Below are 64,285 nucleotides of genomic sequence, written 5' to 3'. Positions count from 1 at the left end.
AACTATGTACGCAAGCTGCTGCAAACATAATGTTTATATGTATATATATATATATATATATATCACAATTGTTCACTGAGTCGAGATTATTGTCTTGAGAGCTTGAGAATGTCACTTCCCCCCCATGATCAAATTCCTTTGACAGAAAAGGGGTAGGGCGAGAGAAGGCGGGAAAAAGCAGACAGATGTCATAGATTCAGGGGTCGAGGACAAGGGTCAAGGGTTGGTGACCTGGGCATCCAACAGACTCGCCTTCCCTTTCCTCCCCCTCCGGCACAATGGAAGTCATTGACTTTACGATGCTTTTTCTTCTTCTTCTTTACAGTGACATGTAAATCTTTAAGTGACAGTTTGGAAATTCCCACTCAATCTGTTGATTGCATCTGGAGCTACATGTTCTGCAGCATATCAATATTATTTCCATGTTAAGAAATGTTGCTCTAGAACATCGAACATAAAAAGCGTATTTTTCCCAAACTGTCAAACTATTACTTTACCAAAAAGGTTAGTCAAGTAAAACCAGACCCCATTTTTGTGTCAGCTCTGTATTACATTGTATTACATTACATTGCAAATTATCCTTAGTAGTAGTCCTAATTTGGACATATCCAGAGAGTGTGTTACAGTACAAAGGTCACAGACCATCGAGACCATCGTATGAGTCGCAATGTTGAGATGTTACGCAGTGTGGAAAATATTCCTGCTTAGGTATCACAATGTATTCATTCAGGGATTCAATTAGATGGCACAATGGTGAAGCTGTGCAATACCATCCTAACTGAAGATAATACCAGTCTACTTTACTGTGTTTTATACCATTTGCACTTTTGTGACGTGTGTCACTAATGTGTCTAGCGGGCCGTGCAATCAAAAGGGTCAATTCAAATATTTCCATGCCTAAAACAAATTGTCATCATGTTATTTGTTTACCTGACATTACAGACGTACTCATTCCTTTGATTTGTTTTCCTGGAAGTTTGTGTCGAGCTTCCTCAAAATAGCTCTTTAGAAACTAGTCGGGTGAGCTTTGCTAAAGAAAATAAAGGGCGGGGTTAGCTTTTGGTTTAACAACCTGAGGGCGTTATAAAACATTCCTGCTGTATGATTTCTAGCCAGGAGAATCTCACAGGAGCGGTGATCTCCCAGTGACACTGTGTATTGTTAGCTCAGAGGCCGGGGGATGGGCATGTCTGCTGTGCAGTGGATCACTGATTCCAGCCTCCTGCTTTGTCACAGCAACATAATGCTGTGTAATGGGCCTCCACTCAGCTAGACACCTACCACTACATTGTGACATGTCACTCTTCATAATCGCTCTCCTGACCTCCAGGTTCAGGACATTTGAACATGGTTGTCACTGCTCTCCTTGTTCCCTGTGGATATAAGTGGCGATGACAACGAGAAGCACGCAGATTTACATGTGGCTGAGAGTGAGGGGGCTGTAGAACAGACAGGAAAGAACAAACTGTCGTATCGCACATCAAGATAAACGTCATTCATATGGAGATGTCAAGCTCCTCGTGATCTGACATGTACAAATACAAATGATTGAAAGAGCATTATCATCTGTTAACGTTTCCTTACCAAATTAGGTTATGAAACATGAATAAATCCCGCTTCACTATGTAAGAGTTGTGTCTGTGTAAATCCATTTGAATGTGTTATTCCAACGCATGTGTGTGTGTGTGTGTGTGTGTGTGTGTGTGTGTGTGTGTGTGTGTGTGTGTGTGTGTGTGACAGATACAGAGAAAGAGAGATTACATTGAGTGTCGAAATGTGTTCTATTTTCCATCATGTCTGAAAATTGTTTGCCTCAGACGAGAACAAAATCCCCCCTGATAACTTCCCCATTGTTGGGTATTAATGCTGGATCATCTCCTGGAAAATATTGTGGGAAAAAGAGAGAAGGAGAGAGAGAGAGAGAGAGAGAGAGAGAGAGAGAGAGAGAGAGAGAGAGAGAGAGAGGTGACAAAGCGCTTGTCTGGACCTAAAATTGGTCTGTGCATACATTGCCATCTAGTGGTGCAAAATGGTACACTACCTGTTAAAAAATATCGAGATCACATGTTTTTTTTTTTGTCTTCATACTGTGAATAAATGAGTTGAAATCAGTGCTGTTTCATAACTCCGTCTGTCTCCTCTTTGTCTATTCATTTGATCCAATCTGAAATCAATCATCAGCACATTTTGTAAAAAAGTGCTGTAATGGTCATCTGGCCTGCTAACAACCACCTTGGGATCTGCAGCTGCCAGTCAACCATCACCGTCTGAACTGAAACCAACATGTAACTCCAGCTCTAAGTGGGTGGTTTACATGTGAATGCTTGTACTGGACTATCATCCTCCACCATTGCACAAAGCTGCATTGTTTTGTGTCGTGGTGAAACAAGGAAAATGTTTCATGCAGGCATCTATTTAGAAGTCCTCCACGCCTAGTAGGTTTTTCCAACCACGTGTACAAGATAAATATTTTCACAGGGAATGTTAGAAAAATCTTCTGAACACACCGGGAGTGAATACACTTGAACTCATGAATAGACAAAAGAGTGACTGTGGTTTTTATCAGTGAGACAGCCCATTCAGAGATATTTTCCACATTCTATATTTTATTAGCTTTAGGATAGCAGTGCACAGCATCATAGGCATAAAATCATAACTCAAGATAGCAGAGCATCATCAGGTTATTCACCAAATCAGAGACGGTGTATAGAAAGCACATCCAGATCCAAATTATGAGGCATACTGTGAATCTATGTGAGCCCCTCTAATCTGCAAGAGATGTGTACAGCATTTCTTTTGAATTATTCTCCCTGCGGCTTACATATCAATACTGAAAGAAAATATTCCGCTGATGGAATTGAAAATTAAACATGCTTGCAATGCAAATAAAGTTGCTCTGGTTATGAATATGACAGAACGTTTTAATATACTGCCTACATTTGAAAGCCACAACATGTTATTTGATTTGATAAAAGGAACAAAAGAGGATCAATAAATGAAATGCAATTTTTTAAATGTATTTTCCGTGTGTGTTTCTGTGTGTGCCACTTCAGGAACAGCGATTTCTTAACTTGGCACGTGATGAAAGGTGTTTGATCAACTCCTTCGTGAGTACTGACTTGAGAAAGAGTTCTGTGTTTTCTGCATCTATACCTGGTGGACGATGTCATTGCCGTAGCTTGCTCTATGAGACAGAGCTTATGTTTTTTTGTATTTAGCGTTGGCTGCTGATTTGCCTGAAGCCATTTTCTTGATATTAGTATCACTCTGGAAATTGGATAGGTGTTAAATCATAAATGGAGTTATAGACTCACAGTTTTGTCTGTCATCGAATGGGAGATCTTTGAACTTTCTGTCTCATCTATTAGCGGGTGTCAACCTGTTCTGCAGCAGGTGAAACTATACTATTAAAAAAATACGTACGCACCACTATTGGAAAGATCTATGTGCCCGTTTATTCTCCGAGCCCTTCCTTAACATACTGCTTGTGTCCATGATTGAAACAAAAGAGCAATATTTCTGGATTAAAATGTATTTCAGAAATGCACAAAATGATAATATAATTTGAATCAACATTATTCCCGCACCTCCAGTTCATAATACTTAAACTACCCGTGTCGAAATACTTCCTCCATCTGAGCTAATCTCCTCCTCTTTTGTTTGCTAGTGGTCACAACAAAAGCCGGTCGTCTCCTCTGATCCGGGGGGCCTCTCATCAAAGGTGTGAACTATGAGCCCACCTGCAACTATAAGCATCAAAGATACTCAAGTGTTTGATCGCCATACGCCGTCTTTCTCAGGAGTATGCAGGCTGAAAACTGATACTGCTGTGTTATCTTTTAAGATGCCTTTTGTGAGATCATGTGGTAGAAACCCTCATTATTGCAGCTGTAGTACTGCAGCCGATCCATCGCCACACCAGCATATCAAGTCATCTTTCAGAAGACCGCCAAAAGAGGCTGCGATGTAACCAAGGAGCTAATTTGCTCTTGAACAAATTTAAGAAATAACATATACTATCAGGTCCTGGTTAGCACTGAACCTGGGGCTATTGATTGGCTGTCTTAAACTGAGGTTATTCATATTTTGTGAAAATGGGCAAATTAAGCCTGAAAGTTGGGGGATGACGGAAAATTTGAATTCTAAAAAGCTGCATTGAGCTACTGGTTTGTGTCCGAATATGAGTTCAATTTGAGCAATATCATCTAGATCAGTCACGTGAAGTCATAATGACTGGGTGCATCATGCAGGACAAGAAGTGCATCCTTTGTTGTGTACAGGTTTTATTGGATCATGAGCCAGTTTATGCCCTGGCAGCCTTATTGACATAGGTAAACATATGTTGTCAACGGTGACAGATTGTGAATACAGGCGTGGACGCAGTGACGTGACAAAGAGATGAAATCCTGTCAGACAATTCCTCCTCTAGGTAACTCCATAGTCTGAGTTCACAACTCGGAGGAAGCTTTTCCCAGTCAATGAAAGCATGGCGTCGGAGGGGTACGTGTCCCACAGGCTGCAGGAGACATCAGGACCGCACACAGACAGTGTGTTTCCTTCACTGCGCACTATAAAACCCCTCACCACACATGGATGTAATAAGCCAACAAATTAAGCCATTATACTGTTTTCAAGGTACACAGACATCCGCGTTTAAATATTTTAAGAGTGGCAAGGGATCTCTCACCCCGAGTAACATTGTGTGTCTGAGACCACCAGGGAAATGATCGCACATCCATCTTATCATTAGAGAGCTGGGGGGGATGATATGAATGATAAATAGAACATACTTTTGCAGAACTACGACGGGCCAGTGCTCTCATTACAGCGGCCTGCTTACTCTCACCGAGCAGTATGTTGAGTATTCATGAATGACATGGGAATTTGTATCTGATGGGATTTTCTTGTTTGATTTAATGACCCCCCCCCCATCATAGAGACATGTTTCTGCGGTTCAGGATGTGCTAATATGGGCGTGTTACAGTTTCAGTGCAGAGGCATGCATGGGTCAAACTATTTGGCACGACGTGTAATCGGCCCACGGCAAGATGGCGACCGAAGCCAAATCTAATGATGGCGTGTAAGTGTGTGTTCACTCCCACTCTGCACTGAGTTTAAGAGCAACACCTATAAAACTTCATTATGCTGCTGCTGTAATGGGGTTCAGGGAAGTACTCCATGAGCTGACAAATGCAGGAGTGTCTTGTAAACCCTCGAGGGAACTTTCTAATTAAATACTCATTGTTTAACTCCAATAAATAGCGAGGATTTCAAGCTTTTCCTACATGTCATATTTTCTCCATACCTCAGGCCAGAAGTTGGGAGTCCAGCTTGAGGAATTTAGTCAGGATGGTTTTAATAGTTTTCCGAGTAGATTTGTTTTTCCAAGCTACTGTTAAACTGGGAGGTGAGAGCTAAAAGGGCTTCCCTGGGATGTTGGCAAGCTTCACCAAGGCCATATGTGAGGGTTTGATATGGAAAACCTGGCTTCTCCACATTTCGGATGAGTTGTGTCATCAGTATATGGTGGTTGGGCTAACCCTCCTGCTTAGTACACAGGTGTGTACCTGGCTTTCCATTGTGCATGACGTGTGGGTATGTTGTAGGGGCATTTTGATGACGTCAGGAGCTGGTACACTGCCAAAAAAGGAATTCATATAGGAAAGGAAGGAAGAACACAACCAAATAAGAGGAATTAGTTCATGAATAGAATAGGCACAACACATTAACACATATATTTTTTCCATGTTCCTTGGCTTGAAAAATATAGTAATAATTTGTTTCTGTCTGTGAAGTAGAGACACATTGAAGGGCACTCGAGGGAGCTTTCCAAAGTCTAACAAAAAAATAACTCTGATGTCATTGGGGTAATCTCTGATTGTACTTAGCATTAATGAAGGATTCCCATACTAGGGGACTAAAAGTCAGGATATCTTGGCCTCTGCTGCTTCGTTATTGACCATTCTTCCTTTAATCTGTCTCTTGTGAGTCCCCCAACTTCATGGATGTGAAATACTAAATTGCTGCAGTACGTTGCCGTATTATTTACTTGTATTATAATTTTTTAATGACTCACTAACTTAACAACTAACAATTAACTGGATGTTTATTGCCGTCCCAGGTAATAAAACACTGTAGATCAATGGCACAAAAGGTGCATGGTAGGTACAAGGTTCTGGGTTGGGCTTGTGCAGATAAAAAAATAAAGAAAATAATAATAATTATCTCTTGCTGAAGCTCATTCCATTACGTATTATATTACAAATATATAATTATAGACTATGATTTCCATGCACCCTCCTTTGCTCACCAAACAGCCTGCCCATGCTGTGAACAGTGTGCAGGTCTATGCAGCGGTCTACCTGCTTTAACGCTCCTCGTGTCCGTCAGTCACCGCGGGATCCTCCAATCGCAGGGCACGCGAGCCCGTGACTCCTCCCCGGTGTATAATTGAAGTTTCTTTAGTTTCTCCGGCGGAGCCTGAGCGCAGTGTTGTACCGATCCGTGGAGGGATTAAAACCGCAACCGGCGGGACCATGTTTTCCAGGAGCCTGAACGTGTGCGTGACCCTCTGTTTGTGGATTACGGCGTTAATGAGCACGGGAAGTGTGTCCGCGAGGAAGCAGGACGACTCTTTCTTCACTGCCAGCATTTACCGAGCAAGATGCGCCTCGAGATGCCTCAGCCTGCACATCACTCGCATCTCCGCGTTCTTCAAGCACTCTCAGGTACGAGCAAGACGCACAAACTTCAGGCGTTGAATTAAGAGAAGCAAACGCGATTTTGTGTTATTAAATGAATGAGTGCTCATGTGTCAACCCTGTTTTTATTGAGCCCATCGTGAGGAGATAGAGCAGGTCACTAATGGTGCTGAAATACTTTCACACTTGTGTCTTCTGTCACTGGCAAGTATCCTAAATCAAACCCCTCAACTAAAAGTGTCACCAAAATAACTACTAATTAACAGTCGCAGATACAAGCATGTACATGGAGGTTTAAGTTGCTTATAAAGTTGCCACATACTGGTCTTGTAGAGTGATCCGCTTTAAATCTCTTATCTAATTAGCACAATGCAGTATTGAGACTGAGGGGTGATGGACGCCTTTCAGTGGAGCCAGTTTCCATTCATTACTCGCTAATCACCGGACAATGAGACACCCGTCTCTGTCAGTGCAAATGTGATGGACTCAACTCCCGTTCTCCCGTTCAGTGTTGCCCAGTTATTTATAAGGCACCTCATATGAGCTTCATGTGCGTGCACAGGGAGGATTTTACACTAGTGTCCCCACAAAGCATGTTGTGATGCAGAACTATAAATGAGCTGTTTTCTTTGTATGATTTGGTGTGTGTGGTGTCAGAAGTTGTTTCTCACCCTCCGCTGGACACACTGTTCTCTGCCAGGACTCACGGAGGAAAAAGGACTGGTCCCCTGATCCTTCTCCGCTCGGCTCCTTTTCACCAGCTATCTATTTGGTGACCAACTTTCTTCTCACCTCATTTGCATTTGCAAGGCTCGTCCTCTCCCCAAGGTGCATTAATGAACCGGTGATTGTCAGGAAACATTGTGGAGCGAGGTGAATTTGTCATTAGGTCTAATGAATCCGCAGAGTGCATTTGCTTGTTTCTTTGTCACCAATTAACTTTACTTTGTAAGCACTGATTGATCTGGTGTAGTATAGTTCTCAATGCATGTCCGTGGGACACAGAGGCCCACTGTGGTTAATTCTAGCAATTTTATTAAGGGGAGGTATACACCCAGGCGGGAGGGATGAATGCAGTTAACTGCATTTGTTTGGACAAAAAACAGCAGTGCTGTGCATCCAAAGGACACAGATTGAAAACAGTGTTTCTTAATTCACAACTTGGCAAGCGGTGTTAAGGATTTGATTTGAGAAGAAGATGCCAGGGGTGTACTGCTGCTCTGGGTTGCAAAGCTGCGTGATTTAAATTAGTCACCAGATGACCGAGAAGTCAAACAACTGATGGAAGTCTCACCTCTAATGAACAGCTAATAGTGTATATAATTGATTGCGGAGCCTCTGAGTCTGAGGCAGCCTTTTTTATTTTTTTTCCAGTGAGGGGAAAATGAGAGGGAGATATTTTGTGGAAAGAGAGAAACATGTTTGTGGTTATACTGATAAGCAAGGTTGCTTGAGCAAGCGCGTATACAGGTCTAAGGATAGAAAGCAATTGTTGATAATCTGCAAGGACTGTCTCATGCACAGGGTCCTCGGCAGTCCTTTCATGTGAAAATGGGGGGGTCTGGTCAGCTGCAAAAACATATGCCCCCCCCCCCCCCCCCCCACACACACACACCCCTCTACCTCTACCCCCTGGCCCTGCCAATAAATGCCAGCATCACACCTCAGAGGCATGTAGAGAGGATACAAACACTGAGCTACCGATGCCGCTCCGCCGAGGTCACCTTCCTGCTAAATGCTGGCGCCCAATTGTGCTAAATGTGATAAGCTCTAATGTGCTGTTGCCATAACACTGGAGAATGGTCAGTCAGCACAACCTACAGGTGGATCTGCTTCCTCTGCCAGATCTTATTACAGCAACGGGCCGACAGGCAGCAGCTCGGAGCTCCACTCCAGTGATTGAGACGGACAGACCTCTTAATTCAACTCGGACATCCTCCAGAGGTCATTTAATACTCGATGGGAAGACACACAACACTTTCCAAACGCCTGGCTGCATGTCAGAGCGGTGACTTTTGCATGTGGTTTCATAATGCTTTACTGCGTCGACTCAATTTCTGGTAATATGGACCCCTACTTATTTTGGTCACGGTACAAGAGGCAATTTGTTTACTTAACACATTTTAGCAGCTGGAATTTAAAACTCTGTTTTTCATATCAGCTTTTATATGATCATTCTGTGAATACCGGAACGGTACTTGGGAGAATTTAGCACTTGCAGATGTTATGAACGCCCGCGTGTCTTTTCCTTTTTATGTGGCTGAATTGGAGGACAAATCAGAGGCTTTGTTTTAATTGTGAGCAATTATGAATTAGTGTGAAATGGAAACAAGCACGGTGTTTGCAGAGTTAGGAAACACATGGGCTGTCCATCGGTTGTCAGATTTACGGCCCGCTGTAGATTTATTGATGTAATAGCGTTTCCAAATACAGATTTATTGACATTTTACTCCGCATTTGGGGAACTTGTCACCCTAGTACAATAGACAGAGGGGAACACCCAACCATAAATATTAGCCTCGGACACTTTAAAATATTAAGAGCGAGCTGGGAGCCCTGTGCAATAATGTCTTCTGAAGGCATCAGCCTCGTAGTGGATTATTTATGTGGGGACCTGTGAAGCCAAAAACAAGGTGTGTCCATGAGGTCGTGTTATTACACTGAAAGCAATAAAAACATTTCAAATTTAGTCATTCATTTCTAATGTGCTGCGCAGTTAAGTCTAAGCATCTTGTTTGAGAGATTTGTGATTTAAGCGAAGGGAAGAAAAAACATTGGAAAGTAGTTTTTCTGTGTCCCCTTTATTTATTTTTTTGCCTTTTTGATATTAAATAACATGCGGTGGAATCAAACCTCAGCCAGTGCTCGTCTCATGTGTGGGGTTTTTCATCAGTGAAGACAGCGGATGAATAGAGGACTATGTAGCTTGAGCTCGCCTCCTCCTGTAAATGCTTTTAAAACCGTGACAGTCCGGTCTGTAAATCTCTGCCTCCAAGTGCCGCTACACTCTGAGTTACCTCATTGGACAAATAGCCTTGTTTGAGATCTCTGAAACAGCCTTTCATGTTGACATTAGATGTGCGCTGGACACATTAGCTCACTTTCAGAGCTCTGTCAAATAATTCAGCTGAAGTGAATAATTGATGAACAGAGTGGCCACAGCCCTCACACCCACTCAAGTCAAAGCCTAAATCTTGAGGCCCTTTTTTTTTTTTTTTTTTTTTTTTTTTTTTTTAGTGCTGCATATGTGTGCCCTTAAGGATCAGTTATTTTGGTGTTGCCTGAGGACCCCTGGGCTGTCAAAGGACACACAGAGACAAGAGGCTGTCCTTTGAAGTCCTGTCTCCTGTTAACTTGACCGGAAATGCACAAGGTCTCATATAGACCAGCAGTGTTCGCCAGTACTTTATTGCTGGGGAAACATATAGGCGAGATTGGATAGAATTCAAACGCAATTCACGAGTGTAACCTGAGATCCATTCAATCCAAATCAGAGGCTCACGGGAAACAAAAGATTTCCATGTTCAAAAGGTGGAAGGCTATCCTCCAAGATAAAAGGGACTGTTTGTCCATGTTCGCCTCAGTTTGTCTAGACAATACAACACGCCCACCTGCTCTATCTTCTCAGCTGACAACAGCCATAATGTATCTCTGTGATAAAGCCCCTGTTTACACGACTCCACCGGTGTCACCGACAAAGCAGCCGGTTCAACCTTAGCCTCACATTCATACACCCACTGTCTGGTCTCCTCTCCTCGACCCCGTCACACAGGAGGATATCTGGAAAGCATTCATTCACTTGAGTCCTTGACAGTCCTCAGCACTGCATAATGTTGAGACTGCAGAGGAATGCCATGGTGAGTCAGAGGGATGAAGTCCTGACCTATAATTATTCCCCCGTTGGTCCCTGACATGGTGGGGTCAGGCCTGGACAGCTGGGGCAACATCCTGCTGAGCTTCTCCGGTATAGGGATGCTGTCACGCAGCAAAATGAGCTCCTCTGTGGATCTGGCCCTGTCGCCGTTGATGGATGGGTTAAAGAAAGGTGTCAGAAAACAGGATTGATGATTTAGAACATGGTCTATAGTTGTGACGATCTGTATAAATTATCCAGAGGCTCTGACTGCCAGTGTAAATGTCAAGGTTTTATTTACGGAGTGTCACCGACGGGGGGGGGGGGGGGTTTGGCAAGGTTGGTTTGATCATTTTTTACAAGTTAGCAAGGATTTCAATCATGCGATATCGTACAAAATGATGGACTAGTGAGGAATAATTCATATTTTAATCAACATTCGGCCGGGCAGAGCGAAGGTGTTCCACTACACAGAGAAGGGCGGGAAACTTGCTGAGGCACTCCTCTGCCAAGTTAGGGCTCATTTCCACTTCATTTGGTAAAAAATGAAAAGACTCTTCCAAGTCTCCTTGGTGCTCGGACTCCTATTTGTCATCCTTATCAGCAGTTTTCTTTGTTGAAGAGATTCTCCTAAGACATGACTACACAATCATGGATTCCTTTGAAGCCGTTTGACCATTATCCTTGACACTAAAAGCACAGCACTTACTGGTACTGGATGTCAAATTAAACCCTTTAATGATAAGTTCTCTCCTAAGGTCTCATGGGAAATTTCCTCTGGATTACATTGTGGAAAAGGCTTTGAACTTGACATTGAACTTAAGCAGACTTTCTTTGCCTGCAGACCCCGAAAGTGTTGCTGTAACCTACTGCTGCATTGCTCTCATACAGAAACGCAGGGAACATCCCACATTGGAGCTCAGATTTAGATCATTGACTACAATGAATTTCTTTAATTCAACTTTTTTTCATTCGATTTTTATCACTTTTCCAGAAGTGTAGAAAACAGGTGGCCAAAAACAAATACACATTTCCTGATACACATCACATTCTGACATTCCGTCTCTTTCATGTTGACCAACTGCTCGTTTATTCCGAAGCACTAGCCTTGCTCTTTCCATCCAAGCACAATTATGTTTGCTGAGTATGACAGCATAATTCCTCGCCCTAATGGAATTCAGGAAACGACCACTTGCACAAGCCATTTACCCCCACTGGCCCTTCGCTCGACAACTCCCCATATTTACACATCGGGGATTTATAAATGCGAAGCGCTATTAGGACCAAATGTTTGCCTTCGCTGACGCGCACAAGGTGGCACTTCCACGGCAATTAGAGGAAATTGGCACTATCTGCAGTCTACACAGACGTGCTGTCATCAGTTCTCGCCTCGGTGACCTCGGGGACGTCTGTTGAGAGATCAAACGGGCCCTCAGAAAAGCTGAGGTCACCACGCTCTGCTGAAACTGACCAGAGGTTTGCCCCCGGCCCTGGTGCCCGGTGACCCCGCTTTCCTGCTTAGGTTACATGCACTCAGCACGCGAAGCTGACCCTTTGAAATATCTCCACCGTTAGCATTATTGTTACCCAAATGCTAATGCGATAGGAGAGGAGAGGGTCAAAGCTGCGAATTCATTTCATGACTTGATAATTGAATTAATTGATTGATGGTGTTTTTCCTTCTCTTCCACAGAATAATGGATCCTTGGTTTGGTGCCAGAATCACAAGCAGTGCTCCAAGGTAGAAAGGTTTTCCTTCTTTCACAAGTGAGACACATGCCACATACAGCGCATGCCTCCTTATCATGCAATGATAATACAACATAAAGTGTGCGAGTCACGACAGGACTAGTGGTGTCGTGCCTACAGAATCACTTTGAGAGCTGTTGACATAGACCGAGAGAATGAGTCCTCACTGCTGCTTTCATTGATACTCATTTCCTCTTGTAATGGGGAAAAAAAATAAAGTAAATTAAGGTAAATAAGATTTGAAAAGGTTCAATGCACGTCGATTTATTCAGGCAAACCATGATTGTTATTTTTCACTGCTCGTGTCATTAGGAATTTCAGGCAGATGCGTTACGCTACACCTCCCTCCCGCAGGGCTTGTTTGTGTTTCGTGCCCCATCCCAAAGAAGGTTGATACAAAGCTGGTGCTGACAGCTCCTCTGAAAAGATGGCGCTGACATGTTCTATCAGACTCTCCCGGAGCTGTTGACAAGGCCCTCGGAAATGTGCCGTATAGGCTGCAGACGCTATGGAGCTGAAATAAGGAGGATGATGTGCTAGCCAAGTAGAAACCCGAACGGTGCTCTCTGTAGCCGTCGGAGGTTCTCGCCTCCTCACACACACAGACCGTGAAACCAGGATTCAACGCTGTTTGCCCACGAGGACTGACGAGGTCAGAGTCAACACATATACATTGTCTAAATGAAATACAGGTGGGGGTGATGACACATTCGATGTAGTGCTTGTATGCATTTATTGTTTTTTCACCAAAAAAAAAGTCCACAGACCTTGGTGTACTTATAGAGGAATGCATGCTGGAATTACAGTATTGCAGTGATGGTGATTAATTGGAAATTAAAAGAAAAAGCTGATTTTTTTTTTTTTCTTCCTGTTTACTTAACACAGCCTCACATTCGGGGTAGATATTAATCACAATCAGTGTCTATTATCAACCGGCTCACAGAATGACCCCTTGTGTTTGACTTCTAAATTCTCTCTTTTGAATTTCAAATTGTTTCCTTGGCAATTTGCATTTGCCTGGGATACAGCAGAGCCATTGTTCTTTGTGCTTCCTACTACATCTGCAAATGTATAGGTTACTTTCCTTCCCCAACTAAGCAGATGTTTACAACAATGGATGTGTCCTAATCTGTGGTTAATTTGTGAGCTGTCGTTGTTATTGCTTTTTTATCAATTAGGAAGTCCTAGCATTTGTACTCCATGTGGAAACTTGAGCGTCTCGAGTCTTAGCACCATCAACTTCAGTTTGGTCCTTAAAACAAAAATGTGTGATGAAGAATATATCCCTTTTATATTATCTTAAACCTTCTGTGACAAGTTAATGTACCAAAGTTAACCAAGTTAACCGTGTTCACCACAATGCTGTGAAACTTGTTTCTCTCCTTTCCACTGTGATGGCCAACATCGGCTCTTGGCACCAGTCGTTCGGCAGAGTTTTATGTTTGAAAAAGGCTTTTGCTGGCTGTGAGTCCAAGCGCAGCACACTGTTTTCATAATCAACCAGCGAACATTGCTGAAACTATTGCAAACGTCCCCTTTATGGGCTTCTTGTTCTCCTTGCCGTAACAAGTACGTCAGTTAGCACTTCTTTATCCTACTGGTCGTCCGCGAATAAATGAGGCCGGATTTGATGTAAGCCCTTAAAAAATAATGACATGCTTGTGTTACAGCTGCACAAATGTGGTGCCCGGCCGCTCTGCCGTTCCAAATCGTTTCGAGGGCCCTCTGAATTTAATCAATTTAATTGTATCCTAGGTTTTAGGTTCAGCCATTCAGGATGCAGGCCAGGGCACTGCGCTGAAGTTTAATTTGCGGCCAAAAGTCAATATTTTGGTAGCAAACACCACCGCACTTCACATCCACATCAATGACTCGAGTGCACACTTGGGGCCTGTGTCTAGTGTGTCAAAACACAGAGCTATTGTGGCCACTTTAACAATTGTACCAAATGGGCCCATGCTGTACAGTGGTTCCCTGTGAATAGCTCTACAGCCGCTGATTAGCCTCTTCACTTCATGAACAGCACACAGTCAAACAGAGAAGACAAAAGCGGTGGCTCCCGGGGAGTGCGTTAGGGCAGAAGGCCTGTCCAACCAGCGCGCTCTGCTAAAGGGCCTCACAGAGCACCCTGCCTGTGAGGAAGGGCTGCCTAATAATTGAGACAAAGATGCAGTGACCCCGTCCATCTGTCTGCGTTTTTAGGAAATAAAAAGCCTCCCGCTTCCATTTGCGAAGACAAAGTCATCCCGGTCATCTCGCATGCGGTGTCCAGAGCCCGGCCCCGCTCTCAGAGTCCCCATTGTCATGGTAATTAACCTACTTGCCCCCTCTCCAGAGCAGAGCGAGGTGGCATTTGGAGAGCCGGGGAGTCATTATCACGCCGTAACATTGGACCAGCAGACAAACTCCATTCAGCGGGGAAGACGCCGGCAGAACAGACAGGCAGGCATTTTCTATGAGCTATTGTCGTTTGGTCTCCCTACTGTCAGAGCTCCCCACTTGAGCAGTTTGAATGGTGTCCCCTGAAAGTTTTCAAAACTCCAGGGTGTTCTCCTTTTTTTGTGCGTGTGCACGGGAGAGAGCGTGCAGGAGCAGCCAGGAAGCTTTCCACATTCAGAACATGGCCGATATTAAGCTGGGTTTGCTTTTGCCCCGTGGGTGTTATATCCATGCTCCGAATCAAATGCGAGGATTGACTTGAGGCAGCTAAATGCCGGTCTACAACAAAGCGGAGCGCTTCATTACTCACACAATCTCTCCGGGAAGGAAGAGAAGAAAGGACAATGTGCATTATGCCTGGCTAAGTTGGCCTGTGGTGAGTCATTGGAACGTGGCCATCACTTAAAATTCCTGAGGAAGAAAAGAGTCATATATTTCCTGTAAACACGCTGAATATCCTGAAAATGTTTTAAATATCCGTCTACTTTTTCTCCTGCCGTAGAGACTTATCTCACAATGAATTCAATTGAGTTGTGAATTAACACACCGGTCTGTAATATAACGTCTTTTAGCAGAACGGAGATTTTGACTATACCTTGTATTTCTCTAGACCTGCCAAGTCTCTGCCCTTTTATTTGCCAAGACTTTCCAGAGGGAAAAGCTTCAGAAAGCAACATTGTCTGGTTGCCATTTGACGGCAGTGAGTCGTGCATGTCTTTCATAGATGTCTCACGTATCCCAGGTGGCTCTTTTGAGCGCCGCTTCCTTCCAATCACACCCTGAGCCGCACATACCCCGCCCGCGCAAGAATAAGAAGTGTTTACTCTTTTGGATTGCATGCGCCTTCTCCTTCACATGTCGGAAGCTTTGGGAGCGCTTTGCCTGAATAGCAATCACTGGAATGCTACTATGTCTCATTCAAAAGTGTCTTTCTTGTCAACCCACCCCCACCACCCCTCTCTCCCCTTTCCCCAAACACCACATTTTCTCACGCCAAAATAATATGGTCAAACTTCCCATCAGTTTGTCTTTTTTGGTTTTCGGGTCATTTGAACCCATAACATTAACTCAGAAGCACCGCCTTATTCCTCAGCTTGTAAGAATCTTTATTAAACTCTTTGGAGAAGAGTCGCTTCCACCCGAAGCGTTGCAAGTCTGTCACTGCTGTTTACAAGTCTTTTGTGTGGTCGTCTTGTCTTTGGCTGTTAGGTAGTATATTTTGAAAAGCTGTGATAAAGTGGGTGCTGGACGGTAGGTTTAGGCGCTTAGAAAGACTTCAAAGCACCTTTTGGTCACGCTGAGGCCAGACGTTGGTCTCACCTCCCCGTGTTAGCCACATTACCAGCACCAACACCTCAGCAAGCTGGACTAGAAATCAATCTGTCAAGCGGGCAATGTGTCTGGATTGCCAGCCAGTGGAGCTGCTAAGCAGACTGTATTTTTCCCAGTTTCTTATTTCATATATGTACATATGTATGTGTAAAGAGCCATCACTGTCCTTTCTGAGAAGCCTTTCTTCTTGTATTCTATCTAGTTTGAGGCAGTGTGTTAGTGTTAGTGTGTGTGTGTGTGTGGGTGGCGGAGGAGTGTGAAGCAGGGCTGGTCAGTCCCAGCAGGAAGGACCTGATCTGGACATGGTTGTTAAGTTTCATTGGCTAAAAGGGGGGTGGGGGGGGGGGGTTGCTTCATTGGCTGCTATCTGTGGAGCTCATTATTCACATGGTGGGTGGCAGAGAACGAAAACCCCCACAGCAGAAAAAGAAACTAAAGACGTGGCCACAGGAGAGCAGGCGAAGAGGCGGTGGAACTGCAGTTTGAGACATCCTCGGCAGTGAAAGCTCACATCTGAAGCTGCTCTCTGCAGTGCTGTCTGTTCAGCATCTGAGTGATGCGCGCTCCAGGAAATCCTCCATGAAGAAATGCACTCACTGTTCTCATACCAACCTGTGTTTTTATTGATCCCACAGAGCAGGGGCCCTTTTCTTTTTTTTAATAGTAGCCATCTATTTTCTGAGATAATCACAGAAAAGCCTGATTTCACTTGTACTCCCTGTCAGAAGGGATTTCATTCCCTTGAAGGATTAATGTAATCAAAGCGGCTGTAAAATCCTCTTTCAGCAATAATGACCAGTCACACGGAGACAATCTGCTGTCATCCTTTTCTGAGGATGGGTTGGATGAATATCATAGATTACAGCATACCCTTCATGTTGACTTGGCTGTCTCTTCCCTCCCAAGATGTCTAAAGGTACTAAAGCAAGAAATGATTCCACGGCTGTATTTATGGTCTGAGTTAATATGTCGTTACAGAATAGTCGTGCCAGCAGTCACATTGACGGAGAGAAGATTAGAATGTAAGATTCTTAAAGCTGATGTACTTAGTAGATGTGGGCTTATCAATTTATTCCAGTTCCACTCAAAGCTGCTGCATCCCGCAGATAAATCCCGCAGATTGTGTGTGACAGTTTCAGGACGATGGAGAACCAGAATGTGTGTCAAAGACTCAAGTGATTGACAGTCTCTTAACCTTTGTCCCGGGACATGGCTACTTTCAGCAGACTATTTTTTACTTTCCAGACTGTACATGCATCAACGATGAAAAAGAAAACGCCGTCTTTGGTTTCTGCTTTTTGTTTTCAGTATAAATCCTCACGTCGTCCCTCTCCGCTTGCCCGGCTTCTCTTTGTGCAGCCGTTGTCCTCAGCTTTTGAAACGCATATAAAAGAGGAATCAATCATCACATCGCATCAAGCCAAGAGAATACATTATATCACTGCTATTGGGCGGCGCATTGTTTCTCAATTTGTATTTAGTACGCTGGTGTTAGTGGAGGCTGGAGAGGGCAAGTAGGATTAGTGAATTTCAAGTGTTTCTGAGACTCAAATAAACATGTGGAGATAGTGGTTGAATGTGACTGCAGCGTGGGATTAGGGGGGGGGCTTTACTCCCCTCGACGGCGGGTCGTGTTTGACATGTTTGTCGGCCTACATTGAGACACAGAATCTCCTGGTCTCATTTCGTTTGAGATGAGCAGGGGATTGAGACGGCTTGAGTGGTCACTGTAGGAGCAAGCCAGCAACTGCTGACATCCTTTTTTTTTTAAATCTTGTTTACTATCCCCTTAATCTTCAATGACAGAAATGCATTTTTCATCTTCTGCGAGGTCATTAATGTTGCCGTAAATGAACTGTACGGGCCGTTTGAATAAATGGCTTTGGCGCTGAGGAATCGTTTTATCATTTTATCGCTTTTTCCAACTCCGCTCCTATGCATCTGTCACCGTGACATGATTCAGTGCGATGGTGTGGGAGTAGATGCAGTAAATCATGTCTGATCTGACACAGGTTTTTTGTCAGACAGAACGGATTGAGAGGGGTTTGGCTTTCCCATGCCACGTCACAGAGAAGGGCCTCCTTTATCACAAATCTGACTCCGCATGATGGATACACCCCGTTGAGTCTAATTGTCATGAAACGTAAACCGAGCCCAGAGGTAGGTGATAACTGAGGCTCTAGTTACAGCCGCTGAAGGTTTGACTCTTGTCACTGCAGAACATAACATCATGAGACGGCAGAGAAGTAAGAGAAGGAGCCCTCACATTGGGGGGGGGGGGGGGGGGGGGTGTCCGGGTGAAACTTCAGAGTCATTAAGTATTAAGTGAACTGCTATTGCATTCCACAGCAGACAAAGCACAATTCCAGCTCCGCTGTTTTTGGCTCATAAATAAGGCAGGCACCTCTGATTGTGGGCTGAATGTATAATTCATGCACTGCCCCTCCTGCTCCTCCTCTTTTCCTTCTCACTTTCTGCCAAGCTATTCCTTTTCAGCTCTTTGTTGTCTGCACCCTCAACTGCATTTAAATTAATAATTAAAGAGATGCTCAGAGGACGTCTGACACTACCTGCTCGGTTACTCACCGTGTGCGAGCCGAGTTTTGGGAAATAGAAAGTCTTGAACCGTATACGTTTCGGTTCACCCCCCCCCCCCCCCCCCACTAGAGCTGGAATACTACAGTGTTTTGGTTGGTTGTAAATATGAAGGAATTTATGACGCTGGCAACGTTTGCAGCATAAGTTCCTCTCAGGGCTGTAAAACACTTGGAGATTTGGAAAATGTCATTACTTGTGTGAGAGTGTAGAATTCTGTATCAATCTTGTGTTATTTTATATTTAAGAAATATCACAGATGGGTTGGTTTTGCTGACAGCAGTGTATCTCATTCCATTTTTAGACGATCATTTCTACCAGACATGGTGAAAACCATTTTGACCTTTTTTTTTAATTTATTTCTCAGATATGCTGCAGGATGTTTTTAACCGACAGCTTGTCCTTCCTCAGACCAGCTATGACAGAAGTGATACAGGCATCTACTGCACCAAATGCCACATTTTCCACACAGTTTGGACACCCGCAGCTTTAGGAGGCTGACGGACACTAATTTGCTCCGCACACATAGGTTATCTGCCACCCCCCCCACCCCCCCCTGACGGGCATCATGCACCTCCAAACACTTCGGCAGTGGGAGCAAATGCAGCCCCGAGGAGCACCAACGTGCTGTAACTGTTGTCTTCTCTTGCTCCAAATACAGCACCGACGCTGTGGCTGGGCCTTGTGGCTTTCCTGTTAGTTTGCAGAGGCTTATGTAATTCACAGCAACCTGCTGCGGTATAGTTTTATCAGTGCACCCCCTGAAATATCAGACCAAAAGTTTGTATGAATATTTAAGAAGCACTTTCATTGACACACACACACACACACACACACACACACACACACACACAGCTTTCTTTCTGTTAGTTTAAGTTGGAAAGGAAACATCATCATTGACTGAGAATAGTTTCAACAGCTCTAACACAATTCCTAAATTATATTTTTGGCATTTTAGATAAGCAACCATCTGCTCATTAGGAAATCTCATTTCATATTTATCAGCACCCGTGTGAGCTTGCTGAGTATAGAGTTGCACACTCGCATCTCAAGTCAGCAAACTGTTAATCTTGTTGATCTACTTGATCCACTGTCTGCTCAACACACACACGTGCTGGTTTATAGCGGCGCAGAAATTAATTACGCGGTATCTCATGGACTCGACACACTATAAGGTCGCGCAGGGTTGAGGAAATGGCACGTCTAGACTTTCTAACGGCTCAGGATGGGGATATCTTCTTCTTGATTTGCTCGCCATATTTCTACAGCCCTCTGGAACTTAATGGCACGTCAGAGATGTATTGGAAAGCCTTGCTATCGTATTCCAGATCACAGCTCCAGAACTTGATGAAATAACTTTCAGTCATGACTGTGATCATAGTCTCAGTGGGCATCGGCAGGCTACTCCTTTTCTGCCCACAAAAATAGACTTAAATTCTGGATGGAAATCAAAGCTGACTTTAAATTCTGAAAGGCAGCTTGAAGTATCGGCCTGCATGAGAATTGTGGAGAAAATAGGAGAAATCATCAGGAGTAATGGTCCTCATTGTGGCTTTCCACTGGGAACAGAGGGACAGACGGAGAGTGCGGAGTCGTGTCCATTATAGTGCAGATTCATTTCAAAATAGTATTCCCCTTTCAACAAGTTGAATATCTCTTCTTTTTTTTCCATCTCATGGTTTTCAAACAATGAAATTGTGCTCCACCATCACAATTAGGAAGGTAATTGGGCTGAATGTGCTGCATAGACTGAATATCTTTGGGTTTGGGGTGGTTGGTCGGATACATTTTTCCAAAATTCTTTGACATTTTATCGAAAAAATCATTAACTGATTAGTTAGTGGTGAGTTCTGTTAGTTGCGGGCCTACTTTAAAGCTAAGTTTGGTGACTTCTGACTCCCTCTGGTGTTGCTTTGTGTCTCAGATTGCCCAACCACGGCACCATCGCAGTATAAAAAGAGAATTTGTCATAAAGGCTTTGTGCTGTTTAAGGCTTAATGTAATAGCAGAGCTTATTTTGGGCATGCAGTGCTTTCTGCATAGACGGTGTTCGGTAACTGGCACTTCAAAAGGGTATGAAACTCTTCCAGCCATCATCAGTAAAGTGTTCTTTGATAAAATGTCAGAGGTATGCGGGGTGTGACTGCTTGCTTGCAGTCAGACGTGGTGGTACGGTTGCTTGCAACCCAACCCAACTCTTCCTCCACCTTGACCAAATATGCATTTTTGCCAAGATTGCTTTGAATGGAAAACTCAAATCCAGGCTCCAAAAATGTCTCTACATTATCTGCAGACTGTGATGTTATTTTGTACTTGTGCAGTTGTCTTACAACAGGCACAAAACACGCGTCATTGGCATCAACTGTGTTGTGCGGTTGGCTATAGGCCTGGAAACTACACACAAAAAAACACGATAACAAAACAAGTTGGAGGTTACAGAAACATGGCCCCGTAACATTGCTGGCAAGTGAACGTGCAATGGCCATGTTTGTGAAAGATATATCACATAATAAAAAAAATGTTTCTTTGTCTGCGCTGCAACGTGAGCCTGGTGTTTTCAAATGTATCTACTTTGGAGAGGGTTTTTGGAAAACATCCATCTTCTGAGCGTGTTCCCCCTGGCTTGGTGCACATGGAAGGCCAAAAGATGTTTTCAAATTTATCAGGATTACAGCGGACGTGGTCTAAGAGTGCAAGAGAATGAAAGGCAGATAAGTACCGAGAAGAAAGACGAGGGGAGACGACAGCCAAATAAAAGTGAAATAGAGTGAGAAGTGGAGTGAATACGTGGAGTAAGTGCCTGTTTAAGTAGAGGGGAGAGCAGAGCTCGGTGACTCGATGGGTCGATAGATATGAGAAGAGGGTTGAGACCTGCCGGAATAATTGAGTCCGGTCACAGGGAGTGTGAAAAGTGCCGGGGCAGCAGAAAATAGCCATAACTCAAGGAGATTGGAGGAGGTGAGATTTACAATGTGTGTGTGATCAACAACAGAGATTCCTCCGTATCAGAGTCTGCCAGAGAAGCAGACAGCTGCTGGTCTGTCCCAAAGGCACCTTGTAAAAAATCTGCTGGCACCGCTCAAGCTTTCTCTGACCGTCTGCTCCGGGACGGATACGTTCGGCTCTGATAACAGAGAAAAAAAACATATTCGGGAAATCCATATTTTAGATGCAGGTACACACACGTGTACGGGCGCATTGGTTTTGTGTCTAAATGTAATTTACAAAATAACAGAATCAGTCATAGCCGACTCATTCATCTCCCTATGACTGTACAAATGTGTTCTGGCAAAATGTCATCTGCATCAGCGTGAATTATTACCCGTCTTTTATTTTCGTACACTCTGTGTATTGTTAAGCCCGGGGGCAATCTCGACTGGTAGCAGTCCACGCTTCATTAACTAAAACATAACACTTGCGTGACATTTTATGTGTGCGCTTTTTCATAGTTTATGTTATTCCAGTTACTCACTGGGGGCAGTTTGCAGTTTTATGATGGGTGGAGATAACCATGCTCCAGTGACGGAGAAAGGCTGTTCTGTGCACACCAAGCCAAACACCCCCCCCCCTGCCCGCCCGCCCCTAGTCTCTCTCCCTGCCCTTTCCTACCCCTTCTTCCCCCCCCCCCCCTCTTCACTCCCTCCACCTCGTCCCAGCGTTGACAAAGTGAAGATGGGCTGTGGCATTGGCTGCCATTCAGCCTGACTCTCATCGGCCCCACAGAATGCCTTTCAGGGTCCCCCAGAGTAACAACTGCTGCGTTTTATTACAGCGTGAAATGGGGAGTGAAAGACCGCTATGGATGTTCCTACTTAACCATGCAGAATGTGTCACTGTTGGGGAGGAAGATAAGAGGACAAAGGGGAAATCAGCCTGCTCAAGCGCTTTTGTTAAGACTGAGAGCTGTCGTACATAGAAACAACCCCATGCTCTTGTTTACATCTCAAAGTAGAACCAGTTGTGTCCTTTTAGTCGAAATTTGTTCAGAGATATGTTAACATATCATTGGATGATTACATGCATTCCTTACGCTATTCAAACAGATGGTAGCCGTGTTGCCGGCTGGAGAGATTTGCCTGAGGGAGACCCAGACGTTGGCACCCAAAACCAGCAGATACGCTATGTCCAGCTCAATTATGGTCTCTACTCCAGTTCCATGGTGTGTTTCCCCCAAAATAGATCTCAGAAGTCAAACACTAGCCTCGCTATCGACGGCGCAAGATGACCAAATATTTGAGTCCTTTAAGCCTCTATGGGACCAACTAATATTAACTGTTAGACCACACATATCTCCTGATGGGATCCCGTTAACTGAACGGTTTTATGTGTCATTCATGTGCAATTTAGTATTATTTGGTTTGTTATGATCGTCAATTTAGTGGTATCGCAACACATCTTTAAAATGTCAACATACAAAAGCATGAGTGCATATATCAGGACTGCGAGGGCGTGTATCTGGATGTGATTGGGTTGAGGTGGTGCCCCCCCCCCCAAACATTGCAAAAGAGCTTGGGGAAATCTGTTATGGCACTATCCCAAGCATGCTGTTGACGACATTGGTACTTCGGTTTTACATCGAGCACCGAACTCTGCAAATAGGAATCAGGCAATTGATTGACGAGAGCACCTTTGTAATTATATACAGCCGTCCTATTTGCTTTGGCAAGACATCTGTCGTCGGCCCTCCTCTTCCCTCCTTAAATGTCAGGTTGTGGGTGTGGCTGGGGGGAAACGCTGACAGATTGTCGGTTTTCAGCACACCTGCAGGGAGCTCTCACCGCCTCCGCACAAATGCTCATCGTTTTTTTTTGTAAGAGTGCCGTTTACGATGTAACCGCTCATTCAGCAAAAAAACTAACTGTCCTGATGATGCACACGTTTTTTTAAAAACAACTTCCTGTTCGATTTGAGCAGTGTTTTGGGAACCTTTTCCCCTGAAGAGTTAAAAATGAAAAACGGGGACTGTTAGGGGTGAGACACTAAACTCACAGACAGCATTCTGATCTGTGTTGCAATATCCTTGGTACGCAATGTGCTGTGTTAATTCATGCTGCTTGGCATGCAAGCCCGAGCATCTCGAGGTAACGATGACTCTATTTTCACTTGTATAGTTGCGATTGTGGTGAACCAGAAAAAGATTCATCCTCATGAAAAGCCAATGGAATGCATTCAGTCCGTGCACACAAGATCTTTCAATGAGTAAAATGAGCTTGATCCCCTGGCTTATGTGTGTATGTTCAGTGATTTGTAGAAGGGATTTTGGGGGCTTTCACATGTGCGTCTGTTGGCTGAATGTCCTTTAGACACTGGTGCAGCACACAGATATATTGCCTCAACACCTCATTGTTCCTGCTGGGATGCTGATGCTGCTGCTACTGCCCGTCTTCGCTGCAGGCTCTATACTCTCTGAGGACACAATTGAGAACAGAATTAATGATATAAGGTCACCGTATTATTAATAGCAGATGATGATGAAACTGCGTTTTCTCTCTGGGCGGTGAGGCATAACTTTGACAGCGCAATTGAGCTCATATGTCATCTTAAATCTCTGCGGGGTTGCGGTGGTTTCACCTGATCAGCTCTGTGGAAACCACATAACTTTCTTTTGGAGCTCTCAGCTGTCATAACTACAAGCTCTCTCCCTCCAAGGTGTCTAATAATCCCCTCCGGCACTTCACATTTTATATTATCACCAGAGGGATGTCTATATTGCTACGAAGTAATTAAGGAAACACCTTCCCTCCCAGCCTCCTCCAGCCTCTGGAGCCGGCTGCTCGACACTCAACATACTGTCCACACAGGCCTTCCCGAGACGAGGCTGGGCAAAGCCGAGAGCCAAAGCTCAGTGTAATTGAGAGCTGGCGGCCGTGTGTGTGGGGTTTTGATTGCAGCATGGTCCTCCAAAAAAAAAAAAGGTTTATGTTTCATCATGTGCCCATCCGGCGCACTCCATAAAAAGCAAATAAACTTTTCACTGGCAATTGCATAATAACGACGGAGTTGGCTAATGAGCGAATTAAAGAGTCATAAATACCACTCTGCCCCCTGACTGAGATGTGACATTTCTTAAATCAACTTAAAATATACTCCCTTAAGTAGGTGCCCTCATTTCACCACTCTTCAGTGCGGTGCCTTACATAACACTGTGTTGTTCTGATTACCATTTTTCTCTCCCACCGACCAATCTACTGGACTGTCCCAGAGGAAGAATGTGTTGAAAATGTACTGCTGTGCCTCTTCTGAGTGCTGTAGCTAGTGCAGGAGTCTAAATTAAATGGAGTTGAATGAGTGACTTTGGCAGGTCTCTGGTTGGTGTGGTTTGGGCTGCTCCCAGTGCAGCATAGAAGCAGCCTGGCAGTGGTTTGACTGTTTGACTGAGCCTGCTCTTCTCTTTCACACCAGCTCTTTGTGGCCAGCAACGGGAGCATATAAAACCCTCGCTTCTCTCAGTCCCATCTGAACATTCTCTTTCCTACGGCAGCATTTGCCTGATTCTGTTGGACATGCATGGACTTTTGTGTGAAATTACATTTTCTTTTATTGAATTTGATCCATCCAGTGTGAGCTGTGGTATTTAAAGCAAGAGGAGAATGACTAGATTGGTAAACTTTCATTTTAAATTTGATCATCCCATTATGTTTGGCACAATGACTTTGAGTTCCACTCATGCTGATGTTTTTCTTTCATCCCCTGCCGATGCCAAACATTCAGTAAATGTCTTCCACGTGTCAACTAAGGGAATCCCAAGAACATTAAACCAAGTGTATCATTTACGAAAGCGCTCTCTGTTCCGCGTGGTAAAGAGAAGAGAGGTTGGTGCCGGTGCCAGAGTGCATCAGGCCCAGACATGAGCAGGAGAAGTGGTGCGATGAGAATGAGGCGTAGACAGTATATGGGAGGCTAGTAGTGTTAAGGCACGAAGGAAGAACTCACCAGGACACACCAAAGCCAAGCATCGGTATAGCTTTCTAGACGCAGCAAGGGTGTGTCTGACTCCTCATAACGGACAACACCTTTGGCCAATGTTTGCTTTTGCAGAAGATTGTTTGTGTGCTTTGAAGGTATGCCAGGGATCTGCAACAAAAAGAGGTTGTTTTTGAATGTGCAAGGGGAAGTGGCTGAGTGAGGTGGGCTGTCAGGGAGCCAGCGCCCGAGCACAGAAAGCACCCATCTCCGCAGCATTGGCTCTTTGATGTGGCTGGTCTTTGAAGAACTGACACCCTGCTCTCCTTTCCACAGTGCCTGGAGCCCTGCAAGGAAACCTGGGACCTGAAGGAAAACCAGTGCCAGGATTTATGCGAGGTATGTCACTATGCCACAAATATACCGTGGTCTGCTCAGACTGAAGTGTTTGAGCTGTTTCATACTTAGTGGGAAAATTCAATAAGAGGAAACTTTGAGAGGAGTGTGAAGTAACTCTTTCTGCGCCGTAATGACACTCTCTGTGAGGCTAAATCAAAGCGCTCTAATGTGCTCCGGTGAGTCATACGCTGAAATGTAAACAGGACAATCCCTGTTAGCTCACAGAGCTGCCTGTTTGCAGGCAGACAGGTTGGTCTGTAAAAGTAATCTGACATATATTTTCCCCTTCCTCCTCCTCCTCATCCTCCTTCCCCCCCGCTAGCCGCTCTTTCCCAAGAAACACTACGAGTGTCTCACGAGCTGCGAGTTCCTGAAGTCGGTAGAGGGAGTGAAGCAAGGCGACTGTCCGGCCCCAGAGAAGGCCAGCGGCTTTGCAGCAGCCTGCGTGGAGAGCTGCGAGGAGGACGGAGAGTGTTCAGCCGTGAAAAAGTGCTGCTCCAACGGCTGCGGTCACACCTGCCAGCTGCCTAAGAACCTCTACAAAGGTAATACTAAAGGGTACACCTGCACCACATTCTATTGCAATATAATACTTTTGCCACAACAAACAGTTTATTAAAGTTATAATCCATTTGATTTAAGTCCTGGATTATAATAGTCGTAGTGTTTTTGTATTCAGCCATTACACACAATACAATAAGTATCGCATATAGTATATACAATGCGATACAATATGACTGAAAAGGCATAGACGGAAGCATAATGCTCATATTATCCTGCATTCTTTTCAATTAAGGTACCCTCAAGAAAACAAAATATTAAATTCACACTTGTAACCCCCAAAAATATATATGTTAGAATTGTTCCATAATTTGACCCCAACAATAGAAATACATCTCCTTTTAATCCCTTAGTTAGCTTTTTGTACAGTAATCTTAAAAACATCTCTCAAATCATATTTACACAAGAATCTTTGTACACAGTCTGGCAGTGACTTTGTTTTAGCCCTGAACATTGTTTGTATTTTTTATAATATACAAAAATCTTTAAATTTCATAACATGAGATTTGACAAAAAAATGGATTTTTGATATCATAGTAACTTGTTTAATTCATATAGCTTGTTTTGTAACAAGGTTTATAAACATGTTACAGGTTGACCCCCACACCTCCATGCAATACAACAACTCCAAATCAATGATAATGTTGCTCTGTTACTGTTGGATGTGTAAATAAGCAACCGCTAACAACTTTGACGTATTAACATGAAAAGGTAATGATATGTCAATGTTGCATTCTCCGCTTCTCCGCTTCCCCCAAGTGGCCAAAAGAAACAGTTATTGCAGGTTTAAATGCAAATTCATGAATAGTTCATGATGCAAAACACATATGAGGAACATAAACACAAACATCATTTATTAATTAGAGGAAGAAGGGAGTTCGACAGGGAGCCAGGTTGACAGACCAGGACGCACTCGGTGTCTAAACGTTAGACTGTGTGCGTTGATACAGTTGCTTAATTGTCCGTGCACTCAGCAACTCATCTCTTCATTTAATCATTGCTCATTACTGTTTCCAAGGGGGACCAGATTAACACAGTTCACCAGCTGAATCATGGATACCCCCCCCCCCCCCCCCCCTTCTCTGTTTATCTGTCTCAATAAGCGACGTGTCATAACTGGTAATGGTCCAATGCTAACGTCAGGCTTTTAATGTGATTAAATGTTGCAGTTTGCATCTTTTTCATAAACAGTGTTGAACCGATTAATCCTCCACTGTCAAACATTAGCTTTAAATCTCAATGACGCAAATTCCAGTTTATCTTCAACAATTTTTGACAACTTGCACAGAGTCATAAATCTTTATTTCATCTCTTTGTATTGCACCTCACCCACACATCCCTCATGCCGTTCCTCTTGTAAATTGGAATATATCTTCAGCCTTGAATTTGCTGGATAAGCTTGAGGGTTTCACAGACACAGATGTACCCAGGAATCTTTGCTCCAGTAAAACAGTTTAATAGTGCCGCCCAAGGCGGCCTGACGTTCTGAGGGTGCTGAGCTGTTATGTGAGAGAACCAATAGCCTCTGAACTTGGAGATGGGAGCTGGAACTACATTATCTGCGCACAATTGCTGGCAGCCCGAGGCCATAACAAAGTTGAGGAGATGTTGAAGTGAGAGCGGTGGAAGATGAGTCTAAAAATCAAGCTTTGAACCGCAGCAGCGATCGACTGCATGCTTTGAATCACTCGCATGTTTTTTTTCTGTGTGTAGTTCAGAGACGCAAGAGCATGCTAGTATTTTCATTTGATTTGGAAATGAAAAGATGAACGGCACGGTTAATCGGGGAAAGATGAAAGCAGGCGTAACCTTGGAAATTTCAATCCAGTGACCCAGTCAATGGGAACCATTCACCACACTGCGAGAGCTTCAAATCAAGCCGCCTACACGCTGGTTTTCAGTCCAGCCGCTGAGCTCATGACGGGTCGCCGTCAGCACCGCATTTACCCTGAATTACTCTGAGCGTTTTGGTGAAAGTCCGGATGGCATTCCTGTCCTGGTCCTCGGTGTTAAAGGTCTAATTAGTTGCTCATGGTTTGAAGAGCGTAATCGTTTCTATGTGTGCACAAGTCTGTGTGTGTATGTAGTCTTCGCCATGATGAGCCATGATGCTGGAAGCCATTAGCAAACACAAGCGGGGAGAAATTAAGCGTTTCCCCCACTGAGATCACTCTCAGATGTGTGTGTGTATGTATGTGTGTGTGTGTGTGTGTGTGTTCAGGTTAGGGTACCCAGCCCACGTGTATGTCATTGATGGAGAAAAACTCAGAGACACTGGACCCCCCCACCGGGCTTTTGATGAGCAACAAAGCTTCTTCTTTTTTTACATCAATAGAGCCCGATGCTGTTACACATCATCCACTGCTCTGTAATGCCGCCTAGAAGATGTATGTGTGGAGATACGCCTCCGATAGCTGCTTTATTAGGCTCTCCTGTGTCTTCCATTTTCATATATTTCTCTCTAGGTCTCTCATTTTCTCTGCTACTCAGAAGAAACAGCCTGTGATGTAACCCAACGTATGTGTTACTTGAGTGTTTTCTGATCAAAAGCAGTGCACACATTGCTGCACTGTACTGTGAGAGAAACCGGCAAAGGCGCTGGAGGGGGCGTTAAAATAAAATGAGAGGTGAAAAATGTAGACGTCAGAGTGAAATTGAATTCAGCTCGAATTATCCTCGCACTGTCACAACAAGTCAGTCAGTTAATGGCTCCATGAAATTTCGGTATCTCCTCATGCTACAAGCAGTGTTTGTATTGCTTCCTCAACACTTAGAATTAGAGCAGCCATTATGACGGTATGTGTGCGTGAGTATTGAGAATTATATTATCGGAGTGCAATTGTTGGCATGATTAAGACATGAATGGACGCCGCATTCTTGCTTCAGCAGCAGTTACATCACGGCTTGGAGGAAAGCGTGCAGCCATCGAAAAATGAACGCTGTATGATTCTTGGACCAAACCTGACCCAAAAGTTATCTTTGGAAAGAACAAGCTGAGGGAAAGTGTTCGTTGCCCTCCCACGTATTGCGGAAGAGAGAGGTTGTGTGTGTGTGTGTTTTTGTATTTCTGTGTGGTTTGTGCTTTGCAGGAGTACTTGTGTGACTTTGTGGAAAGATGAGCTAAGACGGAGGGAGAGGTAGGAATGCTGTGGTTGCGTTTGGTGTTCAGTATTGCGCAGGAAATGTGACACGTTTGTTCGCGCACACACACACACACACACACACACACACACACACACACACACACACACACACACACACTCTCGACCGCAGAGCTGTGAAACCACAGCACAACGACCCCCAGCTGTTAGTGTGCAGAGAGCTGTTATCTGCGGGACAAAACAAAGTACCGACTCCATAAGCATGCGGCTCAAGGACCCTCCTCAATCTTCCAGGATTTTATCTGCATCAATCACTTTTACATGCCTTGTATGAAGACTGAATGAGAAATTCAAGCGCTCGGCATACAAAACACAGTCTTGATTATGTTGTTTGCCGACACGCCGCAGTAGCCTTGAGCGTGTGTTAATGCTGTTTATAAGTGCGGAGCGGTGCGGTGGTGGGCCGCTCAACAGCGACAAAGGTCCAACATAATGCTCTGAAGTTCTAGTTGGATTTATTGAGAACTGTGGGATGTGTTCAGCCTTCTCCTGTACTTTCAAACTTGCTTTTCCAATCTCCATCTCATTATCACTGTGCCCAACGCTCAATCAACAACTCACTACGTCTCCGCCGCAGTAAATTTACTTGAGAGAGTCAATCTGACTTGGCTGAGCATTTGGCCCAGTCCCGCACTTAATAAATCTCTAATTTACTGCACATGGCCACATCCACTTCCTCTGAAAAGCTGAATGTAAAGTAAAGTGATGCAAGTGAACTTTGTAAGCATGTGTGTGTGTGTGTGTGTGTGTATGTTTGCACTAGTGTATCTTGTGTCTGCAAGAGAGGGAGACATTGCGCCCACCGTCTCACATACCTAGATGCAAACTATGTGTTTCATTACTAAGAAGCGCGGCTACTAAAACACGTTACTCTGGCCAGGAAACATCACGATCTGTCACAGTAGAAAGATGATGCTGTTGACCCGCAGCGTGATTTAAATCTATTGCGGTGAGGTCATGTCTCATTTTCAAATCTGAATCCGTCCAAATCTGGTGGTGTCATTTATCTTTCCAGTCAAGAAAGGAAAACAACACATTTCATGTTGAAGTTCACCTGCGATGGTCCACACAGTGGTGATATTAACTCCTGTCACGGTATCGTCTGTCTTGCTTGTACATTTTAGGAGTCCCTCTGAAGCCCAGGAAAGAGCTGGGGTTTTTGGAGCAGCCGTCGGGTCAGCTGGAGATCCGTTGGTCCTCCAAGTTCAACATTTCCGTGGAGCCCGTCCTCTATGTGGTGCAGCGCCGCTGGAATTATGGCATCCACCCCAGCGAGGACGATGCCACCGAGTGGCAGACTGTGGCACAGGTAGGAATCTACACACCATACATGCAAAACACTGAAGCATGTCAAGTCGGATGAAATATATATATTTTTTTGGCTTTGTAGAGCCCATCAAATGAGTGATTCTTTTGATCAGACACTTGGGATTTGGATCACTGAGAAATGTCAGCTTCACATGTCCCGGCGTGCCACATGCTGCAGCTGTGAAAGTGCTGCAGTGCACTGACAGAGTGTTGCACACGGTTGCACATTCCTCACAGTCACAGCGTCTTTGAAAGTTTGGAAAAAGAGAAACATACAGATGACTGATGTGGCAGCAAACTCACATGGGGCTGTGACCCTGCGTGAACCCTAACCCCTGTGGTTTTCTCTCTCCCCCCCCCCCCCCGCCCCCCCATCTGTCCCTTAGACTGCAGAGGAGCGCGTCCAACTGGCCGACATCAGAGCCAGCAGATGGTACCAGTTCAGAGTTGCTGCAGTCAATGTCCACGGGACCCGCGGCTTCACTGCGCCCAGCAAACACTTCCGCTCCTCCAGAGGTCTGTGTGTGTGTATATACATATGCATGTGTGTGTGTGTGTGTGTGTGTGGCCTTAAGTTCCTGTTTGACACCCAGTGCCCTCCATTTGTTATGGTTAAGACCTTGGAACAGGTGGAGCCTTTGGGAAAGCGTTTTAATACCTGATTTGACTTGATGTTTGACAAACCAAGCGTATGTGGTGGAGCTTTCTTTGTCACAGACACAAGGCAATTCTGTTTGTGATTTCTCATTAAAAAATAAATCAGTTTTCATTCGCCTGCACTTTGCACCTTGCCTCTCTTTAGAGGACTAAAAGACATATTTTACTGAAATATGCTCTAAATTGTACAGAAATCAAATTAGGACTAAAATATGATCGGTAAAGCCAAAAATACATTTATCACTTCTGACTGCTTGGGTTCACACTGCTTAGATGTGTTTATTCAAAACTCTATTAAGGAAGTTAACCTTTGAATTATTTTGTCAGCCTTGTTTACCTGGATTGTAAGAGTTTACTCTCCACAGCATCTACACATTTACCCAGTGAGTTAAGTGGAAATGGTAATTTGCCCAGTTGCCAAGTAGAATGCGAGTAATGAGGAGCGACTGGGTGTGGAAAACATATTTTTGTCTGCGTTGAAACCAGATCTTTAGTTATGTCTTCAAAGCAGGGGTTTCCCCCTTTTTACGGTCGTATAAAATGTAATATGTCTGAATTAGTCAGGATATTGCAGGTTTCAAATGAATGCAAGTGTTGTCTTGCTTCCAGAGGGGGTGACGTAACCTAGGCGCGCTTCAGATCTTTGCCACAGATTAGAGAAACAAGCTCTTGATGGCATCCTGTGTTGCTGCTCTGCTCCTGCACTTTCAGTGTTGAATGACGCTAAATCCCAGTGTTGTGCTGCAGATGGCATTCGTTAAAGCAACGGCCAATTGTTGAGTGGTTCCCATGGATTACAGAGTTGTGAATATAATGTGTCTGGATTGAATCTGATCCCGATCAGGATACAGTGTGTTTTGTTTGACATGTAGAGGCAGAGAAACGTGCCGCGCCGGTTCAGACAGACGCAGCAGTGAGTTAAGCGTCTGTAAAGGTATATATCGTGTAAAATAGTGTCTTCATTGTGTGGATCATTTTAATTTGGTCAACTATGTAATGCAACCATGCACATCAACATACTTTACCGTACCTGGGTAATTTATTTATCCATATATGGAGAGTTTTTTTAGCAGTGGAGCACCGGCCAACATCCTAAGTACTGCCGTGTTCTGCCGAATACTGAAAACCTGTGCCAAATACAGAAAGTATCGGTGTGTTTTGGCGTTGTGTGTGTTAGCGTGTTGACCTGCCCTGTCAATCCCTCGTCATGCATTTGCTCCCCAGAGCGCTCTGGAAGGCTGTCAAACAGAGCCAGACACCAGGTGGGAAAAAGATTCTGCTGCAGGGATGGAAACCGATCTCCAATCAGGCCAATCGGTGCCAGAATGTTGATGGATTGATGGGAGCTGTCACGGATTTGATGAGCTCCCGGCCATTCTGTCATGCCATTGTTATTTATGTGGTACGGCCATATCATCTGATTGCAATTTTGCACTACCGTACTTTGTTCGGGCAATTTGTAAGAACTGACTGCTTATTTATCTTGCACAGCCGACATCAGCTGGTATGGAGAACCGATGTGTCCAATTGTGTTGTTTGACTAGATTAAATGTGTTTCAGGTGGGAGAGGGCAGGAGGAGAGGCGAGCCAACCGGGCGTGAATAATTTTCTCATTACGGGGCCTTTCTCTTTGGTCTGACGTATGGCATGTGGCCTTGCCTCTCCTCCTGCACCAGGAGGCTGACATCAGCTGGCTCACAGCGCATTCGGATGGGTTCAGAACCATCTTTGCTCTTGACTCTCTCACACACACACACACACACACACACACACACACACACACACACACACACACACACACACATTAGTTAGAGTACAGGAATGCTGAGTGTGGAGCCAAAGTTAGCTGCATGTGTTTGTTCACCCTTGACCTGCACTCTGGGTCCTGCCGAACGCTGCCATAGACGTGACATGACACCTGTCATAACATCTCATGGCAGATTGTCAGCGGAGGACTAATTGCTACACACGGTGTCATACTGGTCCCCCTCCCGAACTGCAACGCTGACTCGCAAGTGTTGAAAGGTGTCTTGGCCTGTAATGCGTTCGACCTGAAATTATACTTGCAAGAAAACTGCCTTGGCTCGAGATTTGTCACATCCAAGAACCAGAGGCCCTCTTTGTCTTCCACTCTAAATGTCTACAGATGTACTGAAATCTGTTGGCCGCTGACTGTGTTGTTTCATCTTGGTGCTATGTCTTCAGATCCATCCGCCCCTCCCAGCCCGACCAGTTTGCGTGTCAGCAACGTGACGCTGGGTGACGAAGGCCTGGTGACAGCCCGTCTCAACTGGACCCTGCCTGGGGAGCCCGATATCCCCATACATCACTACAAAGTGTTCTGGAGCTGGACTGTGCACACCAAGTCGCTGGTGCCATCCAAGAAGAAGAGGAGAAAGACCACCAACGGGGTAATCTCCTCACCCGTCTCTCAGTGATGTGTTCTTTCTCTTCCTTTTCCTCGCTCTCAAGACGACTTATCCAGAATGATCTCAGCATCTTTTCCTCTGGCCTCAACACATCACTGTGAATATTATCCATGCTGGCCTTCAGCGGAAGAAAGGATAAACACGGGATAGGAATTGCATTTATTTATTTACTTGCAAGGCCATCAATCACACACAGATTGATACAATGTGTTATTCATTGTTTCAATATACTGATGAAAGAACCCTTAAACGCACTGTTAAGCCTTGAAAGAAAACACAAGTGTGATAAATAGCCGTATTTATAGTTCAAATCATTGTTTAAATCACAATTTTAAAGTCTGTGTTTCTTAAATATCTCAATTTGTGTTGTTTCCTTTTTTTGCAGTTTGTATTTTGGAACTTTCGTTTTCTCCTACTCCTACTATGTATTTATTTGTTGTATTTTAAACAGATCTCAGTAGTCTCGAAGTCAAGTAGTTATAAAACTATACTTTATATCCTATCTCTTTTTTGCCTGTAGTATATTTAAACTAAGGCGAGACTCAGTAATAACAGAACAAAACATCTAAAAATATCCAAGAAATATTCTCTAATCATAAAATGAATATACCTTTTTAAGTAAAATACAAATGACTCCTACTGTTAATGCCTTGGAACATTTTAGTTTGCATTCTGGAACATTCTCAAAACTCCAGACTGAAATAATAGTTTTCATGGCCCTTTGTGGAGGGATGTAACACAGAGAAAGCCCCCCCACTTGCAATCACAAAGAAAGGATAAATGCAATTTGATTTTATAAGCTTAAACAAACAGGCAAGCTGAAGGCTTACAAAGTTAGACTTCCTGGCTTGGACAACTCTGAAAGCCACAGGATAATATTTGGATAGTATTTGTTGTCACATGTATTTATTTTTAGGATAAAACCCATGACCTTGTAGATAAATCATAGACTGGCTTCATAAATTACAGACTCTTCTGCGCAGAGCTGAATCATTTTTGGATGTAAGCGTTTCGTGAGCCATTTGCACAATTCATCCAATATCATGTGACCTGATAGCACATACCTGTGGTTTAGTATCTGTGAAGAGCATTTCATTACAGACTCGAGCAGATAAAAGACAGATTGTCTAGACAGTTCACACACACCTCTATAGAGTCTTCTCTCTGAATTAGTCTATGAAATGCGTAGCAGATGTGGCACAGTGGAGATAGAGGTGGGAGACACCAGACACCCATTGACACATGTACTACTGGTTTCCACTTTGGCACCTCGGGCCTTTGAAAGCAGCCTGCTGGTAGAGGAATGTCAAAACACGCACAGTCAATAACAAGAATTCATCAAGCTCACGCTGATGGTGGAATGCTGCAAGTCAAACACAGTGAGGAAGCCCTGTGAGGCTCTGATAACACGGCTCCCTCACAAGGCCCTGAAGCCTATCTCCTCGCCATGATACCTTCCCCAGCTCCACATGTGTTCTTAATAATAAGCAGGGCTTTCCCACAGGCCCCGGCTGGCCCAGCCTGAGCTGAAAGGAGCCTCAAGTGACAGTGTGATAACATAGAAAAGTCAACATGCAAGTGTTTGTCATTGTTGCAGGCGCAGAGCTGGGTGGAACTGGAGGGACTGCAACAAAACTGCAGTTATACCGTGGAGTTGCAGGCCATCACCTACTGGGGACAGGTGCGTCTGAAGAGCTCCAAGGCTTCTCTCCACTTCAGCACCACCAAGAATAATGAGTCAGGTAAACACTGGTGCCAATATTCTGTCTGATAATTCAGCTGTCAGACTTGTTGTGTGTTTTTAGACACTGGGGATGGCAGTGTCAGGCGGTCGGTTCACCACTTTGGTCCAGACTGAAAAAACTCAATTCATTTTTGGATTGATTGCAATGACATCTTGGAGACATTTATGGTCCCCAGAAGATAAACCCGAACAACTTTGCCGATCCTCTAACTTTTCCTCTAGCGCCACCGTGTTGACCTATGTGACTTTTGAGGGAAATGTAGATGGAGAGCTGCTGGATGGATTGTCAAAATGTATCAAATCTGGTACAGACATTCATGTCCCTCTCAGGACAGATTGTAATCACTTTGCTGACCCCCTGACTTTTGATCTTGCACCACCATCAGATCAAAATATCACTTTGTCCACTTTATGACCAAAACCCTCCCAAACTATTGCATTCCTATCACCCTCAGCAAATTTGTAAGTGCTAGCATGCTAACATGCTAAAACAAGATGGTGAACATGGTAAACCTGCAATTAGTGTAGCTGGCACTTAGTCTTGTTTATTTGCCATTTAGTAAATACTTTTGTCCAAATCAACTTAGTTTTGGTTAATGATTGACTCACAAAGTGACACAGCCAAGGTTATGTGGCAACCTAATCATGGGTAGTAAGTGCAATTAAGATTTAGGTCATGTACTACTTAAAATATTTGGCTGAATCAATCGAGCAGAATCCAATTTTCTTTTTGTTTGTTTGTTTTCCCGGAGAGTTGAATTTTCCTAAATTACTGAGAGTCTTCAGGCAAACAATCATCATGCGAATTGCAAAAAGAAGAAATGGCCAAGGTGCGCTGACAGCACATCTGCATTCAGTCGAAGCTCCTGCGTGTTTTGGAATCACAGACCAAGCCTCAGCGTTACCAGTTTATACATTCTCAGCATGTGTGGCTCTCGAGGGATTTGAACCTCTAACCTTGGCAGTGTTGCGCAGTACCGCGTGTACCCATCGAGTTACACCACATTTATGCAGAAAGAACGTGTTGTAACCGCTGTGATATTATAAAGAAATAATGTGTGTTTTTGTTACCATGCTGGAGAGTTTGCCACAACACAGTCACTGTCTTAGCTACGGCAGCAAATATTTCTCCTTTCTCTTCCCAGTAAAATCAGTGCTCAAGTCAAAGAAGGAGGAGATATCCCCTCTTGGTTCGACCTTGGCCAAACGCCCCTCTGGCCCTCTCGAGGTAGGCACGCCCTTCTACCAGGATGGCCAGCTGCAGGTCCGTGTCTACTGGAAGAACCGGGGAGGTATGTACTCCACCATATTGATTTACAGCTTTGTTAGAATCTAATTAGCACCCCATTATGCCCATCAATCACTATGACTCATGTACACTATTATTAAGTGTTATGACCGATTCACAGCTACTCAGTTAAACAATGGAAGATTCCTTTTTTTTTTATAAATGTGGTATCAGATGGTGTAAATGAAATAAATGAAACAACGTGTCATTGTGAGAGCTCAGGAATGCGAGAGCTGGGCAAAAATTGGTGTAAACCTGCACGTGGACTGTTAGAGCGGAGCCACCGTTTAGTAACCAGAACAATAAACACACGGAGCCTGAGCCGTGCGATGGGATTTATTGACAGCTGTATTTAATAGATCCTCGCCCCTCGCATTAGAGTGGAAGCGGTCCGTTTTGTTTTACAAGGCCTGATGTCATTGGGAACAGAAACAGTCGTGGGTTGCAGCACCCCAAGGGGTTAAAGCCTACAGGAATGCCTGTCCCGGCGGCGTCCATTCCCCAACCCTCACCAGAGTGGAAATATGGAAACCTTGAAAGCCATGCTCTCAGGGTAACCTGTCAAGTCCCATTCACTGGTCTATGTTATGTTACTAATATATGTCATCGCCTAAGCCAAACTCCACATCTTGGAGTCAAAAATGCAAACCCTGGCTGAAGGAGAGGCCTGGTGAGACACCAACTGCTGAATCAGAGTGAGAGAGAGACAGAAGGGGAAGATAGAGTTGGCCCAGAGCTGTTAGCGAGGTTGGCCTGGACTCCGAGAGCTGAGTGATGCTGACGGGGATCAAGTGTGGCTTGGGAATCGCAGTGTTGCAGTGCAGAGTTAATCCTGGTCCAGCTTCTCTTTCTGTCTCTTGTTTGCAGTGCTGGTCTGCAGCGTGTGTGTGTGTGTGTGTGTGTGTGTGCCACTGCCACTCATTAGTGTGAGGGATGACCCTGGCTTTGACTCTGACAACCTGGGTTCCACTACTGTAAACATGGAGACACGCAGATGGCCTGGAGAGTTATAGTCTCCGGACATCTGGTTTGTGTGACGGAGAAGAAGGGACAGGTTAACTGAACCATGATTAAACTCTCGCTCATTGTCTCTGTGATCCACAGCAGCCCGGCCTCTGGGTTGTCTCCAGCAGACGAAAGAGAGCCTTACTGTACAGCAGCTCAGATAATATATCGCTGTCTGCCCAACACCCAGACAAAAGACAGCAGTCCGGCTGTGGCGACACTTCCTAGGCTCGCTTCCAGCCATGATTTATCGAACACTGCTGAGGTTCTGTTCCCTACCTGATTTCCATGTCGCGTCTCTTGTTTTACATACCACTTCCCCATCTCTGTCAGACCCGGCTAAGCATATCTTGTTTATTTTTTCCCCGATTTCCCGGTTCCCTGTAATTCCTCTCTTCTGCTTCCAAAGAGCTCAGGGGCTCCACGTGCCAGATCTGTGTCTAAGCCTTCAAAGGAACCCCTTTTATCTCCCCACCACAACCCAGGCCCCCGCCGAGGGGCGAACATAGGATCTACTAAATTATTAATCGGAGAAATATTTCACATATTCAAGCGACACAGTTGAATGAATAATAAATCTAGCCACATAAGATAAACACTGCCGATGAGCTACTGTACAGTAATGAAGCGAATGAGAGCTACTGTGTACCAGCATGACCAAGGCTGTGTCTCCACCGATGAGAATGCAAATCCTTAAAGTTGAAGTTAGCTGAAGTTTGGGTTGGGAATGGAGCCTTCAGCAAACAAAAGGAAAGGTTTAGGAAGCAGGGAAATCACGTTAATAAACTAATGCAAGGATAAAGAAGGAAGTTCTTTCATGTTTTTTATTTTCAGAGACATACGTTATCGTGATTATCAGTAATGGAAATAGTGATATCAGATCTCAGATAGGGAGAGTTGTAATTAGTGAGATACCCATCAGTTAATCATTTCGGCCTGTGTAACTGTCTTTTGATATCCGTTTAATGTTCAGTGGGTGCAGTGCTGTTACATAACTATGTAAAGTTACACTAGTACCGCACTAAGGTACAACTTTAAGATATCGATGGCTACTTTATGTTAACTGCACGACATTTCAGAGTCAGAGGGGCAGTTGTTCCTCTTACGTGACTACATTTATTTGACCATCATATTCATTTTAGGCTTTTTTCCAAAGCAAAGTTCCACTTTTATGCACACACATATGTTCAGTTTAGTGTCTTACAAAGGATAATTGCGATTATTGATTAGTTTTTTGTAGAACAAAGGGAAAAATGCCCGACTGGGGCCTGCTTGTTTTGTCGGCCAACAGTCCCGAGCACAATTTGTTCCGATATAAAGAGAAAAGCAGCAAATCATTATATTTGAGGACCTGGATCCAGTAAATATTTGCCATTTTTGCTTCATAAAGAAATTGTTGTCAGTAGATTTTTTGTTGATACACTAATTATTTTGACACGAGTAATTAATACGGTTACACAATGATACAACACTGATAAGGGCCATTCTAAACACTTTTATTATTAAGTACCTCCTGCTCTTATAAAGACCTGAGTTGTGTCTTTTATTGTGTCTTAGTATATGTGACATATTCTCTCTTGTCATCCTCCTCTTTTTTACAGACCCCGCTGTGAGTCGCTACCATGTCCAGTGGATGCCGGAGTACTGCAGCCACAACGAGACCCGAGGACCGGAGAAATCTGTCACACAGGTTAGTCTCCAGCAACCGTTTCACACACCTTCCGACTGCAGGTCAGATTACAGGCGGAGTGCAAAGCACAGAGCTGCGGCATGATCGGCAGCTCTGTGCTATGCAAAGCACGCGCCTAACCTTTTGTCTGATGCTTAGAAAGGACAGCGCCGCTAAAGAAAACAACTCTGCTGAGCGAGCCTGAAGCCCTGTTGTGTTGGATTTGCACTGGGCAAATCACTGGCTGGTGTTTTGAATATTATGAGTCAGTCGTGTGGTCAGGCATGCGGCGTGTTGGCCAATAAAACGCATTTACTTAAACAATGTTTCCCGGAAGGGAGATCATTCACCTCCAACGGCCCCAGCCATGCATTGTGCATGGGGCTTTTTCTTCAGGCGCGCAGTAGAGTCTGTGTAGGGGTTGGGAGAGTCTGGAGGTGGGGTGAGGGGGGGGGTGGTTAACTGCTTGGGCTCAGGCTGATACAGGATGGCAGAGGCCTGGCAATCAACACATTCTTTGGGCACCAGCACTCTGGTTGCTAGGAAATATACATCCATTTTCTATAGATCGCTGGGAAGGATTCCAGGCTTTTGCTTTTATGTGAGCACAGCGCCTCGTTCCCTTTTAATCAAAGCTGTTTCATATCAGAGAGAATATACACACACCCACTCTCAAGGGTCTGCCTATTAATGTAGAGCCTCTTTATTGCAAATGCAGGATCTAAATCCACTAGTCAGCAGGATTTTCTTGTTTTGTTTCCTCGAATGAGATGAGAAAGGCGTTTTTCTGTTGAGATCAATAGATGATTAAAGTTTGAAATGAGTGTTAAGTGTAAAACTGCAGCACAGCATTCATTAACAGGGATTTACAGGCCATTCTGTTTTAAAAATTCCCTTTGGTTGCCGTTTCTTAATTAAGTCGTTTTTATGCCACATGTGGAAGCTATAAAAAATCATTTATATTGTAAGTTGAATAGAAGGATAGTGGTCTAACCCCTACCATGTGAGTGTTCAAAGTGATCCTGTAATGTGGGGCATGTTCCTGAGGCCTGAGCGGTTATGCGATCTGCCCCTGCGCTGTGTATTTAATTATCTCTGAAGCTCCATGGGACCTGACCTGGGTGACATGTCAAAGTCATCAGGGCTGAATAATGTGTTTCTTGGCTCAGGAGAACTACATCAACCTCCCAGGCCTGCTGTTCTCCTGCAAGTACAAAGTCACTGTTCACATGCTGAAGTCCAAGAAACGCTCCAAGGACGAAAGCACCACCTTCCTCACACCGTCCTGTGCAACCATCCGTAGCAAGACTCACAAACACATCCCCTGCCCGGGGGAGGGAGGTGAGCACTCAGCTGTTTGCAGCGTACAGGCCATACTGAAATCGATCTGTATTAGTGCTGACAAAGTAATCAGACACAGAATCTATACACTCTTAAAGGAATAGTTCAAGACCCTGACCGAGACCACCTTTCCCCAAACAGCTCCAGGGGTTCCAAAGGTTTTGGCTAAGCCAGAGAACCTGACGGCCTCTTTCTCCATCATTGAGGGAAACATCACCGGCAACTTCCTGTGGCGTGTGTCTAAGGTGGCTCCCAATCAGCGAATCACAGGCTTCCAGGTCACCTGGGCCGAGATCACCACAGAAAGCCGGCAAAACAGCCTGCCCAACAGCATCATCTCCCAGTCCCAGATCCTGCCTCCAGTAAGTCTATCTTCATTCAAACAGGATTGATGCTTTTCTATTCTAACTCCCATAATAGCCATAGAGTGCCATAGCTTGTTTTAAACGCTGCCAATTGAATATATTTCCCTTATCCCAGAGACCATGCTGTCATATATAGTCTGTAAAAGGTATGTTCTATTTCCAGCATTTCATTTCACGGCATCTGTCAGAGGTGAGGGTGATTTGAGGATAACAATGTTGTGGCCTCCTTGCACGACTCTTTGGATAAGCAGTGGTGTGTGTAGACAGGCGCAGGGAGAGATCTGAGCAAGTGTTGTGTCCTGCTGGAAGTTCTCCTCCTCTACGTTTTCATCTGCCTGCACGTCTTCCTCTTTCATCCTCCGTGAGAGCTCAGAAAAAGCGGCTCTTTGACATAATCGGCTCCATCAACAACACGTTCCGCCTATCTGCACCTCCCAGCCTCTGGAGCTCGTCTATAAATATATCCACCCACCGCACACTTTATCAAGCTGGCAGCAAAAGAAGGAGAGACAGCAAGCCTTATGAAAACAAAGTCTTTGTTTTTGTCTGTGGCTTGTGCAAAGACGGCTCTGCGGCCGATACTCCCCTGTTTGACGGCCCATTCAAATTCAAGTCCTGTCAAATTCAAAAGCGCGTTCTGTTGTATTTCAACTGATTTGCGTGTCTTCTGCTGCTCTCCTCCCTCACTTGGCAGGATCATAACTTGCTCGTTGTGTCCAACCTGCGGCCATCCACCTACTACAGACTGGAGGTGCAGGTCATAACAACTGGAGGGGAAGGTCCTGCCACTGTCAAGACCTTTCAGACCCCGAACATATTACCAGTCATTCAACACCGTAAGTCACTGTCACTGTCTTTGATGCTCCATCACGTCCGCTCATGTGATTTTGTTTTCTGTTAAAGTTTGCGTTAGGTTTTATTCAGTGGCTGTTCCTGCTCCGTGCTAACAGCATACTGTAGATCTTTCATTCATCCTTTCAAGCAATAGTTTGACATTTTTGAGTTTGCTTTCTGCGGAGAAGATCGATACCACTCTGACGTCTGCAATGAATATAAAGCTACAGCCAGCAGCCGGTTTGTTTAGCCCAAAGAGGAAGGACAACGGGAAGAAACAGCTAGCCTAGCTTTGTACTACGTTAACAAAATCCACCTACACACACTTCTAAAGCTCACTCATTAACATTAATAAATGTCCTGCACACATAATCATTTACCTGAAGGCAAATAAGCATAGTTCCTAAATTGTCAAACTATTAATTTCAATAACGGCTCATGTCACATGACTACTTGTATGTGAAATGGGTCGCTTAAAGCGGTGAACCCACAGAGAATAACAGCAGTTTCCCTCAGCTCTGGAGCATTTTGGTATCTTTCAGCTGGTTTTGTGGCCCGTGTCGTTTTCCAGACACAACAAGCAGCCGTTCACTGTGAACAATTTCTAACAACCTATATTGTTTGGCTACCTGCCCAGCACCAGATGCCTAGCTAGGAAACATAGTGGAGCATTTAGCAGCTGAAGAGTTTGATGTTTTTCCCTCTTGAATTGGTGGAGAGCAAAAACAAAGCCAAAAGAAGAGTGGATATTGATCTTACGTTCAGAGTTCCAGAAACACAAGTCTAAACAAATGCCCACAAGTTCAACATATACTTTATAAAGGGGCATTATGTCAATGTTTACAGCTTGTTTCTGCAGCCTCCAAGTTGCCAAAAAATCAGCAGTTTTAAGAAAAGATGCTGTGCTTGCGCCTCATTGCTTTGTGTTAGGCAACATCATTTGTACAAAGAAGACGCACTTAACGCTGGGTGTTGAGCTCAGCAAAAGGAGAGGATGTAAAACGTATTTATGACCTAGATAACAGGTTAAACACTGCCATGTATCAACAACAGCAAGGAGCAAAACAAGCACATTTATACTGCATGGATGAATAGGCAGCCATTACAAAGGTCTGAATCTCTGATAACGTGTGTTTTTCTAGGACCCAGACTCCGGCAGCACCACTCCCACCACCAGAAGCCATCAGTAGAGAGGCACTGAGCTGCACGTTGAGGCAAACCCAATACGGAGAACCATCAGTGGCTCTCTGCTCCTGTCTGTCAGGGAAGGAATGTGTGGAACCAAACAGAAACACAGCACACCAGACCATGAACTGCCCCCCCCCCCCCCTCCCCTTGCTTGTGAAATATTGGTCCATCTTCTCCTGGCTCCACAACACATCAGCTATTCCTTCTTAACCCCTCTCCCTTGACTGGTACATGTCAGCGGACGGGTTGGTCTGTACAGTGAAATGTATACTGCAAGGTCTCATATTCTGCGTTTTGTTAGTACACAGCTCCCCAAAACATCCCTAACTCATCAGGTTAGTAAGTTGTGGGAACCGCTTAAATAGTTGTGATCCAGCTGTCCTTCTACGCAGCCACAAGTTATTAACAAAATTTGAATTCAATCAGTTGCTCAGCACAACAAGCAATTAGGTCATGGTCTAAAGAATAACATTCACTGATGATTGAACATGGATGGTGGGAAATGCCGGAACTGTAAAACATTTTTCTATTCACGAAGAAAGAAAAGTAGAAATTCATCTATTTATTTTGTGTTACCCATTAAAGAGGCGCTTAGGCATACAGTCAGTACTGATGGATAATGTAACTAAAGTCATTGTTGTCTAACCCAGAATATTTCACATAGTATGTTGCATGTAGTACATTTGATTTTTTTTGAACTGTAAATGAATTACTCGCTTCAAATTGAAAGCTGGTAATGGTTTTGCATGACAACCGTTAGCATTCTGTTGGCATGAAATAATGTCCGTGTTACCTCTTTTCAGTATGTTAGCAATATTTCATTAAAAAGATTAACAAAGAATTATATTGGGAGTAATACGTAATGTTTATTAATGAAATTATAACTTGTGTGGAAATGATGAATTGTACATGTTCTTGACTGTAGAAATATTTGTCGTGGAACAGTCAGTGAATGTCTATATTTATTTATGTGTGTATTACAAAGTTTGGTTTGGATGTGTGTGTGTGTGTGTGTGTGTGTGAGTGTGAATGTGTGTGTGTTCTAGTCTCAAGTTTTTGAACCGGCAAAAAAATCTTGTAAAGACATTTTGTAAAAATGGAATTGTAAATACAGTCTAATGTTACATGTTATTTTTCCATGCTAGAAACTGTACAAAATGCTAAGTAATAAAATAATCCTTAACCAGTTCCCTTTGCTGTTTGTTTAATTGAAGCTGCTGCGAGCAGTAAATAGACATGCTTCTCCTCCTAGTGCTCAACTATTTGGCAGTTTAATGTTGCTTGTTTTGGCTGTAAAAAGCCATCATGGCCACCAAAAAGCCACTCTGAGTACAACATATTCACTGATCGGTCCAGGAGCCCGATACATTCAATCTGCAAGTCCAAATAAACAGGTCATCGAGCTCAACAGCCCGAGTGGATTTACCATAGCTGAGGTCGGTCACCCTTCAGCAGAATACTCTGCTTCTCAGAGCACTTTAGTGTTAGAAAAGCATTAAATCCCTCCTCTGCTCAGCAGCCTCTCACCCTCATGAAATGAAAAGTGGAAATGTTTACAAGCAAATAAAAGCAAAGAGTGTCCTACATGTGTGTGGTGTATGATTTTTGTGTTTAAAGTTACTTGTGTATGTTGGGTAAAAGACTTAATGGAGCACATGCAGAATAGTGTTTAATAGTGCATACCGTTTATATGTTTTATCATTTGTATCCAGGCAAGTTTACTTTAAATTCTTGTTAATGGTATTTATTTAGATTAAGGTTTTTTTTTACACCACAGATAAATGTCGGCTTTGTCATTAAATTAAAGTTAAGTTTGCAGACATTTGGACCAAAGAGACCTACAAATCCCCCACGGGAACTAGAGCTGTGTCAAAAAAGTACTCAGAGTTTCTGCAGAGTATCTGCATCTGCCTAAGCTGGCATTTTGGACTTTAAAAGTAAGTTTTTGTTATAAAGTCAGCATGCAGGAAATTATTCAGTGCTTGGACTTCATGTCTATTCCTTCATAGATTTAAAAAGAAGAAAACAGAATAAAACAAATTGTGCATTCAGATCAATTATATACATTATTTGACCAAAAATCATCACAAAAAAAGAAATGTACACAGAGGAGAAACTAATAGAAATGCATTTTCAATTTTTTTTCCATTGTTCTTAACTTTTCCAACTGGTGCAGTTTGAAGTTCCAGCCTTAAACTGATGCATTTTCATGAGTTCTGTTTATTTTAACCCCCTGAGCCATGTGCAACTGCAATTTGCCTGAGATACACCTAAGGAAAAAGAGTGTCCCAAAATACACAATTATTATTCCAGTGTGCTGCAAGCAGAGGCATAGTTTCCTTTTCAGCTGTTTGAGGTTAATCAGTGTCAATTAAATATTGCAAATATGTCAGTTTTAAATAAAACATTTGACATCATGCACTGTATTGATTATGTCTGTGTGTTTGCATATTTGTGCGCGTCCTTGTTTTCATGAACGTGTGTGTTTGTGAAGAGATTTTCTGTCCAGATGTTTAGATTTCAAGTCAGTTCACGTCACCATTTTCCACAGCGAGCGACAAATTATTCCAAGCCCTTGTTTTCACACACTCAGCCTCTTCAGTCAGCCAATGCTTCTCCGCTCACTTCTCAGGGATGTTGTTTATGTACAGTTCTATTATGTCACCGGAGATTAGTTCCTCTTGGTCTGTGCACGCTAATCCCTCTCTCTTTTCTAGGAGCCGGGCCAGTGTTTAGCCAAGGCTCCTTTCTGTGCGAGCCAGCCCAGCCCCTCTCCCTTTCAGGCTGTCACAGTCCCTTCTCTACACACACCAAATACCATGGCCCTCAAGTGTGAAAACCCCAAAACAAAAGGGCCTCCAGCCTCTTTTGAGGCATGTTGCAAGACGTCCAAGTCTCCAAGGACATAAAAGAAATGGAAAAAAATGCAACAACTAAATAATGGGCCAGTCGTCAGAACAAAAGCTTTGTCTCTTATGGTACAAGGCCAGTGAGGGCTTATTCACTTTGCATGACATTACATCCCTATTGTGAAAGTCAGACGGAGGATATCGCGTTCAAATCTGAACACATATTTCTGAAAACAGTATTATTCATTTGGCTCGTCGAATGATCCCGGTCAATCAAATATTTACCCGTCTCCTGGTTGACATTAGCCCTCATCTTATTATAATTGAGAATAGCACAGTGAGGCCATTCAGAGGAGCGCAACAAAGATAGTCTGTTTCTCCCACACATTTCCTCTGACCCCTTTGCACCCGTTCTGCAGATTAACATTGCAATGAGCCATGCATTGCTATTTATCAAATCTAAGCCACTTTTATGGGTCGTCCTACAATAGCTGACAGAGCAACTGTATACATTACTCCGTAGAGGACGGGTGGAATCTAAGTTTTGATGATAGGTACGAACCGAGCATGACTTTGAAGTACGAGACAAGAAAAATAAAATGGATGGAGTTTACTTTCCCTTTTCAGATGACACCTATCGTAACCTGAGGGATTTGAAAGCAAGTGTCAGTCTCATGTGAGTTTCAGGTCAGTGAGATCATCGAGCAGAGCCGGGCATTTGTTCCAGATTGCTACCACATGGACTACATCCATTTGCGCTGGTACTCCTTCAATATGATGAGATAGAATACATTGTCTGTGAGATTGATGAAAAATAACCAGAGTGTTTCCCCCCCTCCATTAGGAAAGGCAATGTTGCTTTAATGCTATGGTGAGAAATCTGACCTTGCCCTGGGCAGTGGCATGTTTCTGGTTAGGCTCTGGTGAGTGGGACCAGGCAGGGGACACATGAAAGGATCCCCCTGTCAGGCCGCAAAAAAGATGTTCAGTCTAAGTCTAATGAAGACCAGAACACATGGGCAGACCTGAGAACATGCCACACGTTACACAAGCACTAGAACTACAACCCTGTTGATAAGCTTAGTATTCGTCTCTTGTTCTGTCGAGGTTGACAAAGTGAGAAGCTCGATAAGTGCTGTGATTGAAAAGCAGCACTGCCAGAACATTGAAGTAAAAAACGTCGGGCCCATCCAAAGGCAGACAGATAATGTGTTTGTTTTCACCGCCTTTCATTTTAGCAACAATTTCCTTTGCCTCCGTGTCTCCACAGGGAACGTTAGTTCCTCGTCTCTGTGTCTGGAAAAGCTTTCTTGGGTTGTACACGTCGGCTGCTGAGCTGCTATAATACAACCATAACAACATTCTTTCGTACAAACAAAGTTACCAGCTTATAAGATACACCTGTGCAATCAAATGCAGTGCAGAACCATAGCTCTGCAATAACTCAAATCTCATAAAGTTCATTTTTGTTAACACGCTCAGAAAGCTATGGAGGCTGTTGTAGTGAGATATATTGCGACACTATATAGAAGTGTTGTGGGAAGCAACAGATTAAATCACGTCTTATAATTATTATTATTATTATTGTTATTATTATGATTATTCTTATTCCATCAACATGTAAGTCTCTAGTTGCACTGCATCTGATTCTAACTGCTTTTTCTGCTGGGTTTTTAATCTATACCGATGCTTCGTACTGTATATTGTAAACCAATCATCTGTTTTGCATGTAACATTTAATATGTAAAGTAAACTGTTAATTGTCGGATAAATGTAAAAACTAAAATATTGCCCCATGAAATGTTATGAGATATAAAGTGACATACAATAGAAGTATGCAGGTAAAGTACCTCAAAACTGTACTTCATCAAGTCATTAAATGTACTAAGTTCCTTTCCACCATTGAGTACAGCGTATTGCAGTATGGCACAACCACACTCAGGCTCACTTCAGCCTCAAAAATCACCCAATTCAACACCTCTCTGAAACAGAGTCAACCAATCTAAACATCGAGAGCTCCGCAAAGAGAAATGCACTTCCATCATCCTGAGCTGAAACACACTTTGTTCAAAGGACTTGCCATCCTTTGGAGTTTGGGTCAAAGGTAAGCAAGAGGTCCAGTATGTTTGTGTTTACTGAGAAAACGTCACCAGAGGAGTCGTTATCCAGATCCCTCTGTCCAAACCAAACATCCTTCTCCACAGGCGTACAAAGTGGAGAGATCAGGCAGGAAAGCACCATCCAGCTGGGTAATAGCAGTTTATAATCCCCTCTGATTAGTGTTAATCCCCTTAATGCTCCTTCCTGAGAATAAACACATGTTGACCCAAGTGACCCTCTCCTAATTAATGAAGTTTGGTATGCTATATAGTATATGCATTGTGGTCAATCCAGTGTTACATGAGCTTGTAATAGAGCTCCTAATGATACAACTTATAGGTAATAACTACACCAACAGCTGACACTTTTTAGTTGGGATCGCTGTTTTTTTCACAATACAATTCGCCCCCCGGGCGTGACTGTACGCGATGAAGGGGCAACTTTCCGTCTTGTGTTCTTTTCTCCTGTGAAGTCAGCGTGCGGGGTCGGCAGCCGGGCCTCAGAGGCGAGGCAAAGTTCACAGGTCGGCGTGTACCCAGGAGGATGGACGGCAGCGTGAGGGCAGGGCCCAGGCTCGGGGACAGGGGAAAGGGTCAGGGGTTGAGTTCAGATGGAATCCACACAGAGGATGTTGAAATAGATATTGTCAGGGGAGAACAGAGCTTCCTTCGCTTTTCCTGCAGTGCCTGCCGCTAAACACTCCACAAGGCAGGAACAGCATCCGAGACTGTAAACACATCTCTAGCTCTGAACACTAATTCAAAGGTGTTAATAAGACGATGCATCTGCAATCCAAAGTGGCTGTTACAGTAGCGGAGGAAATTTTGACAGGCGTAATTTGATGTGTTAAACACTGTGCTTGAGCGCCTCTGCTTGCTCACTTTGTCCAAATAAACTTGCGTGACAGGAAAAAGAGCTGTGAAAAATGTGTTCTGGGGGCTGGTTAAATTGTTTTAGTCCATGCACTCTTTTTTATTTCTCTCTTCATGTGGGAGGACTGCTAAGAATCAACATCTGGTTCATACCCAAAATAGTAAATGTGCCTGTTTGTTTACTTTTAGAAGGATGGCATCAGAAGTAATTATTGCTCACAATAATGGCACTGAGATATATTTTTCAAAATTCATGTTAAAATCAATTGGTTGTGCGAGGAAAATCAAAATAAGGCATGGGCTGAAAAGGGAGCATGAAATTGATTACTCTGTAAAAGAACGGCTTATATGTGCAATCACAAAAGCTTTTACAGGCCACCGAAAACATGAAGCAGCAATTGACTCCACAAATAAATAAGCAGCAGGATAATCTGATTTTTTTGTTTTTATTTTGTATGAAGATGTTGATCTAAATACATTAAAAACAAAGCCTGCACATGGCTCGGCAAACCGCATATGTTTATATAATGAATATGCAGTATTTTGTCTTGTCTGTCTATGTGTGTGTGTGTGTGTGTGTGTGTGTGTGTGTGTGTGTGTGTGTGTGTCCTCCAAGGCTAAGAACTCATTTCCACCCTTGATGATCACAGGCACCATTGATTGTAATGCTGACGAGCAGGCTAGTTCTGCCCGTGGCGTACAAAGGAATCTGGACATGTTTAAGGCACTAACTTTCATGTTGTTTTTTTTTTTATGCTGGTATGAAGTTGAATGCTGATGTTGCGGGCAGCTGGGTCTCATTAACAAAACATGATGTCAAACAGAGGGCCTGGCTGGCGAAAGTCAACTGCTCTTACTCTCTGGTCTGTATGCCAGCCGAGCTGTTCGACCTGCTGGACTTGATACTTTGGCTTTGGTCAGTAATGTCCTACAAAGAATCCAACAAAAAAAAAAAAAACCTGAATGATGTATGTGTGACAGATTCAGAGCGTTCTCCGCGCTACACAGATACATTTGTCATTCATGCAATTTGGATTTCTGATATCTGCATGTTAGAAAGACTGGGTTGTATGGGGTTTATAAAAGTTGTAACTAACAGATTTATTAATGTAAATACAATACAATTAATGCTTTATAGACAAGTGAAAAAAAACACTTGTAAGGACAAGTTATGCAAAAACAACCATTGGCTGGTGTATATCCTCCTACATCATAACTTATTTTGTCTTTATCTAATTCTTTAATGCATTAAGAAAACCACCCAGAGGTTACCGGTCTGCGCCAACCAGGAACTGCGTCATCCCCGGTTCTCTTCAGGCATGGGGCCGTATGTTGCATGTCAATCCTCCCATCTCACTCTCCCCTCATTTCCTGTCATACTGCTGTCTATATGAAAATGGCATTTAAGGGCCAAAAACAGGACTTTTGTAGTGGAATAAGCCTTTAGTACTTACTCAATGACCAATAAGCCAAGTATGTTACTACCACATTATTAAAGGTTAACAGTTTTAAACGTTCTAATAAGCCTTCAACTCTGGCCAAATATTGTTCTTGTGAATATGCTATTACTGATCTGTAAAGCAACATGATTAAATAAATTACTGATCTTGAACAAAGCCTATAAAACACAGGTTGCTTGTGCATTACTGTAAACTCACATGGGACTAAGCTCTAATACAACCTCAGTGATGGCTGACCATTTCCTGTGCCTCTGCATGCTTGGAGGCACAGCCTGGTCTTGTTTGTCTCAGAGGGTGAGGATGACGGTGAGCAGAGCAGGATGGTATGAATCTCATTCATACCACTGTCCTATTTCACAAGAATTACACATTATTGAAGGGATAATAGGCATATGTACAGTTGGTATTACTAGATGTTAGGTGTTCATATCTTGAAACATGTGTTAAAGGTGGATCAGCAACATGAAACAAAACAGTAACATCTTGTCCATAAATCCCTTGTATAAATGCACCAAGTGTGCTTTTTTTCAAGCCCGTCTGCAACATAAACAGTTCCGTTTGTGTTGAGGTGTTGAGTGGATCCGAGATTTAGGTGAGCTGAGGGAATCCTGTGATTCAGTGTCAGGACAGGCCACTGTGCCCGCGCAGCCTGTAACACATTTATGATTCTCAAGAGGAGAAACAAAACACATGGTATACATGTTAGGAAGGTTTGCACAGCACGGCTTGACGGAGGATGATTTCTCTTTTTCCACACTTGAATGGTAAGTGGCTGTTTTAACCACGTCCCACCTTTGGGATAAATGACATTATCAGCTACTTATCTGACAGAAACCCAGAGCATATTTTCCACACTCGGTTCACTCACACTGGAATCTGATGACTGCAGGAACATGTTATTATTACTTTTTAAATTGCTTTCATCAATTTGCTCAAGAGGCTCTGTCTTACGAAACATTATAGCTATCATTTGGCTGAAGCGGAGCACCTCAGGAGAGATGATTACTGGAAAACAACACAGTCATATTCATGTGTGCTAAACAAACAAACATTTTCCTTTTTTTCAATTCAGAAACAATTTACTGCTTAATATGATTCGTGCCTCTTCTACCAGCCTTCTCTATATTCTCACATCTGTGAATATATGATGCTGCCAAAGATCCTCAACTCAGTTCATCTCTGTGCTCACAGTCTTTTAAGCAAAGCTCCAAAGACAATGAAATATTGTGCGGATCTGATTGAAAACAGACTTCATAATGGGAAACTACAGCAATCTCTCAGATTTATGTCATTCCAGCTTTAAAAGAAACGGTTTGAAACATCACAGTAATTTGATTAATATGGATTGACAGCACGGTGAGTTACAGTCAGTGTGCCAGTGGGAAAAGAGTGTTTCTGATTTCTCCTGAGAGTCCTTCACCTCCCCAGCAGTTTTTTTAAAATATAAGGGCAGCTCCTTTCATCTGCTCCTCCATGCATGGCTCCTAATGCGTTGCAGATTATCTTCAGCTCTGACAATATTTTACCGTCATCTCTTTAGTGGCTTTCGGGAGTGCGTTTAAATGAATCTTGAACTTTGTTTCAAACTAATATTTGAATAATGAACTCATACCCTGTATACGTCGAAGAATAATGTCATGAATTGATCAAGAAACTGTATAATTTTAGATAATAGTGTCTGTAGGTTGAGCTCTGATCACACTAATACAAAACATACTCAATATCATTATCCAGGTGCTGAACTGCATGGATGCATTTTACAAGCTCATAAGTTGGATACATTTTCCGTATTTGTGGAGACACCCCATTAACCAGTGAACTGTAAGTATTTTGTGCAAATAAATTCACAGACCGCATCAGCAGAGACAGACTAAAAACCTTAACAAAGAAAATGAATCAATTGAGAAGACTTCTTTGTGCAGTCGCCCCTGACATTAGCTGTTTTCATCTTTGTGCTAAGATGAACCATCTCCTGGCAGCAGCCTCGTGTCTATCGCACAGAGATATGTGGTAACGATCCTCTCTTCTAACTCTTGGCAAGAAAGCGAATAGGCGTATACCCCCAAATGTCAAACTATTCCTTTAATCAAGTGTTTCAGAACCTCTCACTGGTCATTTGTCCCTTTGCTGTGTTTATTTCAATTCCTCTATGGTATTATTATGTTCATAAAACATAATCAACCATTTGCTTCAGGGCACAACACTTTTTTTGCTTGATTAACTCAATTAGTATGACCGAATGAAGAACAGGAAGCCACCATATGTAAAGATAACACAAAAAGCAAACATTATATTAACCAACCATGGTAGTGGTTGCTGCAAAATCCCTCTCGTAGTCCTTTGGCCTTGCTGCGCAGATCTGTCTTTCATAGCCGACCAGTGCTGACTGCCAAGAATAGCACTCTGACTGATGCGTCTGGCTCTTGTTATAGGAGGATAGCTTTGTGTCAAGCACAGCTTCTCTGCAGGCTGAGCCTTGTTGTTGTTGTGGTTGAAAACCATCATGGGACTGTGTGCAATCGCTCACTGACAGAGATGTCGGGGCTGCTAAACGACACACTTCCCATCGACTGATCCTCTGCCAGTGTGAGTCATCTTTTTTTGAAGGCAAAGGCCCGACAGAACAGTCTTTGAACAGGTGTCCAAAGCTGTTGTTTTCCTTTCTCATCACTCATCTCTGAGATTCTTTTACATTACTGTTTGTGTATTTGATCCCATCTCAGTCCACCCCTCCCTCCTTCTCTCTCTCTCTCTCTCTCTCTCTCTCTCACACACACACGTACACATACACACATACACACCTACACACAAACACACACACACACTTTTGCTCTTTTCATACAAAAGAAATAGTGTAGGCCTCTGGCATTTATCAAGGATGAAATGTGTTCTAGAGAGAGAGAGCCTTTGAATTTGAGCCTATTCAACATACTTTATGAGAAACTATTGAATTGAGTTAAAGTTTCATACTGGGTACATTTTGTTTTTTTACAAGAAAAAGGGATTATATTTCTTGCTGTGATTTTTCTGCCGTACTCTGATCCTCTTTCAATTGACTTAAACTTCTTATGAATTTCTTCCAAGTGCAGTGTCCCTGAATATATAGCCAGTGACGTTCCTCTCTTGAAGGTCTACCAGCTATTGTGGGGCTGTTTTTAATTGACTCATTGTCCACATGGTTGGTGCATTCACGGGCACGGCCATGGGCAGAATTTCCTCCCATCAGAAGCTGCTGTTGACTCTCTGAATCTCAGATCTGAGGCCAGAAATGGAATAGATAGGATTTTGATTGATGTTTCGAGGAAGTCCCTTTCCTATTTAAATATTCATGGCTTTGTAGCCTGCAGGGGTGAGACAGGAATCCAAAGCAAACCTGTGCACAACAATAGCAGCTCAGAGTTCCTCCTGTCTGCTTCTCATTACAGTAAATACATTCTCAGAGCTACAATCTCTGCTGCATTCCTGCTCCCAGCTCCACGGGCCTCCACCTAACAGAGGGTATTTGGCCTCTGAAGACAGGCCTAAATGAATGGAATGAAAAGACAAATTTCTCATCATCTCACTGTTTTGGTAAATAAAAATCAATCAGTGTCAAGGCATGGGAAAGCACGAGTGGGTTTGTATTTTTCAGGATTTAACTGGCCGCTATGCTTCATTTTCCTGCAGATTGAAAGTGACTGTAATGCTACTTTGTTTGAAACATGCAACTCATATTACAGGTGTTGCCTTTGGCGCCATGTCTCCACTATGAATGCACTTATAGTCTTTCACTCCCACCAAATCACCACTTAAAACGTGTCAATCACAACATTCCTGTCTCTGCGACACCACAGACTGTCATGGACTGCCCAGTCTGCTGCGGCAAAAAGATCCCAAACCCACGAAACATGTGTAAGAAAGCAGCATTATGCATGATTTAGTCTGTGGCTTTTCACTCTTGGATAAAGGCCCCTAGTGTGATAATACAGGAGGAATGCCTTTCAACTTCATATCAAGTGGCTTTAAACAATTATTTTAGCCTGCATCATTAGCATGTGATGACATCCAAAACATTACCAGTCGCTTGACAGCTACACATAAACTAAGACAGATGAAGTGACCTGCTGGAAAGAAGAGATACATGTACATGTCATTTCTGAAATTGTAGGAAATTTGGGTTTAGAACTGTGCCTTAAGAAATTATAATAGAAGTGTTTAATAATTCATAATTAAGAAATCATAATTAGAAGTGTTTTGGAATACAAAATTAGAAGATTCATAATTGTAGAAATGTTTTAGAATTTGTGTATCTTAGTAGAATTTGTAGCACCTTTAGATCTATGCTTGTGAAGTTTTTGCCAAAAGTTGTAAAACCTTATCTTTATATAGTATGTTTGTCATAGAAGTGTTAAGCCATAAAAGACAGTCATTGAATGTATTAAACTGAAGAGTAGCGGAGGGATAGACAGAGATTTCTAGACAGGCAATTGCAGCGGACGCAGAAGGAGCATCACCCGAGCCAGGGGGGTCCTAGCTGGCTGAGAGAGGAGGAGCCAGCTGGATTTAGCCAATAGGAACTACGGACATTATGGGATGTTTTTTGAACTATGTAAGGCGGGAGAGAAAGAACTTCCGGGTCTTGCTCCTGTTCCACGGTGTGGGTGGTAACGATTTCTGGTGAGCGGGTCATATTCTGTGTAACTGTAAATAATGTACTTCACTATGCATTTGTTTTAGCTTCAGAAGTATTAAATGTTCAGTTCATAATTGAAACCGGCTGACTTTTTAGTATTACTGGGTCAAAGGCGGTCTTTCCCATCGTTTAAGAGGCTCTCGAACTCCACAAAATCGCAAGCAAGTGGCTTAGCTAAAATGGTGGCGGCTAACAGTGCTATCAACAGCAACAGTGCTGACAGAGCTAACAGTGTTGGTAAGCTCACACTCACCGGGGCGACCTGTCTTTTGCGATAATGTTATCAGCGGTAAGGGCCGTGTGATCGTTGCTCTCCTGCAGACGTCCGGGTAGTGCGCAGTACAGAGCGGTGGCGATTAGCTAGCCAATAGTACATGAACACCAATGGAGGGACGGAAAGAACTGGGGACGGCCCACAGTTTCAAAGATAGTTGTTATTAATGTTCTGAATGTTTTAGATAGCTCCTTTAAATTACAAACGTCATCCTAGCTCGCAAAAACAACCTTTGGGAGACATGGATCATTAAAGGTGGTAAGCTGCCAACAAACCAAGAATGCAACTCTTTCCAAGGAAACACCTTGTGACCTGAGTAAGAAGGATGCCTCATTAGTGTTACAGAATCTCGCCACGATGCCAGGTATGAAATCCTGGATGCCTTGAGTATTGTAATAGCTGGGTCTCTGTTTGACTGTCAAATTACAGCAGTGTAAAAATCCACCACAGCCTCGCAAGACACTGATTAGAAAAAGAGCCCGTTGGAAATAAATGTACCCACTTATTATAGGCCAACAAAAACAGACACAATCTGGGTTGGAGTGAGTGCAGCCATCTTTGGGAAAACAAAGGTCCATGATTTGCCTGAAAAAGTGTTTTCTGCACGGAATATCTCCTTACTTTCCATAAACACATTCTCAATCGAGGATTTAATTAAGCGAGTGTGAGGTTTTGTTACCGGGAAGAAGCATAATAATAAAAGCTCTGTTATAGAGCCAGAGAGTCAAACGGCATGCTGCTACACACACAGCTCACATTTCTATTTCTCTTTTTTTTTACCATTGTGTGTAGTTTTTCTACACGTCTTAATTTACGAGGTTTGTAGGTATGAAGCCATTCCTCCCTGAAGTTGCTGCCAAAGGATAATACTTGGCCATAGGAAATAAAGATCCTTAAGTAGAATCAGATATTGTCTTTGTATTTCTTGCTGGGTTGTATGGATTTGTTCTATTCATTTTGATTGAGTTCAAAGTTAGTGTGAGGAACATTTAACTGATTATGAAACAGTCTAAAATGAATGCTGATGACTCTATATGACCTTCATAAGATAACGAGACCATCACCGAGAACATTGGCTATATCTGTATAGTTATTCTTAATGCTTGTCATCAGTGACACAGGGTCGGATTCTATCCAAAATCAGGTGAAATCATACAGGTTCACCAGAAACTCCTAAAGTTCAGCCTCCAGCAGGGCCTCCAGGGCCTCCAGCAGCGACCAGCCCACCCTGGACAGACTCCGGCGGGAGGAGGAGAGCTCAGCACACGGCAGCGTCTCCTCCTCCGGCCAGGAGCTTCGCTTCGCCTCGCTGCTCCGCCTCTTCCCGCTGGGAGCCGACACCGACACCATGCTGCTGGAGACCCAGGCCGTAAAGTTAGGTCCGCTGGACGGATGGGAGGTATGGGAGAACCAGAAGCAGGACTGACAGAAGCAGACTGTCCAACACCTGCTGCAGTGAAATGAGAGGTTTTCCAAAGGGACTCTGGAGCCCGGAATCACTAGCGCTTTCATCCACAGGGGCCGCCAAAATCGGCACAAAACGAAAGCTCCTTGCAGTAACTTTAACGATTAAATATAAATCAGTGATACCCTGATAAATATGTTTTGTAATACATTCTTATCGGTGTCTTGTTGTTCATAAGACAAGTAAGCTCAGCAAAACTTGTCAGTTGATTCCCAGCAGTGTCTTTGAAGTGAGAGACAAAGTGGAACGAAGCTCAATATCCCCAGGGTCCCATTTAGTATTTGGGAAAAAAATAAACATTTGCCAAGCCCAATCTTGTGTGACTGACTCTGTGCATATAAGTCTGGGAATGAGCCAGTAGTATTTCTACAATATAATTAAAATGACAGGTATTCAGGTGCTCTTTGAGGAGTTGAGGATTTCGTTATTCAGTCTTGTTGAATGCAGAGAGACTCGAGAGACTCTGCTGCAGTATAGTGAGTAATGTAGACACACAGGCTCAAGTAAACACTGGGCTACTTTACATGAATATCATAATATGATAGATTTCGTAAAATTGTTATATTCCCCCGAATTTAATTCGGAAATCAGAAAATAATGATCCATTTTATAGCTATTTTGGAGCGTTCAATCATATCATATGATCATCATCAGCAGAAGGAGTTTGCCCAGTTGTCAAGCAATTGCAGCTGTTGAAATTTCCCTTCTTTTGCTTTCATTCAAAGGTGTGTGTATGGTGGAGTTATCTAAATAAATCATTGCGTAGGAAGCATTAGGACAATTAGATTTGATCACTGAATACACAAATCTAAAGGGAAGAAGATTAAATGGGACATAGTTGATCTCTGACTCATCAAAGCTTATCGGTGACTTTTAAATGTCAAACTTTCTTCTTGGCATTTATTCAGAGGGTCCCATCCAAGAAACGAAAATAAATCTTTCTTATGACAGAGCACAATTTTTTTCATCCTTTTCCAAAGCCGTTATTCCAACCGTTCATATCCCTGTGAAATATCCTGATTTATTACATCTTCAAATTTCAGGACAAATTGGTCTCCTCAAATATGCATGAACATGGCTAAGAAAGCCCCATATTAGATGGAAATGCATTCCTGATGTTGCAAAATGGGAGAATGCGGGCATGGTCGTGTCACCCTGGATTAAAGGAGATGCCATATTTTATGACCTGCGATACTGTTACTAATTTGGGGACACTTGATACGGTGCAATTCATTAGAGGGAGACACAAACACAGAAACCCACAGTGCTGTTTCTCTCAGCCCAGTTGCTGTCGCTGAGCTCAAGGTGACAGAGACACGTGACCCAGAGGGTTAAGCATCTCTTCTAACAAGAGGAACAAAAGCATTGCGAAGCGGAACAGACCGTCATGCCAAAACACTCATAAAGAGGCATGAACTGGCAAGTCCTCGATCTCCACATCTTGAGAAATAATCACTCCCTTCTGGATGTGTTTATGAGGGCAGAGGGGCCTGTGCTATGACGCCGGTACAATATACTGAGGAAGAGGCGTACAGTGCAGCTGATCTGAGCCTTGGACTCTCGCGAAGGGGCATGCCTGAAGCGACATTGTGCTTTTCTATACGGCAAGACATGTATTCTGTCGTGAATCTCTCATGGAGATCGAGTCGTTTGAGGTTCAACAGAGCCGAATGCGACATGGATTCGTTGAGGAAGATGACACATCCATCTGTGACCACAAAAAAAAAAAAAAAAAAAAAACCCATCATGCATTGTTTCGCTTTACAACTACGGATTTGTAATCGTAGGTGTTCTCCACATGTGCTTCCAATCAAATCATAAAAGTCAGGCGTATGTTAACTTTTGCAAGAAAATCATTTATCCTTTAGCGCAAGCTTATATGTTTGCCATAAAAAAAAGAAGCATATTTGTCCCTTGGCACTGAGTTATTGTTAAGTTCAGGGAAAGGAGAGTTGAGTCCAGCTCCTCTGTGACTACAACACCATCCAGTGAAAGGCTCTTTCTGATTCAAATGAATGGAGCCCAGGTCGGGGCCAAGGAGTCTGGACATCACGCAGCATGCAATCACCTCTCAAAGCACCAGTGAACACATGTTTTTGTGAGAGACCAGGGGCGGCTTTAGAAACTCTTGAAGGGATGGGACGAACTGGGGCACAGTTTTTAAGAAGGGGGCACATTTGTGAAATGAGTTAAGATTCAAATCTAAGGCCTGGGTTCTTGGCAGTAATAAACTGTACATTATTGATAGCTACATCATTGTTTTGCGTCTCTTTGTAGTCGTTTTGCACCTCTTTAGTTGCTTTGCGTCTGTAGTCATTTCACATCTCTTAAATCGTTTTGCGTTTCTTTAGTTTATTTACCTTTTTTTTCTTCTTTTGAATCTTTGCAGTTGTTTGATCAACTTCACAACAAATGCTACCAGTCACGTCATACAGAGGTTCTGGTCCAGAGGCCCTGGGCCTGTAGCCTACCTGGTAGGTCCATTTAGTAATCCTTCCATGATACTATAACGATCACCCTCTGAATCTGATAAGGGGCCACAATGGCACATTTTAAAAGCAAGACACTGAAAAATACTTCAAGTGGGTACGAGTCATGTGAGCAGTAGACCGTTTACAAGTTACCACAGGATTAGGATTGGATGTATTTATGCCCCAGTGGAGGTTCAAATAATTCCATGTCAAATCCAGGGATATGTATATTTCGTCCACCCTATTTAAAGCAGCCCTCTCAAGCTGATGGATATGGTGAGAGCACACGACATGCAGAGGATTTGCTATTCCCTTTCATGATTGCAGTGGCATTGTTTCTGTCTGAGCTTTGCGAGCCTCCAAGGACATCTGGGGGAAGCCAGGCATGTGTTTGTTTGTCAGGAGCCCATTTATAATAGATCCATATTTCAAAACAAAAGCAAACCATCAAAGTGTTTATCTTAATCATTACATCCTACTTGGTACAACACTGATGAATTATGTTACAATGAGGAAATGAGCTTCACAACAAGAAAGAACAAAAGAAACTTTAGGATTAAGCGATACTTGATACAGTTGAATATGAATTAGCATCCATTTAGTGGATAGTTGGTTCATGTAACAACAAGTATGCCCGGTTTATGTGAACCCACACAGTTTGTAGAAATATTTAAAAAAAGAAATAAGCCACCTTACATGCTATGATGGTTCACTTCTGATTTATTTTTCTTCCAGTCTGATTTGCATTCGGAGGAGGACAATTCCTCTGAGAATCCCCTCAGAAGAGTTGCATCAACCGTGTTCTCTGGATAGACGAATAGAGCTTTATGTGTCTCTGCGTGCTTGTTAAAGCACAAAGGAGAATGTCAAGGAAAGGAACACGTGGATATGCCATTCCCTTTGGACCAGCCCAGACTTTAAGAGAGAAATCTGCTCCTCTCGTTTCTGCCTGAATTCATTTTTGCTATCGATATATTTTATGAAATGTGAAAAGTTCACTAACAGACCGTTCCATTGACCGGAAATGTCATAAAATGTTCCTGGAACGCAACTGGGAAGTGAAATAAAAGTGTTTGTTATTCCTGGTTCCGAGTCTGTGCTTTTGTTCTTGGAGTTATTGACTCTGCTACCTTTGAAGATTACGCTTTATATGATTTATTTCCTACAGATGAGTTTAGAATATTGTGTTAAAAGGCTTTTACAAATAGATCTTCCTCTTCAGCCAAAGTTACACACGTGGAGCAAACAGCGCAGCTCAAGTACCGAAGAGTAACCGAGGCAGGAGGCCACAGTACGTATACTGTAGTGGAATCCAGGTTATGACCTATTTTTGTTTAGATTCACCTTCGTTTGCATGTCATGTCTACAGCCGTTTACGTGCTGACATTTACAAGGCCTGTGATGAATGTGAATAGCTGTTGCAGGCTTCACCCTCTCACATGAAGGGTGCTGGGTAGAGCATAATGTCAGCCTGTTCAGCGTCTGCACCAACCACAGAGCATCCTGACAGGTCCATGTTTGCAAACCTGGTGACATGACGTCCGGACATCGAGCTCCAGCCGCCTTGTAGCGCCACAGGACTACTTCCTCTAATTAGTTTCTCCATTCATCAGTCAGACCCTTCGCCACATGCCGATGATGTACAGTGAGCCTAAAAACTAAGAGCTCCCCCTTTGATATGGAAGCAACACAATTCATCGCCTTCTCCACTTCCCATCACACCAGGCAGCTGAACACGGACAAATGACGTTGAATATAACGACATGCCATGTGAAGGTGCTCCGTTGAGTTACTTCTGATTTGACTTTAATCCGAGTCTAAAGGTGTGATCACAAACAGGCCGGGAATCAGCGTAGCATTTCACACGTATATCCCTGGAACTCATTCCTCTCAGCGTCTGGACCTTTTGCTGCGAGGTGTGGACGGGAAACGAGAGACATCGTTGTGGTGGCCACAGCTGAGAGAGTAGATCTATGAGTCCGCCAACTGTCCTCTCTACATCCCTACTCGGATGAGAGTTTCAACCTTGAGGTCAAGCCAGCGCAGAACATATGCAAGTCATTTGTATAGAATAAATAACAGGATGATCCTAGAGGAGCTTAGAGGAGGCAGCTCTCTGTGCCAGGCTTCTGGTGGTCACTGGGGAAACCTGGAGCTCTTTGTAGCCTAGTTATAACTTTACTAAGAGGGGATAAAGCACCAACAAATTAAAACAGGTTGCACCATATACACTTCTTTTTTACTTTACTGTTAATACATATTTAGTCCCACTAACTGCCAAGAGTTGCTGTCACCTATGACTGAACCAAGTGACTACAGCTAACGTTAGCGTGAGAGAGAGAGAGAGACATCCTTATAGATATATGTTTGTAGACTTACACTACAGGAAAAATATGATCCAAAGGTCCTTTATTATAAATGGTCAAATCTGGGTGTGAAAATACTCGCACAGTTAAACACAACTTCAAATTCACACACCATCACATGTGAAGGGTGTGGAACTATTTGAGCAATGTGGAGCATGCCAGTAACGGGTCATAAACTTCTGCGTCTCTTAGCAGCATTTTTTCTTTCTCTTTTTTTTTGATGTTTGATGATTCACGACATTGGAGAGCTCAGATAGTGGACGCAAACAGCTTTATGCATGTTGTTTTTCACCCAGTGATTCCACTGAGATATCTCCTGGAAAGATAGATCTCAGCACCAGATCGATCATTCCCGTCACTCCGTCAGATCGTCTTGCCAGTGCACGTATAGATTATGGATCTGCTCATTTCCTCTATATGAGCCAAAGAGCAGATGGATTGCACATTAAAAGTCCTCAGATAGGCAAATGGCCATTTATAAAAGCTAAACAAATGTGGGATAAAGGTGACATCATTTCAGGAAGGAGAACAATTTAGAATGGCGTGATTTTCAAAAGGCCGTTGGAGAGAAAACTTGGGAGTGAAATCTAACCATCTTGAGTTTGTGCGATGACTTCTGTATATGGATTCATCACATTTCAGACGAATGAAGAGTCAATGCAATAAAAAACTCCATGCAGCTCAAGGTTAAGATGCTCATTAGAGAGCGAAGCTGAGGAGGAGCAACACATTCCACACTGGGGAATTCAATTAGGTGCAAATGGATGCATGTGTGTTCGTGGATTAATGTTCAGCCCACATGTTGGATATTGGCATGCTAGTCATTCTAACCAGGACTTGTTCTGGCTCAGATATCGTGAGGAAAACATTCCCTGGTGCTTTACAGAGATTAATAACAACCTTGGTCACACGGTACATTTACGTTAGACGGATGAGAGAGGAACATTTTATCAGACATCTGTTCAACCCAGCTAATCTCAGACATTTGGAACCGAAGAGCACTTGCAGAACCAAATGAAGCCGTGAACTGTTGCTAACACTGCACAGTGACTCGTGGTGGACCGTCATCCAAGAATACCACATAAAACCAAATCATTCTTATAAAGCTATGCTGTCCCCACGGCTTTGAGCTGGGGCTTCAGAGCTTATAAAGGGGATACAAGAACCCTTTAAGAGACTTTGTGGCCTCTGGGTTAAGGTAACAGTTAATTGTTTCGCTTGTGTCCTGAAGATATTCGCACTGAGCTCATGAATCAAGCATGTGACTTATGCATCAAGCCACATCCCCTTGTTCTCCTCATGCAGCATGCAGCCTGTGATTTATGGCCGGACAGTGGCCTGCAGAGGTGTTGGATTCAATGAAATACAGGGGAGAACATCTGGAAAGCCTATTAGCTCCAATTCACAGCTTGGGCCAGTTTGATAGCGATGGCCGATGCAAGCCTGGAATTGACATGCTGGTGCACACCGAGGGACACCGTGCCGTTCTCATCGAACAGACATGTGTGAACCGAGGTTGCTCATATTTTAAGTAGATCAATATTAATGGTCCTACTTAAAGCGCCAGGTGAGCTAACAAGAGCCTTAAATGAGCCTCTTCCATGTGTCCCTAATGTCTCCCAGATGTAGAGCACTTCAGTCCTGTTGGCGTCCTTGGTTGGAAGCAAAATAAAGTCTTAATCTGAAAAATGGAAAGGCCTTGATAGGATAAAGCGTCCATTCCAAAGCTGCGTGACATAGCCAGTGTTACACTAGTCATTCTAGTCAAGGATAATTGGGTAAGAAAGAGCATCGGCAGGGAGTGTCTGAACAAGGTACCCCTGCCTCCACTCATCTCAGCCCCGTAATAAGAGCATGGGGAGGTGTGTTGAAATACAACCCCGTCACTATTCATCCTCACCCCCTTGATGCAACAATGACTAGCATGCAGTCTGCTTTTCATTTAAGGGAATTACCTTTGGGAGGCCAGCAGACGTCTCCCAGTTGCTCTGTGTGTGTTCTCCTCATCCCTGCAGAGCTGTCTCATTAACACAGAACCCAGCGGGCTTGGTTTTAGCATAGCCCGATCTCTGTCCTGCTGCATGGAAGCTGAAAATAATGACTCCCACATTACAGAGTCCCTGTACACACGGTCCCCAGCTCTAGCACCACTCCCCAGGTCGCTGCAGCGTATAGGCCTCCAGCCTCTCTAACGAGTTGACTGTAATGCTAAGGCCACTGCAGACTGAGAGCGAG

The 64,285-nt window shown here is 43.5% G+C and overlaps 1 protein-coding gene across 1 annotated transcript; it reads left to right on the top strand.

The window, feature by feature from the left end:
* Positions 1 to 6,449: 6,449 nt before the first annotated feature.
* On the top strand, positions 6,450 to 57,174 carry anos1 (anosmin 1). Its single transcript, XM_076111896.1, has 15 exons — positions 6,450 to 6,728; positions 12,248 to 12,295; positions 25,909 to 25,971; positions 26,294 to 26,516; positions 30,818 to 31,002; positions 31,388 to 31,517; positions 33,864 to 34,069; positions 35,685 to 35,829; positions 36,977 to 37,123; positions 39,726 to 39,814; positions 40,963 to 41,134; positions 41,276 to 41,496; positions 42,194 to 42,335; positions 48,943 to 49,062; positions 56,933 to 57,174. The coding sequence occupies exons 1-15, from the start codon at positions 6,537 to 6,539 to the stop codon at positions 57,172 to 57,174; spliced, it is 2,325 nt and encodes a 774-aa protein (XP_075968011.1). The 5' UTR covers positions 6,450 to 6,536.
* The last annotated feature ends 7,111 nt before the right edge of the window (positions 57,175 to 64,285 follow it).

The sequence above is a fragment of the Anarhichas minor genome, unplaced genomic scaffold (assembly GCF_050575085.1).
Source record: "Anarhichas minor isolate MPS153535 unplaced genomic scaffold, ASM5057508v1 ptg000004l, whole genome shotgun sequence".
NCBI classification, from domain to species: Eukaryota; Metazoa; Chordata; class Actinopteri; order Perciformes; family Anarhichadidae; genus Anarhichas; species Anarhichas minor.
This window is presented reverse-complemented; position numbering and strand designations above follow the sequence as displayed.

Coding starts and splice junctions, on each gene's coding strand:
- anos1 (XM_076111896.1), top strand. CDS start 6,537: ATGTTTTCCAGGAGCCTGAACGTGTGCGTGACCCTCTGTTTGTGGATT. Junction 6,729..12,247: donor CGTTCTTCAAGCACTCTCAG/GTACGAGCAAGA, acceptor TCTCTTCCACAG/AATAATGGATCCTTGGTTTG. Junction 42,336..48,942: donor ATTACCAGTCATTCAACACC/GTAAGTCACTGT, acceptor TCTCCTGTGAAG/TCAGCGTGCGGGGTCGGCAG.